The following is a 72,089-nucleotide window of genomic DNA, read 5'->3' as shown; positions in this document are numbered from 1 at the left end:
CAACAGTGGTGTACGGCCAGTGTAGGAGATCGCTCCCCACACGATGATGCCGGGTGTTGGCCCTGTGTGCCTCGGTCGTATGCAGTCCTGATTGTGGCGCTCACCTGCACGGCGCCAAACACGCATACGACCATCATTGGCACCAAGGCAGAAGCGACTCTCATCGCTGAAGACGACACGTCTCCATTCGTCCCTCCATTCACCCCTGTCGCGACACCACTGGAGGCGGGCTGCACGATGTTGGGGCGTGAGCGGAAGACGGCCTAACGGTGTGCGGGACCGTAGCCCAGCTTCATGGAGACGGTTGCGAATGGTCCTCGCCGATACCCCAGGAGCAACAGTGTCCCTAATTTGCTGGGAAGTGGCGGTGCGGTCCCCTACGGCACTGCGTAGGATCCTACGGTCTTGGCGTGCATCCGTGCGTCGCTGCGGTCCGGTCCCAGGTCGACGGGCACGTGCACCTTCCGCCGACCACTGGCGACAACATCGATGTACTGTGGAGACCTCACGCCCCACGTGTTGAGCAATTCGGCGGTACGTCCACCCGGCCTCCTGCATGCCCACTATAAGCCCTCGCTCAAAGTCCGTCAACTGTACATACGGTTCACGTCCACGCTGTCGCGGCATGCTACCAGTGTTAAAGACTGCGATGGAGCTCCGTATGCCACGGCAAACTGGCTGACACTGACGGCGGCGGTGCACAAATGCTGCGCAGCTAGCGCCATTCGACGGCCGACACCGCGGGTCCTGGGATGTCCGCTGTGCCGTGCGTGTGATCATTGCTTGTACAGCCCTCTCGCAGTGTCCGGAGCAAGTATGGTGGGTCTGACACACCGGTGTCAATGTGTTCTTTTTTCCTTTTCCAGGAGTGTACATCAATGACTTTGCCACTAGCGTTACTCATGGTGACAAAATTCTTTTCGCTGATGACAGCAGTATTACAGTCACTGATAAAACAAGAGAACACCTTGTCAAGAAAGCAAATGAAACTCTCAAGGAAGTTTATTATTGGTCAATAAGCAATAAAGTGACATTGAACATAAAGATAGCTAATGCCATGAATTTCAGTTTGAAGAAGGTAAATGACATTGTTAAATTAAATGTAGATGGCACCTCTATAGACTGGGTAACAAATGAAAAATTTCTAGGAATGAATATAGATTCTCAGTTGAAGTAGTGTGAACACACAAAGGTACTTGCTAACGGAATGTCATCAGCATGTTATGCCCTTAGGATCCCATCATCAGTGTGTAGCATGCAGTGTCTTTTAGTTACATATTATTCATATGTACACTCAATTCTTAGCTATGGCATTCTGTTTTGGGGAACAATCGCACCAGATATGAAGACAATTTTCAAATTCCAGAAAAGAGCCATAAGAATAATAACCCAAAATACTAGCCGAGCTCATTGTAAAGATCTTCTCAAAACATTGTGGATTTTAACTGCTCCATTTGAATACATTTACCGGTCAGTTGTACACATGAAAAATAACATAGGTAATTGCTGCACAAACAGCTCTGTCCATGACCATGCCACAAGAGATAGACTCAATTTACATTTACCAAGAACCAATAAAGATAAAACTCAAAACTGCATTTCCTACCAAGAAATAAAACTGTATGATAAATTACCAAAACAGATAAAAGAAATTGCAAAAATAAACTTATTTAAAAAGCCAGCTAAAAAATACCTGTTATGCGATACATTTTACACATTGAAGCATTACTTAGATAAAACAGAGTAGGGGTTTGATAAAAAAATGTTCTACAAATAAATAACAATAAACGATTGTAAAACATGCACCATTCCACATAACACATTCACTTTCTGTTTTTTTTTCCTTCTTTTTTCCTTTTTAGAAATACTTACCCCCATGCTGTGGCCCAGAGTCACCAGTGTGTGTGTGTGTGTGTGTGTGTGTGTGTGTGTGTGTGTGTGTGTGTACTGAGTGAAGTGTTATGAAACAATGTGCATATAGTGTATTTGCAGTGACTGATAGTGAGATATGAGTGAACAGTGTGGCATCACATTATTTAATAAGTCATTTGTAAAAAAAGTATTGTATACCAGCAGTAAATCTAATCATTGTCTATAACTAGAGGTCTGTAAATATATGTGTATACGAATTAGTTTATTTTAAATTGGTCTGAACTTGAAAATACTTTGACATGTCCTATATCCTTGTAAAAAGAGATCTACGGATGAGTAAAGCTACTACTACTACTACTACTACTACTACTACTACTACATCTCTGTTTACTCCGCTTCATCACTGTCAATGTGAATTCCTCGAAGGTGCTCTTAACGATTTGGAAACAGATGACAGGCAGATAATGCCAAGTCAGGACAGTATGGAGGATGTTCGATGACATTGAACCCAAGGCTTCGGACTCTTGCAGATACTGCAGCACCTGCTGCTGGCAGAGCATTGTCATGTTGAAGAAAAGGGTGTTCCATGTGTAAACAAATTCTTCGAATTCGTGTTGCCCGTTTTCTGAGCAGTTTTTTACGCAATGATGTAGTTATATTACACACTTCTGTGTTACAAGTTACAACTTGGATGCTTCTTGCGGCAGAGGGTTGAAACATATGTAAGTGAAGCGAGGAAATCGCGCTCGTAATATGCAGGACTTGTAATAACACAACCAACAATGCGGACAGAATAAAAGATTCGGAAGTATTACTTTTCTTCACGTCCTAGTACGTTAAAATGAAAATTAGGGTTTCATGTCATCAGCACTATCACGTCTCCATTGTGGCAGATGCGATAATTTTAGTATTTATCGAAAAGCGTAGGAGACATACAGAAGGGATTACGTTTCAGAGGAAATGTGATCAGTACAACGAAGCAAGTACAAAGATCGCAGACATTACAATAATGGTAATATATACTCACGTTAGTGCTGCCATGCATGACGAGAATAGTAGTTAATTTTTCATAATAGTGAAATACTTTTAGTTTCCGTTAAGAACACTAGTTACTGAACATATGTCGGTTGAGATAATCGAGAATCTGTGGGGCATCCAAATTCAGTGTTGTGTAACAGAAGGTGGATTTCAGAACGGTACTCAGATACTGATGTCAAGTTACAGCGTCCCATTTCTCAACCTAATTTTCACACCAGGGCACCACAGCATGCGATTCGTTCGTACTAAAGTGAACGAAAAAATTGTAGAACGTACTGACATAGGGATTAGAGAAAATGGACTTTTGATGAAGAGGTTTCTTGCATTCTGCATCTCAGAAATTTCATGATGGTAAAGCAGGATGAAAGTATGGAAGATTAAAGTCTCATCGACGCTGAGGTCATTAGGGATGGAGCACAAGCTCGAATGGTGGAACGATGGAAAGAAAATCAGCTGTGTCCTTTCTACCGTAAGTATCACAGCATTTGCCTTTAGTGATTTAGGAAAACCTTGGGAAACCTAAATCGGACTGGCCAGATAAATATTTGAACCACCATCTTAGGAATGCGAATCCATTGGTTCACTTTGCTCTGTATGATCATCAGGTGGGGAAAGCAACTATTGCCAGCTGGTTGATTACAACGCCAGACTGCAACAGCATGGTATCGCAAGGTACAGTGAGTGTCCAAACATAGCATGTAATAAAACAGGGTGTTTATTATGGGTACGAACGAAAGGGGCTGGTACAGGGCCAATGAAACAAGCAAATAACCGAAAAACGTTCCGTTATCCGATTGATTCCCCGATACGACGAATGCATTGTTACAACACTCTTCATATCTAAAGCTAAGTTTATTCTGCAGCTTCGCTGCCGGAACATCACGGTCGGTTAGGACAACTCAAATTTCGGCCCGTGACGGCGATATGCGAGATGCGAGGGTGCAGCGGAAACACGGCCTTATGTTGAAGGTCTCAGTTCCCACAGTGCCCAGCAAATGCAATGTGCACAAGGAACTTCTGAAACAGTTTTCACAGTTCTATACACATTTTCATATGAAGAAATGGCAGACATCTACTTCATGTAAGGGCGTGCTAATGGTAATGCACGGGACGCAGCACAGTTGTATCACGAAGTGTATCCTCAAAGAAGACAGCCAGAAGAGGAAGTATACTACCTCGCATCAACGCCTGCGCGAGACCGGTTCATTTTAACACAAAGTGCAACATGTAGGTAGACCAAGAACAGTATGGATACCATTGAGCGGAGAAGCGTGTATTACATCAAGTGAACAGTTGTGGGATACAAGTACCAGAAGAATTGCTGCAGCTGAACGTGTTTTACGCTTCACCATGTAGTAAATATTACATGAGGTGTAGTTGTACCCATACGTTACAAATTTAGCAAGCCCTGGCTGCACCTGACTTCCCAGTCTGTGTTGATTCTGGCAGTAGACCCTTACACAATGTAGTAGTGATCCACAGTTCCTCGTTTTCGTGTTATTTTGCCCAAGACGGTATTATAAACATCTTCGACATAGATGTTTGGGCATATGAGAACCCAAATGCTACCATTGAGATGATAGGACAACATTATCTTCTTGGCCAACTGACAGTTCATGTGTACCATCATTTCCTGTTACACAAGCTAATCGACTATTTGGATGATGTGAAAGGATGCGTATGTGTTACATGCATGACAGAGCGTGGCACACTTGCATGTGGCTGCTCGGAAATACTTCGCACGAATCTTAGACAAGAAGCGTATTGATTGTAGCTCCTCAATATCATGGCTTTACTCCTGACTTGAAGCTTTGAATTGTCTTGTGTGACGGTATTTGAAAACTTTGGTGTAGTCCAATCGTGTCGACATAGTCGATGAACTGTGATAACGCTTTGAGAATGGGTATCAGTACATTCGGAACACGCGGGGAATTTTTGAAAGTGTACGGGTATAGATGACGAGAACTGCTGAAGCCTACATTCACATGGGCAGTGGTCGTGTGGAAGAGTTTTCGTAATGTGTCTGTACTAGAGAGCTTATCTGCACTTTGGATCCTAGGGGACTCATAAGCACTGGCTTCTTCATCTACATTTATTATGACTATTTCCTTGTCTCGTCGTCCTCTCGTCACAGCTTCCATCTGTCCCTCTAATAGTAGAACACGCTGTATATGAATGAAGAGGAGTTTTAGGATGTGATGCACAACAAATAACCGTTTAAATGTTAATATTTTCTTTCGTTGCTTCTTAGTACAAGAAATTCATTTTAAGCATTGTGGATGGATTCATATTTTCTTGGCAACATGATGTTTTCCCCTTTATTACGATTGCTATGCTTTTCATATCATGAGCAATGTTTCAGTGCAATTTTTATCAGTTTTCGGGATTTGTTCTGCTGTATATTAGTGTCGTGGTGGATACTAGACAACTGCTACAGTTAGGTGGCCTAATAAGCCGAAATCTGATTAGTAATGAGCAAATATTAGTGTAGCAAACATTTTTGTTTGCCTTTCTCCCTTAAAAGAAACAGGTTCACTTTACATGCTATGAGTTTTGTGTATTTACGTTTCGTTTTAACGTATGCTGCAGATGACTGTGCTGTAATTTCAGTATAGCAACAGAGGATACAAAATACAAATAAAACATCCAAAAATATAAAAGCCCTAGCATTTCATAGAAAGGACGTGGAAAAAGACTTGTTATGCCGACGCTGTCAGAGATGCTTGAGGGTATGAGCTCCTTCCAGATTGAGCAGAGAGCACCAGGTCGGTAGCTCTGCTGCTGCTACATTTATTAACGCAATCCGCTCCCTGCACTCTCCAGGGGCCGAGTAAGTGAGTTTCAAATTAGAAAGTTTGAAAAGTGACGCACGACTCGGTTTAGTGCGCAGACGAAGCAGGCGCAGCGAGCTACTGATAAACGGCGCCGCGTCCTCGGGGAAACACATGCGGTTTCCGTGAGGGGAATTTCTCCTCAGGCGGCTTACATTTACGTAATCAGAGTTTGGTAATCTTACTATTTAAGCACCGCCCGTCTGCGTCACTCAGGCGGCACTCAGCTAATTAGCCGTCGCGTTGTCACCGGACTGTGGAGGATCACTAGTGTGCGATTAACGGTTATCAATGTACACTTGCGAAGTCTCAAGCGGTCTGCTGTCCAAGGAAGCAGCAAAAATTGGTGTTTTCTGTTTAGGAATACGTGTTCTAGGAAAACAAATGGGTATGTAACCATCATATTAAAGCAGACGCACTATCCTTTTCATATAGCCGAACAAGCAGCGAGCCAGACTCGGATGGAAGCCGAGCCGCGAATTAAAGCGGTGTGGTATGGTACAAAGGCAACACTAAGTCTGGTTTTTAGGTGGTTCTCAACGCTCGTTTAAGCAGGTACTAGTATGGTCACCGTATTTTCCGAAGAAAATTCTATACAGAAACAGTTAAAATAGGATATGAAACAAAACAAAGTTTTCATTATTCACAGACCTATGGCACACATGACTTCTATCCGTTTGGGAACATCCATCATCTAACAGTAATTGCACTCCCGTGCTAACTGTACGTAATGCTTCCCACGTACTTGCCAGGAAACGAGATATCCGGGTAATGTACACGAGCTTTCCATTTTAAGAACACTGTTGCCCATTTTCTGTTCAACACTAAAGACGAGATACCACCTTTATAACAGAGTAGGCTTACAGGATTTCCAACAATTTGTGTGGAAAATTATGTGTTGGCTGATCAGTTAGACTGACTGCACATGAAAAGTTTGGGATAATGAAAGTAAATATTCCACCTTTGCTTAGCATGCTCTAAATACATTTGATTCTTATGAAATTAAACTTTATGTTCTGCATAGAGTAAAAGAACGGAGAAAACTAACATTATGAAAAGTAACATATATTTTTGAGACATATGTTATTGTTAAAGCAAACACAGACAAAAGAGCTTCAACATCAAGAAGATTATTAGAAATGATGAGTATCAATATACACCAATCAATGAATCCTCACCTAAGCCTAAAAGATGAAATACAGTAAATGATGAGTATCCTTTCAAAACGATATAAGTCAACAAATACAAATTTTACAGGAGGGAGCAGAACTAATATCAAGCAAACTTTTATAATAATTGATAATTTGGAGATGAGAAGCTATTTAAGGTTCCGGACATAAAAAAGTGGGATAAGTGGGGAAATCGCACTCTTTATTTAAAGACACAGCCCCGCTACTCGGATATATAGACTTTAGACTTACTTTATTTTTCATTAACCACAGGGACATTTCCTGTTTTGAAGAAAATTTACATAACAGAAATTCTAGAACCTATTCTTTACCTCTAATTTTGAGCAGTAATAAACGATACAAAGAAACAAGAAGATTTGTCCAACTGCAGTGTAACCAGTATAGTCAAAATTAATGATTTTGTTTTAGTGGTAACACATTGTTTGTATGAGAAATTCCTATTATTCTCTGTGCACTCATTCAAAATTGAAATCAGGCAGTACAGATTGAAACACTCTTGAAATAGAAGAAGCTAAATTGTAACTACATTTGTTATTTAAATTATACATTTTTGTTTCTAATAAAAACATTTTTTATCTTTTGCGGAAGATTTCGTATCCAGGTTCCTCCTCGAAACAATCACACTCTTCGCTCTCAGCTTGCTTTTGTACATTGTTTGCCTAACTGACTCGCTCAAAAAGTTGAAAATAAAACTGCAGGCTTTCAGCTTCACTCCAACTGTCTCTAAAGCGCTGCTTTAGGAAAATGTCGAAGTCCTTTTATTTGATGTTATCAGATGTATAAAGTGACAACGTTTGGGTCAGGTACTGCACCTCGTAGTATCTCCATATGACTTTTCGATGTATCACCCAGGTCATATGAAGCTTCCATTTTAAAAATAATTTACGTTCTTTTCTTCTTCAGTTTCTTTTAAAATATCATTCGTTTCATGACTCTTATCACCATTTTCTTTTTCAGGTAATGGCAGCGGTCCTTAAAGTTTATAATGTTTCAGTCTCTTCCTAGCCCACTTTCTGATAAATGTTATAATACTGTTAAGAAGTTAATATTTCGGTCTTTTTCCGAATAATCTTCTACACTGTATGGGTATACGTCATTCGCAGGTTAGTATGAATGCCCAACCAGTGGAAATATCAGACGTATTTCTTTCAGTGAGTCTGGAGATCCTTTTAGAAGCCACGCATGGAGAGAATGAACTACATAGACATTTCTATTCTACCCCTGCAGCCAGAGGAAAATAACCTTATACTTTTACCGCATTTTTCGTATCTGTGCTTACCTGTGCACAGTTATTTCCCCCGTATTTATTACCGAGTAATTTTAATTTAAGCGTGGACAATAATCAAATGGGGACGTCTAATGTTTTAAACGAATTCAATATGCTCTATCATGGTGATGCTGTAAGCGTATGCTTTTCGGGGACTTTAAAATAGGATAAAGCATCCTTAAATAAGGAATGAATTAATACTTTACATGTAGCGACTGACGCGTTTAATATTAAATGTAGAAAACCTTCTGACTAATAAACTTCACAACTAAATTTTCTTTTGAAGTCACTTACCTTTGAATCAGTTCCCCTTTTCTCTTCGCTACCCCCTTCTGCTACTTCCTAAATCCAGAAGAGTATTCCCCTCTAATTACCCTTTCTTCCGTGCCCTTCATAGTTCACATGGACGACAGACTCACGCAAAATTGCAATCCTCGACAACAAAGCTGTTGTATACTACAATTCGTTGGCCATAACAATAAGCGGTAAACAACGCATACTTTGTCGTGAACTTTGGAATTCTTCCGGTTCATCGTCGTAGATTTTATTGGACTTTAGGTACTATTTACATTAGAAGTCAGAAAAAAATCGTGATATCGCGTTTCGAAACAAATTCGCTGCTGGAAATACTATGTTTTGAATCAAAGGCCAAGCTTTTCGCCAAATTTAAAAGGTTAAAAATTTCATACTAAGTAAAACCAAGATAATAACTGGATGCAGCCTATTTTCTAGAGTAGAAATCCGCTTTACACTAATTTACTATAGCGAGGGGACTTATCGTATCTTGAAATGTCTCTCCTCAGTTTTATTGTTCATCCTTGCTAAAGTAGTAGCAGCCAGTTAACATTTTCTGCTTGTAAATAATATAGCTGTACCTCTCTCTCTCTCTCTCTCTCCCCCCCCCCCCCCCCCTTCCTACTTATTCCATCGATTCCTTCCACACACAGACGCCCTTGTCTTTATCTGTTCGTCACATTCACCATTTATTTTGTCCACAGAACATGATAGACTGTCCAGTAATCATTTGCGTAACGTTTTGGTCTTTGTATTCTTATACTTCTAATCGTAGAGTGAAACGTAGCCTGTGGTCTATTTGTTCACAGTTTCTTCGTGTATTTCAGTGTGCTCGTGGTTTTCCTACAGATATGCAGTCGAAAAATGGTGACAATCGCTGTAGAATAATATTTATGCAGCTAAAACCAATCACTGATGTGTCGAGTGTACGATTATCTTTAAGTTGTCTGTATTTAGCATACAAAGCCCAAAGCCAGTTCACTACGAAATATGGTTGTAGAACAAAATAAATATGGTAGGAGAACATTAATATTGTGTATTTCAATATTCAGTATGTTTATATTCCTGAAGGTACCAACAGAACATTCCCAAAATGAAACGTATATCATCACATATTTTATCTTTCTCTCTCTCTCTGTAAAGTATTGTAAAGGGACCTTGTTTAAATAAGTACAGACATATCTTTATGTTCGATTTTCACAGCCATTGGAAAGTATATACACGTGTTGTGTTGACAGAATGTGTTGTGAAATTCAGTTAAACTTAAAATTCCACATTCCAGATGAGCCACGTGAAACTGTGATGGAAATATCGTAGAAAGTATTGCTTCCCAGGAGAGGTAGCTGCTGCCCAGCAAGGTGATTTACTGACACCATAACGTCGATTGCTGGCAACAAATATAGACACAGATCACTCAACTCAAGACACTGTCATTGTATATTAAACGATTATGCTCACCCCTGGCACAGCATGAGGTACTGTGGGTACTAATACAGGTTTACTTGTATATTCAAGGACGTAGTCAGGATTTTGTCAAGGGCAGGAGAGGGACCTGGGGTTCGATTTGTAAGGAGAACCTTAAAAGAAGTCCTGTTTTTCATTTATTCGAAAAACACTTTTATTTATTCTTTTAAGTTTATGTACATAATTTTCTTTCACGGTGCCTTCATACAAACAGTATTTCGTCCATAAAATTAAGCAATAAAAGCTTTATTTAAATAAGTATAGTACATACTGTCAACATTATGTAAGAATACCCAAATGCACAATTTAATATTTCTTTATTTGTGAATATGATAGCCTTACTCTATCGCCAGACGAATAAGAAACATCAAAAAAAGGTTAGCATCACCTCGGTCCCAAGAGTTCCGGAACCAGTACAGAAAACTGGAATACAAATAAACATAAACATCATTTCCGCCCTTTTTATTGCTCATGAAAACCGCACATTGCTTGTTGTACCACCATACAGTTGGACCTTCAGAGGTGGTGGTCCAAATTGCTATACACACCGGTACCTCTTATACCAAGTAGCACGTCCTCTTGCACTGATGCATGCCTGTATTCGTCGTGGCATACTATCCACAAGTTCATCAAGGCACTGTTGGTTCAGATTGTCCCACTTCTCAACGGAGATTCGGTGTAGATCCCTTAGAGTGGATGGCGGGTCACGTCGTCCATAAACAGCCCTTTTCAATTTATCCCAGGCATGTTCGATAGGGTTCATGTCTGGAGAACATGCTGGCCACTCTAGTCGAGCGATGTTGTTATCCTGAAGGAAGTCATTCACAAGATGAGCACAATGGGGCGCGAATTACTGTCCATGAAGACGAATGCCTCGCCAATATGCTGCCGATATGGTTGCACTATCGGTCGGAGAATGGCATTCACGTACCGTACAGCCGTTATGGCGCCTTCCATGACCACCAGCGGCGTACGTTGGCCCCACATAAAGCCAGTCCAAAACAGCAGGGAACCTCCACCTTGCTGCACTCGCTGGACAGTGTGTCTAATGCTTTCAGCCTGACCGAGTTGCCCCCAAGCACGTCTCCGACGACGGTCTGGGTGAAGGCATGTGCGAGACCCATCGGTGAAAAGAACGTGATACCAATCCTGAGCGGTCCATTGGGAATGTTGTTGAGCCCATCTGTACTTCGCTGCATGGTGTCGTGGTTGCAAAGTTGAACCTCGTCGTGGACATCAGAAGTGAATTTGCCCGTCATGCAGCCTATTGCGCACAGTTTGAGTCGTAACACGACGTTCTGTGGCTGTACGGGTTGGGTTGGGTTGTTTGGGGGAGGAGACCAGACAGATAGGTCATCGGTCTCATCGGATTAGGGAAGGATGTCGGCCGTGCCCTTTCAAAGGAACCATCCCGGCATTTGCCTGGAGCGATCTAGGGAAATCACGGAAAATGTAAATCAGAATGGCCGGACAGGGGATTGAACCGTCGTCCTCCCGATGCGAGTCCAGTGTGCTAACCACAGCCCCACCTCACTCGGTGTGGCTGTACGAAAAGCATTATTCAACATGGTGGCGTTGCTGTCAGGGTTCCTCTGAACCATAATTAGTAGGTAGCGGTCTTCCACTGCAGTAGTAGTCCTTGGGCGGCCTGAGCGAGACATATCATCAACAGTTCCTGTCTCTCTGTATCACCTCCATGTCCGAACAGCAACGCTTTAGTTCACTCCGAGACGCCTGGACACGCCCTTTGTTGAGAGCCTGTCCTGGCAGAAAGTAACAATGCGGACGCGTTCGAACCGTACTATTTTCCGTCTAGGCATGGTTGAACTACAGACAACACCAGCCGTGTACCTCCTTCCTGGTGGAATGACTGGAACTGATTGGCTGCCGGACCCCCTCCGTGTAATAGGCGCTGCTCATGCGTGATTGTTTACATCTTTCGGTGGGTTTAGTGACATCTCTGAACAGCCAAAGGGACTGGGTCTGTGTTACAATAGCCACAGTCAACGTCTACCTTCAGGAGTTCTGGGAACCGGGGTGATGCAAGACTTATTTTGATGTGTGTATAATTCAAATTTAGCGTAGTCTCTGTTTGCTATCAAAACACAAATCAGTCTTCTAAAATAAAGTTCACTATCGCCTCCCTGAATCCCGGAAGCGGTATGGTGATCTGTGCGGCTATACATGAGGGTCGGATAAAGCTTCAGTCATTTTAAACAAATCATTTCCGTGCGTAGTCAGTCTAAGGGTTTTCTCTTACATGTTTTCATATCTTGACCTTATACAAAGTAAATTCATGCTTATTGCATATATTGATTTTTTTATACCTAATATGAAATATTATGCACTTTAATCCTGCATATTGATCTCCTTCTCCTGCCTTTAGTGCATAATATTACACTATTGTGCATAACTGTGTGTTTTCTGTTTTACTCCATAAAATATGGGATTTCCATAAAGAACGATAAACCATATTCTTCGACAATGATCTCGGAGTTTTCAGCAACTAGAGACATAATCTCGTTTTTTACGAGTGCCGTATTCTGGTGAACAACTGAGAAGCAGTCACGCTCTAACCTTCCTTCAATATTAGAGATTATTTTACACTCTTCTTCTTTCGATCTCTATTTCAGCTGAGGAAGTAATCATGAATCAACGAAAGTAAATTTTTTCGGACACCGTACTTATTACCGACAGGATTGTAGGAATAAATAGACCTGATATTGTTGTATTGGACAGAGAAGCTAGAACGACTTCTGCTGGGAAAAATACGAAGAATCTGCAATTATTCAACCTTACTCTTTCCCAAATTTCGTCATTTAAGTATTCATCTGTCACTTTTTGCAATGGAGAAAGATTATTTTCTTCAGATAAACGTATCACTCTAAATGAGGAGAGTTTGGATTATTACCTGTTTAAGAGACACTGACAGAAAACTGGAGTGCCAGCCAGCATCTTCATTCTACCTCCTTCAGAACCTTCAAACATTTTTCCAAATTTTTCGACATGCGAACATATTCGCACACTATTTAACATGCAACCTTCCTCTCACTCTCACAAACCTCCCTAATTTTAATTAGCACAACGTCGCTCGTACCCATATACTCCCAATTCCCATTGTCATTCACTCATTCAGACAAACACATTGTCGTTATCTCTTTGTGTCTTTCAGTCGCTGTCTCCCGTCTCACTGCCACAGTCTTCTTCGGTCTGTCCCACTACTACTGTCTGTTCTCAACATCTACATCTGCATATATACTCCGCTAGCCACCATGCGCTGTGTGATCGAGGGCACTATTCGCGCCAAAGTCATATTCCACCCCACCCACCCTCCCTCTGTTCCACTCGCGGATCGTGCGAGGGAAGAACGACTCTCTGAACGCCTCAGTACGAGCTCTAATTTACCTTATCTTTGAATGGTGACCATTGCGCGATTTGAAAGTTGGTGGTAATAATAAATGCTCTATATCCTCGACGAAGATCGGATTTTGGAATTTAGTGAGCAGCCCCTTCCGTTTAGCGCGTCGTCTATTGCAAGTGTATCCCACTTCAAACTTTTTATGAGATTTGTAACGCTCTCCCGATGGCTAAATGTACCAGTCACCAATCTAGCCGCTCTTCTTTGGACCTTCTCAATCTCTCGAATCAGGGTCCCATACAAACAAACACTACTCTAAGACTGGACGAACTAACGTATTGTAAGCAATTTCCTTCGTTGAAAGGCTGCATAGCCTCAGGAGTCTATCAAGAAACAGCAATTTAGAGTTCGCCTTACCTGTTACTTGTGTGATCTGACCATTCAATTTGAGATCATTTAGAATAGTCACACCCAGATACTTGACGGATGTTACCGCTTCCAAAGACTGGGCATTTATTTTGTACTCTTACATTGATGGGGATTTTCGCCTTGTTATAGGTAGTAGGTGACACTTACTAATATTGAGAGATAACTGCCAGTCATTACACCACGCATTTATTTTCTGCAAATCCCCATTGATTTGTTCACAACTTTCATGTGATACTACTTTCCTCTAGACTATAGCATCATCGGCAAACAGTCTAATGCTGCTCTCAGTACTATCAACCAGATCGTTTATGTAAATCGTAAAAAGCAGCGGACCTATTATGCTGCTAAGAAATTACGTTTGTTTCCGTTGCAGTCTCCACATTCGGGATGACATACTGCTCTCTGTATGTTAGAAAACTTTCTATCCAACCGCATATGTCATCGCACTTTTCGGATCAAGCGACAGTGCGGAACTGTCGAACCCCTTTCGAAAGTCAGTAATACGGCGTCAACCTGGGAGCCGGTATCTAGAGCCTGTTGTATATCATGCACAAAGCGGGCCAGCTGTGTCATGCATGACCGCTGTTTCCTAAAACCCTGCTAGCTTCAGCAGATGAGCTTCTCAGTGTCTAAAAAGGTCATTATGTGTGAACACGAACTATGTTCTATGACTCTACAACAAACAGATGTTAGCGAAATTGGTCGGTAATTGTGTGCATCCGATTTTCTACCCTTTTTATAGATTGCTATGTTCTGGGCGTTCTTCCAGTCCCGTGGAACTTTCCGCTGTTCCAATGATCTCTCATAGATGATGGATAAGAATGTTGCTATATTTGTAGCATAGTCAACACCTAATCTTACGAGGATGCCGTCTGGGCCAGATGCCTTCTTGGCTTCTAAGGATCTTAACTGTTTTACAATCCCAGATACACTAAGCACAATGTCAGCCATCCTTGCGTTGGTTCGATAATTGAAAGGCGGAATGGTGCTGCAGTCCTCTATATTATGAGTTTTAGGAAGCTAGGTTTAGAATTACTGTCTTCTGTTTATCATCGTCCGTTACATTGCCAGTGCTGTCAGCAAGAGAAGTTATTGAATTATTTGTAGCGTTCATAGATTTTACGTATGACCAAAATGTTATGGCGTTATTTTTAGAAACTGCAGATAGAATATTGTTTTTCAAATCCGTCAAGAGAATCTCTCATTGACCTTTTGACAGCTGCTTTCATTTCACATAATTTCTGTTTGTCAGCGGGACAGTGACTACGTTTAAAACGACTGTGCAATATTCTCTGCTTTCTCAGCTACTTCCTAATGTTTGTTGTACCAAGGTGGATCCTTTCCCTCCCCTATATTTCTGATGGACACATATTTCTCTAGCATGTGGTGGACAATACCTTTAAATTCCGACCAAAGATGTTCAATATCTTTGTGTCCCGTGGTGAATGCTTGGAGCTGACTATTAAAATATTCATTAATGACACTTTTATTTGCTTTCTCAAACTGTCACCGTTTCTCTATTGCTCCCTCTTACTGCTAGTGTCTAAGTTATTCCTTCCCACTGCTGCAGTCTCTTCTCCTTGTCATTATACCTCTCTTCCTCGTTGTCGTTACCATAGTCTCTCTCTCTTGTTACCATAGTCTCTCCCCACTTCAACTATCCGCGTCTATTTATTAATTTCACCCTGGCATTGTGTTCTTCATTCTTTTGCTGATACTCTTCTGCCAGTGTAAACTACATTCCACTGCTACTGAGTCCCTCTCTTTCTCTCACACTGCCATCGCCTCCTTCGCTCTTTCTATACTACAACCACTGTTTACAATCGTCCAGTATTTAATACTTTTCCATCTCTCTGGCATTGCGCTTATTTCCTTTTCTCTCAGCATAAAGAAGGGTGGAATATGTTCGCATACCAAACATCTCGGAAAAAATTTTGAAGGTGCTGAGGAAGGTAGAATGAGGCAGTTAGTACCCCAAATTTTCAATCGGCGCCTTTGATCCATGGGCACATTCGCCTCTTTGTGCTTCGATAGGAAGCATTTTTGCGCTGGTCTCCTTTTTTTCCTAGCTACAGCAGGGCACGTCACTCATATGAAAAGAACGGTATGGGTTACTAAAACTTTGATAGTTTACTTACGTGAAATGGAAATAACGCCAAACTCATTTTACACCTATTACCGAATTATGAGCACAAAAGTTTTGCTTGTGGTTCAGTACTACGACGTAGGGTTCCCAGAATATTCTGATGATAATGGCGACACTTTACAGCATATTTTTCCGTAATACATCATATTATAAACTAAGTTTTCGCCTTTGAACCAATGTACCTCGAAAACCGATAACGATAGCAAGAAAATTTTCAAGGTTGTTTGAGGTCGGAATGTCAGGAATATAAAATAAAGGTTACATCCATTTACGGTGCATAGTCGTCTCGGACTCGGCAGTTCTGTTTCTTAATAGCGGATAAAGATTTTTGAAGGCGAGAAGATGGCGCTTCCAGATAAATGTCTAGAGTATATAAAGTTAAAATTTGAGCAATTTGCCGTAGTTCATCTATATCTAAATCTACATCTGTATGGATATTCTGGAAATCACACTTAAGTACCTGCAGAGTCTTCATCGAACTACCTTTACAATAATTCTCTATTATTCCACTCGTGAACAGCACGAAGAAATCGCTTCTATTTTAGTCGATGACTTCCCGTCAGTTAATATAATGGGAAGGAAAGTCAGCATTGGCCGTATTTTGTCGTTTTATTGTCAGCGAAATCGATTTTCGGTCACTTAGTGATCATCCTCAGTGCTGTAATATATAATTAAAATTGGTAGGTACTGGTATCAAGCTATAACCACAAGCTTACAGCGATTCCCGTCAGTTACCACTAACTGTGACCTTTCTGACAGGAAATTGCGAGTCCAGTCGCATAATTGAGACGATATTCCATAAGCACGCAATTTGACGACAATCTGCTTGTGAGGTACAGTGTCAAAAGCCTTCTGAAAAACGGAAAATACGGAATCAATTTTTGTCCATAGCACTCAACACTTCGTGTGAGTAAAGGGCTAGTTGTGTTAAACAAGAACGAAGTTTTCTAAAAACGTGTTGACTATGTGTCAACAGATCGTTCTCTTCGAGGTACTTCATAATGTTCGAGCACAATAAATGTTCAAAATCCTGTAGCATATCGACATTAGTGATATGGACCTGTAATGTAGTGTATTACTCTTATTGCCTTTCTTGAGTATTGGTGTGACCTGTACAACTTTCCAGCCTTTGGGTACGGATCTTTCGTCGAGCTTGCAGTTATATGTGACTGGTAAGTATAGAGCTAGTGCTCTTACAGGAACCTAATTGGTATACAGTCTGGAACGGGAGACTTGCTTTTATTAAGTAATTTAAGTTGCGTCACTACTCCTAGGATATCGACTTCTAAGTTACTCATGTTGACAGCTGTTTTTTCGAATTCTTGCATATTTATTTTGTCTTCTTTGGTGTGGGAATTTCGGAAGGCTATATTTAGTAATTCGGCTTTAGCAGCACTGTCAACGATAGTGGTTTCATTGATATGGGTCAGGGAAGGCACTGATTGTGTCTTGCCGCCAGCACACTTTACCAGGATTTCTGTGGATTTTCTGCCAGGTTTCAAGAAAAGGTTTCGTGGAAACTACTATAAGAATCTCACGTTGAAGTCCTCTCTAAATTTCGAGCTTCTTTAAAAGTTCGCCAATCTTGGGTATTTTACGATCGTTTATACGTTGTATTTGGCACGATTTTTGTTTTGTTTTTTTGTTTTTGTTTTTGTTTTGCAGTAGTACTCTCGCCCGTTTTGTGTACCAAGTGGGGTCAGCTCTGTCGTTCTTTAAGTTGTTTGGTATTACCTCACAGTTGCTGTCGATACTATCTCTTTGAATTAATGCCTCATCTGGTCTAAACTTAAATCGTTAATTTGGGAGTGGTGGAGATTGCTTCTCAGGAAGGTATAAAGCGAATTTTTATCTGATTTTTTGAATAGGTATATCTTTCGTTTGCTTTAGATTTGAGAGTTACACTATTCAGTCTCCCTGCGGCAACCCTGTGTCCCAAATCCGTTTGATGCTCGTTATTAATTCAGGATTATTTGCTGCTATGAGGTCAAATGTGTTTTCACAACCTTTGACTATTCGAATGGGCTCGTGAACTAACTGCCTGAAATAATTTTCAGAGAATGCGTTTAGCACAATTTCGGGATGCGTTTAGCACAATTTCGCGTTACGTTTTATACGAACCTCCTGATTTAACATGTATTTTCCCGAACATATCAAGGGTAAATTGAGGTCACCACCTGCTACAATTATTGTAGTCAGGTAGAGTCTGAAATTAAACGCAAGTTTCCTTTGAACATTTCAGTAAATGTGTCTTCTGCGTTGGGAGGTCGGTAAAAGCATCCAATTATTGTTTTATTCCTGTTGCCGAAAATGAACAGTTATTCATTATTTAGATTTCGCCTCATACCGGATTTTAGGTGCGTGTTTTACGTTTACATATAATGTTATTATGAACCTCTATATCTCGGAAGCGCATAACATATCAAAAAATTGTTTTGTTTGTTCGAGATGGTGATCTTAGGAATACATTGTAAAAATTTAAGGCATCTGCCTTTCATAGCCGTCTTCGAATCAGCTTCTCTATTTTGGTACGGCAAAATTTCAAAACCCCTTTTGTGGGGATTTCTGAGAAACCGCCTATGAAGGAATGATGCCTCCAGAAGCCCCTTAAAGCCTACCGTAGTACACATCAAATACGAAAAGAACCGACCCATCTTCTCCATTGGCCTAAGCAGGAGGAAGTGTGTAATATTAATATTGTGAGTCTGTACTGTAGTGAGACTAAGACGATCCTTCTTTTGGGTATACAAATAGTCCGTAGCCCAAGAGCTATCCACAACACCTGAGCCTAACAGTCTGTCACAAACAGAACCCGAGGTATGGACCGCGGAAGAATCCCGTTTCTATGTGTGGCATTTTAGAACATAACCGGTAGCGCATGCTGTCGCATGCTATCGTGTGGATTTTGTTGCTGGGAGTCTCCAAAGAGATATTCTGCTTGTCTTCGATGCAACTCTTTTCATTTAAGCAGAGAGACTATGTCTTTAAGAGAATTCGAATCTGTCAGGAGTGAAAGGGATTCTGAGGGAACTGGTTGGGGATTATAGTAAGGAATCAACACCAGCATTCACCTAAATTGAAAATGGGAAACTACAGAAAGCGATTTTCAATGTTACCGGCGGACGGACTCGCCTACCGAATCCAGGGGTTGCTAGCACAGCGTCTCAACCCGCAGATCTATCCTGGTCGACGGAGAATTTGGAAAAAACTGATTGTTATATACTGTTTTGAAATGAAATAAAATGCATCGCAACTTTAGAAGCGTTTCTGATGTTGCATGTTTTGTCTTTAACTGTGCTTGTCTGGCATTTGCTACTGCACGAGTGCATCCATACTTTAAGACTTTAAGCAATGGGATTTTTGGCTTCAGTTATTATAGCATTACAAGAGTGTAAATGGATTAAGACTAAAAGAGGGGAGTCGGGGTGCTGGGCGCAGTCGGCTCGGACGAATTCATGCAGCCCTCTGAAAAATTCTTTCAGACGCAAACCAACTATAGAAAGTGCTCTCCACAGACCCCTCTTCATCGTTCCGCATTGGAACTGGTTGTAACAGATTGGGAGATATTGTGCCATTAATGCTATTAATGGTAGAATGCTGGGAAACGTTTTAAAGAACTGTAAAAATTGGTTTGGTCGATATTTTTGTTGATCAACGCGATAATTTGGCGACACTTACAAATCCAAGTGTATTTTTATATACTGATTTTAATATAATCTTGTTTGTAATGTTGTTTACCTTTCCACTGTCTTGTCAAATACTGAACTATTGCTCATCCATAGTTCTACCAGTCGCCAAATAACGACTCCAGTGTTAATATTAAACAGCTGTAGATAGGTAACTAGGCTATTAGTAGTGTGTACGTATTTTTAACTTTTCATAACGGAAGTGACCGAAACAGAATCCGTTTTCCTCTTCTTTCTTGTTACATGGTTACCCATAAGTAGGAATTATCACAACATCTGACAGCAACAGAAACACTAAACGGCAGCATTTATATTAAATTCAATTGCACGCAAGAACTGAACCGATTAACAAAACAAAAACTGAGCTGAAGTAAGGTATCAAATTTACAGTAGTGGTCCCTCCCTAAATCGGGGATGGATGACAACCGATACTGCTTTTGTTTACAAATGGTTAAAAACTATCGATGGCCTTGTTAACTATCACTAGGGCGTATATCTTTCTCGTCATGTGGCTGAATCTCAAAATATCTTTCAGTTAGACTACACGGTTCAAATGGCTGTTAGCATTATGGGACTTAACAGCGGAGGTCATCGGTCCCCTAGAACTTAGAACTAATTAAACGTAACTAACATAAGGACATCACACACATCCACGCCCGAGGCAGGATTCGAACTTGCAACCGTAGCGGTCGCGCGGCTCCAGACTGAAGCGTCTAGAACCGCTCTGCCACTCCGGCCGGCAGACTACACGGGAGCTAGGTCGTAAGTCTTAAAGGCTGACTTGCAAACCAATGTTTCTCCTATACTTGCGCCACCCTTTTCTTAGTACAGAGACTGGCCTAAACATACGAACTGTAGTTTGTAAATAGAGGTAGGACAGCCATCTGTGACACATTCTTAATTTCTTTGCGTGTTTTTGGTACTTGCATTGTTTAACTCATAAATTTCGGGCGTATTATAGTATTTGAGAGTTGTAGCATCGCGCTTTAGTACCTGAATAGTGTAAATTCGCGTAGTCGTCTGTCTTCTGTTTTTGTTTTGAACGGCCAGTGTGGGTTGGTCACAGTCAGTGTGCTCCCTGCCGCCGTTGGATAAGCAGCTGCAGCAGCAAGTCGTATACTCCTAGTTCACTCATTTGTTACATAGTTTAATTCTTAATTTATTTGCGTGTTTTTGGTACTTGCATTGTTTAATTCATAAATTTCGGGCGTATTATAGTATTTGAGAGTTTTAGCATCGTGTTTTAGTACCTGAATAGTGTAAAATCGCGTAGTCTCCTTCCGCCGGCCGAAGTGGCCGTGCGGTTAAAGGCGCTGCAGTCTGGAACCGCAAGACCGCTACGGTCGCAGGTTCGAATCCTGCCTCGGGCATGGATATTTGTGATGTCCTTAGGTTAGTTAGGTTTAACTAGTTCTAAGTTCTAGGGGACTAATGACCTCGGCAGTTGAGTCCCATAGTGCTCAGAGCCATTTGAACCATTTTTTGAGTCTCCTTCCGCCGCCGAGCAGTGTGTCAGCAGTGCGCAAGTAGCAGCATTACTGCATTTACTAGGCAATCTTGTATTTTAATAACCGTTTAAATTTTGTGTCGATTTGTTTGCGCTCTCTGTAGATTAGTTCAGACGTTCTTTGCAAAACAGTTTTTAGCATGGATAGGCACTGCAACTGCTGTGTTCGGATGCAGGCTGAGTTGGCATCCCTTCGCGCCCAGCTTCAGGCAGTGTTGGCTTCGGTCACACAGCTTGAGGCTGTTGCCAATGGGCATCACTGTGGGGGTCCGGATGGGGGTTTGTTGGGGACGGCCAGCTCGTCCCACGCATCCCCCTATCGGACTACGACTGTGGTTGCCCGGGATACTGCCCACATTGAGGCTGATCCCTCACCTGTGGTAGAGTGGGAGATCGTCTCAAGGTGTGGCAGGGGGCAAAAGACATTCCAGAGGGCTGAACGGAAAGCCTCTCCAGTTTGTCTGACGAACCGGTTTCAGGCTCTGTCTCAGGCTGATACTGATCTTCGGCCTGACATGGCTGCTTGTCCTTTTCCAGAGGTTGCTCCTCAGTCTGCAAGATCCGGGTGGTCGCAGAGGGTGGGCTTACTGGTAGTTGGGAGCTCCAACGTCAGGCGCGTAATGGGGCCCCTTAGGGATATGGCGGCAAGAGAGGGGAAGAAAACCAATGTGCACTCCGTGTGCATACCGGGGGGAGTCATTCCTGATGTGGAAAGGGTCCTTCCGGATGCCATGAAGGGTACAGGGTGCACCCATCTGCAGGTGGTCGCTCATGTTGGCACCAGTGATGAGTGTCGCTATGGATCGGAGGAAATCCTCTCTGGCTTCCGGCGGCTTTCTGATTTGGTGAAGACTGCCAGTCTCGCTAGCGGGATGAAAGCAGAGCTCACCATCTGCAGCATCGTCGACAGGACTGACTGCGGACCTTTGGTACAGAGCCGAGTGGAGGGTCTGAATCAGAGGCTAAGACGGTTCTACGACCGTGTGGGCTGCAGATTCCTCGACTTGCGCCATAGGGTGGTGGGGTTTTGGGTTCCGCTGGATAGGTCAGGAGTCCACTACACGCAACAAGCGGCTACACGGGTAGCAGGGGTTGTGTGGCGTGGGCTGGGCGTTTTTTTAGGTTAGATGGCCTTGGGCAAGTACAGAAAGGTCAACAGCCTCAAAGGGTGCAGGGCAAAGTCAGGACATGCGGGGACCAAGCAGCAATCGGTATTATAATTGTAAACTGTCGAAGCTGCGTTGGTAAAGTACCGGAACTTCAAGCGCTGGCAGAAAGCACTGAAGCTGAAATCGTTATAGGTACAGAAAGCTGGCTGAAGCCAGAGATAAATTCTGCCGAAATTTTTACAAAGGTACAGACGGTATTTAGAAAGAATAGATTGCATGCAACCGGTGGTGGAGTGTTCGTCGCTGATAGTAGTAGTTTAACCTGTAGTGATGTAGAAGTGGATAGCTCCTGTGAATTATTATGGGTGGAGATTACACTCAACAACCGAGCTAGGTTAATAATTGGCTCCTTATGCCGACCTCCCGACTCAGCAGCATTAGTGGCAGAACAACTGAGAGAAAATTTGGAATACATTTCACATAAATTTTCTCAGCATGTTATAGTCTTAGGTGGAGATTTCAATTTACTAGATATGGACTGGGACACTCATATGTTTAGGACGGGTGGTAGGGACCGAGCATCGAGTGACATTATACTGAGTGCACTATCCGAAAATTACCTCGAGCAATTAAACAGAGAACCGACTCGTGGAGATAACATCTTGGACCTACTGATAACAAACAGACCCGAACTTTTCGACTCTGTATGTACAGAACAGGGAGTCGGTGATCATAAGGCCGTTGCAGCATCCCTGAATATGGAAGTTAGTAGGAATATAAAAAAAGGGAGGAAGGTTTATCTGTTTAGAAAGAGTAATAGAAGGCAGATTTCAGACTATCTAACAGATCAAAACGAAAATTTCTGTTCTGACACTGACAATGTTGAATGTTAATGGAAAAAGTTCAAGGCAATTGTAAAATGCGTTTTAGACAGGTACGTGCCAAGTAAAACTGTGAGGGACGGGAAAAACCCACCGTGGTACAACAACAAAGTTAGAAAACTACTGCGAAAGCAAAGAGAGCTTCACTCCAAGTTTAAACGCAGCCAAAACCTCTCAGACAAACAGAAGCTAAACGATGTCAAAGTTAGCGTAAGGAGGGCTATGCGTGAAGCGTTCAGTGAATTCGAAAGTAAAATTCTATGTACCGACTTCACAGAAAATCCTCGGAAGTTCTGGTCTTACGTTAAATCAGTAAGTGGCTCGAAACAGCATATCCAGACACTCCGGGACGATGATGGCATTGAAACAGAGGATGACACGCGTAAAGCTGAAATACTAAACACCTTTTTCCAAAGCTGTTTCACAGAGTAAGACAGCACTGCAGTTCCTTCTCTAAATCCTCGCACAAACGAAAAAAATGGCTGGCATTGAATTAAGTGTCCAAGGAATAGAAAAGCAACTGGAATCACTCAACAGAGGAAAGTCCGCTGGACCTGACGGGATACCAATTCAATTCTACACAGAGTACGCGAAAGAACTTGCCCCCCTTCTAACAGCCGTGTACCGCAAGTCTCTAGCGGAACGGAAGGTTCCAATTGATTGGAAAAGAGCACAGGTAGTCCCAGTCTTCAAGAAGGGTCGTCGAGCAGATGCGCAAAACTATAGACCTATATCTCTGACGTCGATCTGTTGTAGAATTTTAGAACATGTTTTTTGCTCGAGTATCATGTCGTTTTTGGAAACCCAGAATCTACTATGTAGGAATCAACATGGATTCCAGAAACAGCGATCGTGTGAGACCCAACTCGCTTTATTTGTTCATGAGACCCAGAAAATATTAGATACAGGTTTCAAGGTAGACGCTATTTTTCTTGACCTCCAGTAGGCGTTCGATACAGTTCCGCACTGTCGCCTGGTAAGCAAAGTAGGAGCCTACGGAACATCATACCAGCTGTGTGGCTGGATTAAAGAGTTTTTAGCAAACAGAACACAGCATGTTGTTATCAATGGAGAGACGTCTACAGACGTTAAAGTAACCTCTGGCGTGCCACAGGGGAGTGTTATGGGACCATTGATTTTCACAATATATGTAAATGACCTAGTAGATAGTGTCGGAAGTTCCATGCGGCTTTTCGCGGATGATGCTGTAGTATACAGAGAGGTTGCAGCATTAGAAAATTGTAGCGAAATGCAGGAAGATCTGAAGCGGATAGGCACTTGGTGCAGGGAGTGGCAACTGACCCTTAACATAGACAAATGTAATGTATTGCGAATACATAGAAAGAAGGATCCTTTAATGTATGATTATATGATATCGGAACAAACACTGGTAGCAGTTACTTCTGTAAAATATCTGGGAGTATGCGTGCGGAACGATTTGAAGTGGAATGATCATATAAAATCAATTGTTGGTAAGGCGGATACCAGGTTGAGATTCATTGGGAGAGTCCTTAGAAAATATAGTCCATCAACAAAGGAGGTGGCTTACAAAACACTCGTTCGACCTATACTTGAGTATTGCTCATCAGGGTGGGATCCGTACCAGATCGGGTTGACGGAGGAGATAGAGAAGATCCAAAGAAGAGCGGCGCGTTTCGTCACAAGGTTATTGGGTAACCGTGATAGCGTTACGGAGATGTTTAACAAACTCAAGTGGCAGACTCTGCAAGAGAGGCGCTCTGCATCGCGGTGTAGCTTGCTCGCCAGGTTTCGAGAGCGTGCGTTTCTGGATGAGGTATCGAATATATTGCTTCCCTCTACTTATACCTCCCGAGGAGATCACGAATGTAAAATTAGAGAGATTAGAGCGCGCTCGGAGGCTTTCAGACAGTCGTTCTTCCCGCGAACCATACGCGACTGGAACAGGAGAGGGGGGTAATGAATGTGGCACGTAAAGTGCCCTCCGCCACACACCGTTGGGTGGCTTGCGGAGTATAAATGTAGATGTAGATGTAGATATTTCATTAGTTTGCGTCGATCGAAACACCAGTTAATGAAGGAATTCCGAAACAATCATTTTCAGTTAGGTTTTAGGGCTGTAGGTCGAATATTTCAACTGATAACTGCCAGTTCCACTAAAAATTACGTACATTAAAGAACTGAATCCTTTTAATGTACGCTGCCTTTACCCACTTCATTTCAACTTTGATTTCACCAAACTTCTAATTCAGAATATTTCCGCAGATATTGTTGTTGTTGTTGTGGTCTTTAGTCCTGAGACTGGTTTGATGCAGCTCTCCATGCTACTCTATCCTGTGCCTGATTTTTCATCTCCCAGTACCTACTGCAGTCTACATCCTTCTGAATCTGCTTAGTTTATGCATCTGTTGGTCTCGCTCTACGATTTTTACCCTCCACTCTGCCCTCCAAAACTAAACTGGTGATCCCTTGATGCCTCAGAACATGTCCTACCAACCGATCCCTTCTTCTAGTCAAGTTGTGCCACAAACTCCTCTTCTCCCCAATTCTATTCAGTACCTCCTCATTAGTTATGTGATCTACCCATCTAATATTTAACTTTCTTCTGTAGCACCACATTTCGAATGCTTCTATTCTCTTCTTGTCTAAATTATTAATCGTCCATGTTTCACTTCCATACATGGCTACACTCCATACAAATACTTTCAGAAACGACTTCCTGACACTTAAATCAATACTCGATGTTAACAAATTTCTCTTCTTTAGAAACGCTTTCCTTGCCATTGCCAGGCTACATTTTATAACCTCTCTACTTCGACCATCATCAGTTATTTTGCTCCCCAAATAGCAAAACTCCTTTACTACTTTAAGTGTCTCATTTCCTAATCTAATTCCCTCAGCATCACCCGACTTAATTCGACTACATTCCATTATCCTTGTATTGCTTTTGTTGATGTTCATCTTATACCCTCCTTTCAAGACACTGTCCATTCCGTTCAACTGCTCTTCCAAGTCCTTTGCTGTCTCTGACAGAATTACAATGTCATCGGCGAACCTCAAAGTTTTTATTTCTTCTCCGTGGATTTTAATACCTACTCCGAACTTTTCTTTTGTTTCCTTTACTGCTTGCTCAATATACAGATTGAATAGCATCGGGGAGAGGCTACAACCCTGTCTCACTCCCTTCCCAACCGCTGCTTCCCTTTCATAGACATATTATCAACAAATATTGGTTACAAAAACAAAGCAGAACAATAAACGATAAACCGTCTGAAAGGCCATAAATATCGCTTCAGCTACAACATTAAACATTTTATACGCTACAAAATACATCTTCATGAAGCTAAATCACGGGATACATTCGATTCTAGAGCATTCCGTTAACAGAATATTTGTTCTCAGTCGAAAACATTTTCTGATTTCATAGCTCAAAAGTATTCCAAGGCTCTTTCCCTCTGGCAGGGCAAATGCCGAACTCCACCAAGGCTATCTTTGAAAATTCAAATCATCCGTGATTTACTCCAGAATGGTATTAATATGACATCGAGTGAATATTCTGCTTCTCGTTCGGACAACCTCGCCACGGTTCGCGCCGCTCCCCCTGTCTGAGGTTCGAGTCCTCGCTCGGGCAAGGGCGTGAGTGTAGTCCTTAACGTAAGTTAGTTTAAGCTAGCTTAAGTAGTGTGTAAGCCTAGGGACTGATGACCTCAGCAGTTTGGTACCATAAGAAGTTGCCACAAATTTCCGAAACATTTGGCGCACCTCCATATCCCGCAAGCTAATGCGCTGCGCGTTGGCGTATACGAGTGTACACGGTGAGTGCGTATGTTATGTCCATACGCACCAGCTTGCGAAGCGGACAGAAGTGCAGCGAAAGGTGCATGCATCTATGCAACAAAAGTAGCTATATATAATATACCGTGTATATAATGCAACAAATTTAATAATTTGTTAACATTGTATTCGTTATTGTAAAAAATGTGTTCCATTCCGTACACGACCACTTTAGTGGTCGATTTTTTGTTTTCTTTCTAAAGTATCCTATGTTCTTCCTCAGGGTTCAGTCTCAATAGAAAACGTTATCCGAATCGGATCGGCTTCTTAATCGTGAAAACCTAACAGACAGTTGCTTTTACATGTGCAATATTAGTATGGAAAAACCTTAAAATAACTGCCTCTTTTTTCTGTGATCCAGTTTTCATGGAATAAAGCCTATATGTAGCCCCAAGCCACGTTCAAATTTCGTGTGAAAAAGGCATAGATAATCGACTGGTAGTTTTGGAGATTAGCGTATTAAAACTTCCAAATAGAGAGACACGACAGTCTTATGGAGTTATTACTAATACATATAAACCTGGCATGGTTCAGGTATTTATTTATAGCTGTGCCTGAGATTTCGTACCCGTGGAATTTATTATTGAATTACAGAGCTTCTTTGTATACAACTTTCGAAATAATGTGATTGGGGACATGGGCCAAGGGCTTGTTTGCTTCACTAACACGGGAGAGACCCAAGTAGAGCTGAACGTGCGAAAGGAAACCACCACTTACGTCCACGCCCACATGAAGCAGCGTGTGGTCTTGAGCTACATCACTGGTAATGGCATAACGTGAGTTCACTGGATTTTGTACACGTTTAAAGCGAATTGGTAAGTAGTTAGAGGTTAGCGGTTTTGTTGATGTAAGAACTCGATCGCCTACGCCACGTCCCGACAAAATTTCCACTTCTATGAGGTTACTTTGGAAAGAATTAATTTGAATCCTAGTTCCATTACACGATTTCGCTGGACTTGGAAACTGTCTCTGACGTAAACATCTGAAAACGCACTTGGCACTGATGATGACGATGAGGTTTAGTTTATGGGGCGCTCAGCTGCGCGGTTATCAGCGCCCGTACAAATTCCCAACTTTTGCTCAGTCCAGTCTCGCCACTTTCATGAATGATGATGAAATGATGAGGACAACACAAACACCCAGTCATCTCAAGGCAGGTAAAAATCCCTGACAACGCCGGGGGTCAAACACAGAAATTGATACTGAGGTAAGAAGACTAACAGAACCATCTATTTGTTCTTTGATGTATTGTGCTATGATGATCGTATCACTGGCTAAACATCCGAATTAGTAAGCTAAGCGGACGATTTGAGATAAAATTTTAAACTGCGATATCTTCTTTTTCCCTGTTACAATCGTGATGCAATACAGCCTGTATGTTGACTCAAGTTACACTCAAGTCACACGTGGAAATGCCATGTAAATTTATCTAGTATTTCCGGGGACAAGCGTGTTCAAATTGACCGACACGGCGATTTGGGATAAAAAGCTTTAAATGATGATAATTTTTTCGTGGTCCGATTTTGCTGGAATAAAGCTTCAACTTTCCTCAAAGCTACGCACAAGTAACCTGTGAAAACACCATAAAAATTCGTCTAGTATGTTTGGAAATTAGCTTTTTCAAACTGACAGACAGACAGTTTTAGATAAAGCTTTTGATTACGATATTTTTTTTCGTGAACGGATTTTGATCAAATGAAGTCCGTATTTTGTTCCAGGCCCCGCTAAAGAATCCCATGGAAATTCTTCTGTTAGGTTTCGAGATTAACGAATTGAAACACCCCTCCTGCTGGAGGTTCAAGTGCTTCCTCGGGCATGGGTGTGTGTGTTGTTCATAGCATAGGATACTTTAAGGTACTTTAAGTAGTGTGTAGGTCTAGGGACCGATGACCTAAGCAGTTTGGTCCCTTACGAATACACGCACATTTGAACATTTTAGAATACAAACACCACAAACAAGCAGCCATGACGGTTTTACAGTTTTATTAGTATGAATATAGCTATATAAGGTAATAACAATATGTTAAGTTTTGTTACATTAATTTGCTGCTGCTGGCCACATAATAGCTTTATAAGTTCTTTGCAACTGATGTTTCTAATATACCATCCTTGCTTGCTTAAATGTGTACAAAGTATATGCTGTGTAAACACGACAGAAGAAAAGGATTTGTGAGCACTCGCCATATTTACATTTCTATTCGTGTTCATCTTTACAACCAAAGACTTCCACTATGCTTTGAGACTTTCCACAACAGTGATTTTTAGATTATTGATAAAATTACGGGGTCGGGGATTTTCTCTGCCTCGTTATGACTGGGTGTTGTGTGATGTCCTAAGGTTAGTTAGGTTTAAGTAGTTCTAAGTTCTGGGGGACTGATGACCATAGATGTTAAGTCCCATAGTGCTCAGAGCCATTTGAACCATTTGATAAAATTAATTTGGCGTTTGTTCTTTGCACTTATAGAGTCTACACGTCATCTCTGCTAAATTCACTGTTTACAAAGTAGGTGTGTTGCAATATGTTGTGTAAACCACTAAAGGTTGTTTTACAGTTAAATATTTTTCATGTTGTTAGTCAAAGAGTGATTGTAAAGCCATAACTAAAACGTTCGCATTGTAAGTGTGTGATTTAGTTAAAGGATTTGATACGGTAAAAGTAATGAACAATAATATTATTTCTTAACAATACGTAACATAATTATGAAAAAGCGCAAAATAATTCCTGCAGCAAATTACATTACAATACCTGTATACATAGAACAAAACGGCAAAGCAGAGAGATACGTTAAAACTAAGTTCCAAGTTACGGTTTTGGAAATGGAATACAATCAAGGAGGACTATCGTTGGTTGGTTCGTTGTTGATTTGGTGGAGGAGGCCAAACACCGACGTAATAGGTCCTATCGGATTAGGGGAAGGAAGTCGACCATGCCCTTTCAAAGAAACAATCCCGGCATTTGCCTCAAGCGATTTAGGGTAACAAAGGAAAACCGAAATCAGAATGGCCGAATGCGGCTTTGAACCGTCGTCCTTCCTTAATGCGAGTCCAGTATGCTAATCACTGCGCCGCCTGGCTTGGTAAAGAGGCCTCTGTGAACATTTATTTGTATCTTAAAATATTACAGTTAGTCCAAAATCGAGGCAATAATGAAATTCAGTCTGATTATCTTAATACAATAATGCCCTTCCAAGATATACATATCCAAAAAACTTCAATGTATTCGACATTTTATGTTCGGTGGTGTTGTGTCACTGTAAGCAGTACAAAGTTTTATTACACTGTCATGGAGAGTATGAACTACAACTTGTATTTCTGGTTATTTAGGTAAGGTATCAGCACCATAAGTACATTTATGAGTACAATTTTGTCACGTCATAATTATTATCAAGTTCAAATCCGAAATCAGTGTCTTCAACGAACTATAACGCTTAACACTGAAAGTACATTTATTACAGGAACCAACGTACAGACAGAACTGCCTCCAGGATGTACAGTGCTCCCATTTCTTCTTGGATTTGCAAACATTACAATCATAAGAAATTTCGAGAATCTTGTGGAAGTAATATATGACGAACAGTAAATAACAAATATTTACTGATAATCAGGTTTTAATTGCCGACTCACAACACTTGCTGCCACCACTCCACACTGGAAGCATCACAGCTCATGGCCTTGCTGCTTGTCTTGATTAAGTTGTCATTGCAAAAGAATGCAGTATCCTAGATTTATATGTAGTCAGTGGTCATCTTTATGGCAGTATTGCAAGATCATCATATTGGGGTTTTGTTGTCACATCCTCTTCGCAATGAAGAACATTGAAAGTAACCCTTTGCATCGAAGCTTTGTGATCATTGAGCAGGCCCTCTATTTCCTTGAACGAGAAGCCTTCAAGGTCAATCAATGATAGTCCCACTATCCGGCCAGGAGTAAAAATCCATACGAAGTCTTCTGGGCTGCAGCTCACTGGCAGGTACTTAACGTTACAATGCTCTTACTCCTTCTACTAGGCATCCAAAGGCCGTATACATGCCAGCTGCCTTGCTTCTTTGGTCCTGATGAAGAGGTGTTTCCCACTGTCATCTTAAGTATAGTTTGGTAAAAACGGGAAGAGTGTATCGATTGTCCTTTAGATCTCGCGTCAGTGGGGCAGAAAGAACATTGTGAAATCTGTAGAGTCTTGCTTCATTGTGTTATAAGTGTACGTATGTCACGAAATGCAGCACTCTATCTCAGTTCTGTGTTTGAGTTCAACATCTGTCAGAGTTTATTTGCCATGTGTTAAAGCGTTCTGGGAGGCCATATTTCCCTGGATGGTAGGCAACTGCTATGCAGTTGGTGATTACTTCTGATTCTAGTCTCGACAGGAGAACTTTCTCACGATCAGAGATCATCACACAGCGCGCACAGTAGTTCAAAATGATGTCTCCTACAAGGAACTGCAATTTCTGGAGCTTTAGCAGTCAGCACAGTTTTGGTGACAGCGTACCAGGTGAGGTTTTCAGTACAGCGTCGTATCCAGTGGTTTGTGTTTGTCGACTTTAGGAACATCCTTAAGACGTCTACTGAAATCCGGCGGAATGGCGGAGATGCTGGTGGAACTGCTTAATTGCTGACAGATGCCCTAGAGGTAATTGCGGCATGTACTTTCACTGCTGACATTTCTTAGAATGGCTCGCATTGTGTCCAACGGATCGGCAGAGATCTGGGCAGTGACACTAGCATCCGATTTTGTTTTGAGTCCTCACGTTCCCGGGTGAACACATATTGGAGCAACGTGGAAATAATTTATGATAACTGGATGCAGACGAGTTGACCACCTCAGTGGATTCAGTACCTTTTACACTACGTTTCGTTTAACTGGGGTTCCCCTTTGGTCGGGACTTTCTTCTTCAAGGCTTCTATGGTTTCTAGCAATGCTGTTTTTCTCTATCTGTTCACCAGCTATATCATTTAATGCAGCAATGACTGTGGTTTCATCCGTACTGCTGAAATACAGCTGTCGTCCTTGTATCTGTGTCAACTTTTGTATAGCACTGTTATGTTGTATTAGTGAAGCCTCAGTGCCATCTCGTTAGCTAATCAGGGTAGTCAGTCACCAAAGAGAACGGTGGTCCATTGCAGCAACGAATGGTTTGCCAAATAAATAAGGCCAGAACTGGTTGATGGTACAAACAACTGCAAGGCACACTTTCTCAGTTGAGCAGTAGTTCATCTCGGACTTGGAGAGCACTTTGGAACCAAAAGCTGTCATCTTTTACAGCACCTTCTTGGAATTTACTAGAAATTCACTTATCTCATAACCACTACCATCGATCTAAAGTTCTGTCTTGGCTTTCTTGTTGTACGCTGCTAGGACTGATGAACGTGTTAGTGCCTCCTTAAGGACAAGGACAGATCTTTCTTGAAGCACGTTCCAGGATAATTAGGGATCCCCCTAAAGTAGTTGTCGCTAGCGACATGCCTTATTTCCAGTAATATGAGCACATTCTGAGAAAGCTTCTCTTATAGTGAGTGTACCAAGGAATCATAACATCTGTAAATGCTTTCATTATCTCCGGATTGTGTTGATTTCATCACCATTAACTAAGTTTCCCAAGATTTTTGTTCCTTGGGTGATGGAGAGACGACTTAAGATGCTCTTCAGATGTCTTCAAACAGGGGGCAATGCCATCCAGATAGCAAACGTGTCATCCATTTAAGATGTCAAACCAGGCTGTCCATCATACCCATGAAGGTGGCTGAAGAATAACATAGTCGGAATGGCATATCTTGGTAGGTATACGTGCTGTCAGCTATAACAAAGGCAAACTTTTTCTGGTCAGCCTCACCAGCCACAATCTGCCAATAGCTTGACTACATGTCTGTAGTTGAGAAATACATTGCTGCTATCAAGTAGTCCTAGATGTCAGCTGTGTATGGTATTGGGTAGATATGATTTCTCATGATATGGTTTAATCATCAGTGGCTGATGCAGAAATGCCAAATGTCGTTCTTCTTCAGAAGGACCACAGCAGAGGACCAAGGACTGTATGAATGTTCAGCGACGTCATCCTGTGACATTCAGGCAACTTCCTCTCAGATTATGGATCGTTCAGTTGGCGACAACCTATACGAATGCTGGTTAATTGATGCAGGGTACCCATTATTGATACAGTGTTTTACCATGAGCTGTATGGTGTGTGTATTCTCCACTCTATATATGAATGCATCTCACAATTGGTGCAGCACACCTAACACTAGCTGAAGTTGTTCTTCAGTCAGGCTAGATTCTGTTGGTAACTCGATAGTAGTTTCCTCTAGTGCATTGCATGCAATCGTAAGGAAGCATGACTCTTCGTTGGCGGCTCTGAGCTGCCCATGTTCCTATGTACCAAACTTTAGTTGCTCATGACTATAAGTGGTCCGAAGTTCTCTTCATCTACCTGCAATGTTTAGGATCGTTGGTGGAATGTAGGCTTCTTTATAATTGTAAGTAGCTTTTTACAGTCGAAAGAAGTTACACAGTTTAAATGAGCATCTTGATTGACGACTGGAACACATCTTGTTGATAACAAGAAGGTAACGTTCTCTTAATTTGCCCACAGGTGTCCAAAGTTATCTTAATTACGTGTGCTAGCTGAAATGACATCGTCATTCTGATCTTCCAAATCCTATAACACTTGTGATGACTGCAAGAAGTACCACACTCCTTTAATTGACAAATACGAACAGCTGCGTTGTGTGGTTGACAGATATTCCAGCAATATGTCTTCCTGTGGGATGGACGTATTTTCATTTTCGTCCCTTAGCACAATTGCTCTCGTGTCACAGAACATACTCTTCTTTAGCTGATAACGCTAGGTATTGAATGAATGGCTCTGAGCACTATGGGACTTAACATCTGTGGTCATCAGTCCCCTTGAACTTAGAACTACTTAAACCTAACTAACCTAAGGTATCACACACATCCATGCCCGAGGCAGGATTCGAACCTGCGACCGTAGCAGTCGCGCGGTTCCGAACTGCGCGCCTAGAACCGCTAGACCACCGCGGCCGGCTAGGTATTGGACATAAGAGAAAAAGAAGCGTCCGATTCGTCTAGAACCTGGATGGATTGTCCATCGATGAGACTTCCTGACATCCTGGTAACTGTCGTCCATTATCATCTGTAGCTGCCTCACCTCCATAGATGATCGCATTCCTTATTTTCCGTAAATTCGGCCGTTAGGCGAGGGGCTGGTACCTCTGTGTGGCAATGGGGAATGGCTAAAGCATGTTGGGGTGCAACCTCGTTCAGGGTAAGGCAATAGGCTTCGTTCCACAGATCTACTACAGTTGTCTGCAGTTTACTGGCGTGCATAATATTTTTGTGATGATTAAAGTCTGGCTCCGTAGCAGTCGTGGGACACTTGCCTTGTTTCTCCTCGGCAGCGTACTTGATGTGTGCATCAACACTGGAAATATACTAGCGAGTTGTCCTCCATCCTCTAAATGTGTTCTTCTGCAGGGCGTTGTACTTCATGAGGGAGTTAGTTGTACCTGCGTTTGTCGGATGTTGTGTTGTTTGACAGCTGCGACAATAAGCCCAATTTGATCGAGTTCATTCTACATAGGAGGTCTAATTGTTGGCGGCGACTGTTTCTAAAGATCGGTGCACCTATCTTCAATGTTCTCTATTGCCTACTGACGTATGGGGTCGACATTCATTTCTGCCATATCTTGTGTACTCAGGCTGCTACGAACTGCTGTTATCTCTTCTCTTACTACCTGGCTTAAGAGAGAGGCGATGGCTTGCTAGTCGTCCACAGCTGCCATAGGGGCTGCTTTCAAAGTCGATCATATATATCTCTCTATCTCTCTGTCTTTTCTGTTGCAATTCCTCGATGCGCTGGCGCCACCTGAATTGAGCTATTATTGTGATATGCTTTACTACAGGAGCTAGGTGCATTACTTCTTCAATTCCTTTCATCAAGTGTGAGGCTTTATTGACTTCTGTCAAACTCGGAATCACAGGATTGCGTAGGCCAAAGTATTCTGTGTATAAAATTTCATTATCCCCCATGACTTTGTCCCCTGTTCTCCAACTGTTCTTCTGCAAAGTTAATTTGCTCCTCATTGTCACCATACGTTTCCTCAAGTTCTGCCTGGATTTTTTCCCAGCTATCGGGCCTTTCAACAATATCTTTATTAGTAAACAAATAACAAGGTGTTTAGGATCAAGGCAGACTCAGTTTCTGATGTTGTTTTGCTATGCAAACACGGACCAAATGGAAGAGTTCCCAGATAAAGTTATTGTATGTGGCTTTTCTTCATTGTTTTCAGACCACTGATTGGCTGTGCCGTCCAAATAAGACTACACATTATGTTGTCCTTCATGTTGAATTTGATGAGTTAGTCGAATACTCTCAGCTATTTCCTTGGGTCTAGACTAGAGTTCCCAGAAGAACACTGATAGATTGAGAGGTGGTGCGCAGCTCCCTCACTTTAACAACACTGTCAGTCAGATTAATATTCATATATTTGATTAAGATGTCAATGTTCAAAAAATGGTTCAAATGGCTCTGAGCACTATGGGACTTAACATCTGTGGTCATCACTCCCCTAGAACTTAGAACTACTTAAACCTAACTAACCTAAGGACATCACACAACACCCAGTCATCACGAGGCAGAGAAAGTCCCTGACCCCGCCGGGAATCGAACCCGGGAACCCGGGCGCGGGAAGCGTGTCAATGTTCCCCAGTACTACATTTTGTATGTGTGGTTTATGACTTTTTACATGACCATATGTGTAGGCTATAGAGAACCAGTAACTGAGAGCCGTAATGGAGGCGAAGATGAACGAGGAGAAAGATGGATTGTGGGACATAAATTCTGTGTCCAGAGACCTGGCTGTGTGAGTGCTTCTGGGAAGCAGTGATCTGTGGATTGTACCTGTAGAAGGCCTTCAGACTGTGGCACTCCCGTTTTCCCACTTAGGTTCAGAGTAAGAGGACGCCAGTTCACAAAACATTTTACCTGGGCCAGGCGGCAGACCGTTGCGAAGGTGGTCAATTGGCGGAAAGTAGATGGAGGAAGCCATTTAAGAGGGACTGCTGTAATCTGAGCTTTAGTAAAAATGGTGGGATGGTTATAAAACTCCAAGCATTCTCATGTTAGGAGGTCGCACGATACGGACAGAGCGGCTGGTGCTCGTGTTTATTGGAGGCAAGACTGTATCTCCCTGGATGCCAGGAAGTCGCGAGGTTCTTCTAGCCAGCGGCAGAAACATCTCTTTCACGGCCACAATTGTGCCGTTGTGGTCGAGCGGTTCTAGGCGCTTCAGTCCGGAACGGCGCTGCTGCTACGGCCGCAGGTTCGAATCCTGCCTCGGGCATGGATGTGTGTCATGTCCTTAGGTTAGTTAGGTTTAAGTAGTTCTAGTTCTAGGGGACTAATGACCTCAGATGTTAAGTCCCATAGTGCTCAGAGGCATTAGAACCATTTGATCTTAACAGCCTTCTTTCAGAAATTGGAAATGGTCAGCCTGGAAAGATTAGGTCTGTCTGCAAATGAGGAACTGTGGTCCCATCTAGGTAGACGTTTTCTTTTGTCGAAACATGGACATGCTTACCATGAGAACGACGCCTTCCTTGTCTAAAGTCTTCTTGTTTCAGACAAGAGAGATTCGAGTCACTGATAGCTCGTCTTACGATATACACAGCAGAGTCTGGTTCTCCCACTGCCAGGCCAACAGAACAGTAAAGAGGGGAGACTAATTTAGTGGTTCCTTGCTTTCTTTATCTTCTAGTCCTTGTGGTGGAATAAGAGCCAGTGGCAGCTCCCAACTATACCGACGCAGGCCGGTGTGGCCGTGCGGTTAAAGGCGCTTCAGTCAGGAACCGCGTGACCGCTACGGTCGCTGGTTCGAATCCTGCCTCGGGCATGGATGTATGTGATGTCCTTAGGTTAGTTAGGTTTAATTAGTTCTAAGTTCTAGGCGACTGATGACCTCAGAAGTTAAGTCGCATAGTGCTCAGAGCCATTTGAACTATACCGACAGTAGAACTGCATATCATCTTGGACATATCGTGTGTCACGAGAGTGAACTTATTCGTCCTGACAACATCTAATGTTTGACAATTCCAGCTTACACCGTCGCGCTTGTGAGTCAAATTGGTTTGGCCAGACCAGCAAATCGGTGCACCCCATACTGAAATCTTCCCGTTTCCCGCGTTCTAATAATCAGAACGCCAGTCCACGTTGTTTGCAAATTTCCGTGGACGCGTTAGTATATTACAGATGCTGCAGTGCTCCTCTCCTCGCCCTAAGTGTGTAGTTTTCTGCTGTCGCCTGAATCAAGGTGAAAGGATAAAGTATTTCTGCACTGGTGTAGTATTGTTAAATGATATTCACAGTTCACTGTTGTCCGGTGAACCGTAGTTTGCGATGTACTTGGTCGTCGTTGATTCCACAAAGTAGTTGATTCCACAAAGTCAGATTACTTTGTAAAAGAGATTGATTCAGGGGAGAATTTGCATTGTTTCCACCTCAACGTATGCTTTGACAATCAAACGCTATCCCTTTTCTGACATGTGTTTGTCATATTTTTGTAATATTTATATGCTCGTTGTAGTTATAAATGGACGAATGAAAACTTGCCATTGGCTTTGCAAACTTAAATACGCCACTGATGTCATTCATACTCCCTCGGCTAGTCACCGTTTTAATTTTTTTGTGGTAATACTGAGGTACACCAGCAATTCAAGGTTCAATCTTATTAAATTAGTTAATTTGATTATTAGTTTGTGTTCTGGAATTGACCGCAGATATAGGCAATAAAAGTGCCATGAGTAAATTCACTAATTTCATAAATCAAAAATTAAGGATGCCGCTCACGATTTGAAAGTTATTGGGAAGATAATACTTTTCCTTATGTAAAGCGAATAATATTTAGCATCACTCTGATATATATTTATGGTTAAAGCAAGCGACGGCTTTCAAGATATCTGATATTCACCTTAGTTACTGCATATTCGGATTCGATTGGTGTGCTGAATTCTACAGTGCTTGAGATCGATGTACTCCTCGTAGTCTGGTTCCTGTTAGTATAGACGGCCGCATTGAAGTGTTCTACTTGGAGCCTCAGTGACGAATATGTTTTGAAGCACTCGGCGTCTCCACCAATGTCACGTCGTAGCCACAATGAAATCTAAGTCCGAACGCATGTCATCAATGAAACACAACATCTGACAGTGCAAAACAGCCTCCTGAACGGAGAATACTGTTGCTTATAGAAACATCGAAAATTCATGGATAAGCAAACGTTATAAGGTGAAGTCAAATGAAAACGAGGCAGTTGGAAATAAAGTAAGTACACTGTCCATTATTTCAATAGTAACCACCGTAACTGTTAATACATTAATTCCTGTGTGAGACAAGACTGTCACTGAGTGATGGAAAAATTTTTGCAGTTGCCTGTGGAACCAGTATAGTATCTGTGCCTAAACTTCTTCGTACGCGGCAAATAAACGGCCACGAATGTCTTTCTTCAGCACTCCAAACATGTGGAAATCACGTGGGAAGAGACTGGAACCTTCCCTACGTTGTCAAGGTTGTTTCGACTACGCTGCAGAAGTTTTGCTGGGAAGCCCTTAGACATCCTCTATTGAATCCCGACCTTTCCCCATGCGATTCCCATATTTTCGGAGCCTTGAAAGGAGACATGCGTGGCTATCGATTTGCTTCGGACCAAGCGGTGTGGGCTTGAGTACAATCATGTTTCCCTGGGAAACCACAGATACTTTTCCACGAAGGCAGTAACCATCTTGTCTCATAGTGGGAATCATTTATTAACAGTTACGGCGAATACTTTCGAAATAATAATCAATTTACCTACATTTTTCCCTTCGCTCGGTTTCATTTGACTGTCCCCAATATAGATATATGAAATTTAGAGAACCTTCTAGAAATGACAAATAATAATTATCAAATATTTGGTGTTGACTGGATTTCATCTAGTGACGCGCTGCACTTCAGCCGTCGATGATAACCGCTTCTCCACTACGCATGCAGCTCAGATTCGTTCACTATGCCCCGGGTGGGAAACATTCATGAGAAAACGATGTGAACGACAATTATAATGTAATCTGTATCCGTCATTTTCTAAAGACTGATTGACACTTCATTCGAGAATTTTATTGAAGCACATGAGTCCAACGGAATAGTTAGAAAACGTGTGTTACAAGGTATAATACTTGCAGCAGCTCTCTTGGTACTATGTTGTTGATAATCAGTTTAATTTTAATGACTTCAGTACTACAATCTGAATTTTCATGTTTATTATTGTGTAGTAACTACGAAAGTAAGGGCACATTGGAAATTAAAATTGTGGCTTACCAGGGAGAACAATGGTATGGACAAAAGCGTACGCCGCATTAGTAATTCAGAGTCTTTTAAGAGAGGAACAACTTACCTTGTTACAAAATCGATTTTGTACCGTTTGAAAGAGTAACAGAGCGAGATCATTATTACTGAAAGTTAAGTGTTCGGTCAACCCTACAATTTTCATTAGAAACTTTCATTAAAGAAACTGATGTTCGACAAGGCGTTATGAGCACAAAGCTCCATGATATTATGATTGCTAACTAACGATTTAAGACATTCATACCAGCTCTCAAGAAAAAATTAATATCCTTGACTGGAAACAGACTTTCCCGATAAGGTGGCAGGAAGTGAAGCCATTAGTCTTCTAACATGTTGCTAAGCACAGCCAGCGCGCATAATTTTTGAAGACGTCTGCACTTAAGACTAATGGATCGTGTCAAGTGGCAGGGTAAACACTGCGGTTATCGTAGCACTTCTAGCAGCTCTTGGGATTGATGACGTCACGGATGAGCGACTTCTCGCTTGCTCCCACGCTGGCAGGCTGACATCTTGAGATGGAGGCTGTTCTGGGGCTACTGTGCGCCGTTAATGCGGAACAAAGCCCTCACAGATACGGGAGTGAGAGCCATAGCTCTGCACTGTCCCCCTATCGACAACGATTTCTCAAGTGACGGCGAGCCAAGTGTAGTGGACAGCGCTAGTACCACAGTCTAAGACAAGATTTTAGAAAGCGCGTCTTAGTTGCAGTAACTGCAGTTCATGGCAAAATATTATAAGCTTTCTTCAGTACCGTAGGCTAATATTGTCTTCTTGGAGGGAATTTTTCTGCTTAATCAAAATGCTTCACACGTACTCATCAGGAAAGGGCTCAGATTATTTAGAGTTTAAGGAGATACACTCTCAGGTTAAAGCTAGCCGTCCAGATAGATATGCACGACGATTCCTGGATTCGGAGCGGCGTACCGGCTGCAGATCGAATCCACCCGGCACGTTAACGAGTGGTGGTACGCTGACCAGTCTGAATGTGGTTTCTAGGCCGTTTCCACATTTTACTGGGTGAATACTGGGCTGGTGTCAACTACCTGTCTCAGTTACAAGAACATATCGGAAACATTCTCCCACTTTGACGTGGTACAACATTAGACACAGACAAATGGGGAATACAGATTCCACCCTGGGTGTGGGGATGGGTGTAGGTAGGTGGGAGGGGGAAGTGATGCCGACAGAAATTGTATCCTAAGCCGCTCACTAACCCAGATTAATTAACATGTCAAGCCCGTGAAGATACGGGTTACAGCCAGAAAAAAGTAAGAAATAGGGAGGTTAAAACTCCGACTGATGAGATATGTATACCTCAAAAGTGGTAGTTCGTGATACGTATTCCGTTTCAGTGGGGAGTAAAGCTCGCCGCATGGGTGGTATTTGAGAAGTCACGGATGGATTTGAGAAATGGCAAGAATCACATGGAATGGATAGAAACACACGGAACGCTTCGTAGGGTGGGTAAGAGTCTGGCGATCGGGGCTTCCTGAACTGGGGCACTGCCAGCTCTGTGCATACGCCAGCGAACAACGTGAAGTGAAGTGGTTGAACTTTGTGTATTACAGGGAATGTTCATCTTGTCTTAAATGCTCAGACGGAATAAACTTCCATAAAAAAGGAAATGTTTGCCTCAGGGTGTGCGACTTGCAGATGGGGTCAATGGTTGTTGAACAGTCGTTGACGGGCATGCCCTAAGAAACCTGTTGCACCATACTTGTATAAATCTTACCGACACTATCGCGGTGCTGTTAATGTTAACTGCTGTTTCCCTAACTACTGAAGGAAGCATTATAGAGAACTGAAAACAAAATAAAACACTCAGCATAAGGGGGATGCTCCGTCTGGGGGCATTAACCCACACTGAACGGAAATGGATTTAAGTAGCCCAAGGAGAGCCCAACAAGAGGGAATATTCAGAAATGTGGCGCTATTACTATTACGTAAAGTGCAGGTAAAGTGAAATCTGAACTTAAGGAATGGCATACTACTGGAGGAAACACTACAGGAGGTGAGGCTGAATCACTGGAGAAAGCGAATGTCTTTGTAATATGCCCAACTGTGAGCCACTTACTCAACATTCTTAACTTTTGCTAGTGTGTTGTAAACGCAGAGACATAATGCATATTAACGTAGGGGAACAGAAGGAAGACTTAGAACATGTTGGTGGAATGGAGGTCAAAAACCAAATGAGGCAATTGCGCGGTGAACTAGAGGAGACGACTACACTTAATGTGTGGCCTTCAGTTCTCCAACGTTGCTTGAGCACACTACAGAAGGACTGATCCGCCCGAAAGTGAGACCCTGTATCCCTAATTAACGGCTCTGTTTCAAGAGTCAGCACTGCCGACACAGCAACAAAGCATGGAATGGCAGACAATTTAAAGATAATATGGGAAAGATTCACAGGGAGATAGTAACGGTTTTTCAGCTCATCTTTTCCGTTACTTCTCCTGGAAGCAAAAAATATGTGCATATATTGTATACAAATCACCTACTTTTGCAATCACATTTACTTCTGAATTCAAAACAATGTTTCCGAAAAACGATTCCTCAGTATAGATTCTGCCTAAAGAAGTTGTAACCAACAATTTAACATGCAGGTGTCCTTGGACTTAGGGAGTTTCCGCAACGATACTTACCTCCCTCAAGTAACAAACGAAGGCAACATACAAACTCCTCGAGTTACAAATTCTTCCAGTGCAGATATAAAGAGGTTGAGTAGTGTTTTCAAAATGACAATGTCACTATCGTCTCCGTCTAAGGATAAGTTCGTGGTATAGATGTCTAGATTAAAATGAGGTCACCGAAAGCCATCAGACCGCGTTACACTCTTCTTATTTGGTGAATACGTGACAAGCACACAACAGACGATGTTGTTGTTGTTGTTGTGGTCTTCAGTCCTGAGACTGGTTTGATGCAGCTCTCCATGCCAATGTATCTTGTGCAAGCTTCTTCATCTCCCAGTACCTACTGCAACCTACATCCTTCTGAATCTGCTTAGTGTATTCACCTCTTGGTCTCCCTCTACGATTTTTACCCTCCACGCTGCCCTCCAGTACTAAATTGGTGATCCCTTGGTGCCTGAGAACATGTCCTACCAACCGATCCCTTCTTCTGGTCAAGTTGTGCCACAACATTCTCTTCTCCCCAATCCTATTCAATACTTCCTCATTAGTTATGTGATCTACCCATCTAATCTTCAGCATTCGTCTGTAGCACCACATTTCAAAAGCTTCTATTCTCTTCTTGTCCCAACTATTTATCGTCCATGTTTCACTTCCATACATGGCTACACTATATACAAATACTTTCAGGAATGACACTTAAATCTATACTCGATGTTAGCAAATTTCTCTTTTTCAGAAACTCTTTCTTCCCATTGCCAGTCTACATTTTATATCCTCTCTACTTCGACCATCATCAGTTATTTTGCTCCCCAAATAGCAAAACTCCTTTACTACTTTAAGTGTCTCATTTCCTAATCTAATTCCCTCAGCATCACCCGACCTAATTCGACTACATTCCATTATCCTCGTTTTGCTTTTGTTGATGTTCATCTTACACCCTCCTTTCAAGACACTGTCCATTCCGTTCAACTGCTCTTCCAAGTCCTTTGCTGTCTCTGACAGAATTACAATGTCATCGGCAAACCTCAAAGTTTTTATTTCTTCTCGATGGATTTTAATACCTACTCCGAATTTTTCTTTTGTTTCCTTCACTGCTTGCTCAATATACAGATTGAATAATATCGGGGAGAGACTACAACCCTGTCTCACTCCCTTCCCAACCACTGCTTCCCTTTCATGTCCCTCGACTCTTATAACTGCCATCTGGTTTCTGTACAAATTGTAAATAGCCTTTCGCTCCCTGTATTTTACGCCTGCCACCTTCAGAATTTGAAAGAGAGTATTCCAGTCAACATTGTCATAAACTTTCTCTCAGTCTACAAATGCTAGAAACGTAGGTTTGCCTTTTCTTAATCTAGCTTCTAAAATAAATCGTAGGATCAGTATTGCTTCACGTGTTCCCATATTTCTACGGAATCCAAACTGATCTTCCCCGAGGTCGGCTTCTACTAGTTTTTCCATTCCATGCAATGTTGTCTACTCCGGGGGCCTTGTTTCGACTCAGGTCTTTCAGTGCTCTGTCAAACTCTTCACGCAGTATCGTATCTCCCATTTCATCTTCATCTACATCCTCTTCCATTTCCATAAAATTGTCCTTAAGTATATTGCCCTTGTATAGACCCTCTATATACTCCCTCCACCTTTCTGCTTTCCCTTCTTTGCTTAGAACTGCGTTTCCATCTGAGCTCTTGATGTTCATACAAGTGGTTCTCTTTTCTCCAAAGGTCTCTTTAATTTTCCTGTAGGCAGTATCTATCTTACCCCTAGTGAGATAAGCATCTACATCCTTACATTTGTCCTCTAGCCATCCCGGCTTAGCCATTTTGCACTTCCTGTCGATCTCATTTTTGAGACGTTTGTATTCCTTTTTGCCTGCTTCATTTAGTGCATTTTTATATTTTCTCCTTTCATCAATTAAATTTAATATTTCTTCTGTTACCCAAGGATTTCTACTAGCCCTCATCTTTTTACCTACTTGATCCTCAGCTGTATTGCTTTCCCCCAATTCCTGTCAAGTGTTCCCTTACGCTCTTCCTGAAACTCTGTACAACCTCTGGTTTAGTTAGTTTATCCAGGTCCCATCTCCTTAATTTCCCACCTTTTTTGCAGTTTCTTAACAGACGATACGGACATTGAAATCTTCCTGACGCAACCAACGAGTCCCTCCAACAAGCCCCCTTTCTGTCGCAACATCCCGACCACGACAGAACCATCGTATCAAACAAAGTAATAACCCTGACCATCAAGACGGCTCCCCTTTTGAAAGGGGACTTAAATGAATTCAGGACACATTTGGAGGGATATAGACTACTTGGTCAGGGCAGACCTTTGTGTCTGTGTGAATGTTTCGGCGAAATACCAAGCTCCAGGACGACAGTCAAGAACATCAGAGCAGAGAGGTCTTTGAGACGGCGTCAGCCAATAGTACGCAGACCGAGCCCTCTTTAGAACGACTACGAGGCAGCAGCGACATCTACACGGAAACGACATAAGCGCCGCGCCGCCTGGCCGCGGCCCAGTTGAAGACGAGCCGTTCTACGAACGCTAGAGCAGCGACTTCGGAACTATATTGTTTCGCTTGTATTACGAATTTTATGTACTGGAGAGACTGCGTATGTTTCATGTCACCCTTTGATTGCGACATCCCATTGCAAATTTCACAAAGTGTTGTAATCATTTCGTTTTGTAATAAACTTCATTAATACGATTTGCTTTAATTGTTGTCTAGAGATCCGTAGGCACCCCATATTCGACGAGTAGGCAGAACACAACAATGAACAAGAAACATTTGACGCCCCGGTGATAAGGAGTTCTGTCCTTAACAAAAAAGGGCTCAATAAGCGAGGGGAGGGTTAAAGAATGGGTATTCATATTCGCAAATGACTCATGCTACTCCTCAACTCTCCCAGCCAACGTCATCCTCCAAGCAGTTGTTATTACAGTGCATTTGCAGCATAGAGCTAGTGTATATCCACTCTATCAGCCCTGCTGCACCCTTCCACACGCCCTCCCAGCTCACTTGATCCATTTGACCAAGAGAGACTCACTAACCTTATTACACAGTTTCTAAGCTTTTACCCCTTTGTAGGGTACACTGTGTACCACCTGCCTCCTAACGAATTGTTGAGAGCGTACTGTTAGCAGATATGTGCCAGAGTACGCACTTAAGCATTTTTACAGGCTCTTTCTCTGCCACTGACCTTCCGTTATACACCACAGCCATCACAGACACTACTATGTGGTTAGCGGTCGATGATCTGCATTCCAGTGATCAGCTTCCAATCTTTATACACGTACCAGGAACAGGACAGCCACCATATGGGCGCTCAGTAAGGCAGGCAGGACACGATCTAGCCAGCTGTATTTGAACAAAGAGTCAGTATCCAGCAGCGGGCAGAAGATGCCACCAGCTCTATCCATCACGCCACTTATGAATCCGTACGTCGGTCTTCAGAAAACGTGAAGAATGTCAACCTTCAGCCAGGAACAGGAACATTGTCCAACGTAAGATCAAGTACCGACCTTCAGTTAAGGGCCTCGTATCCATTCAGGCTGTGGGAGGAAAATACCATCGTATTGTAAAAAAGAGGGTAAGAATCATTCTGTGCGTTCATGAATTGCTTAAACCATTCCACTAAGCCGTCTATTTTACTGGAGACAATGAGGTGGATTTCTGGCAGGAGCATACCCAGTGCCCGCAGTAATGATAATGGCATTCTCTTGACCACCGAAGGAAATTGCAACATTTTTCTTTATTTCCACATATCACGTCTAAGTTGAGCCACGTTACAGCAGGAGATGTATTATGACAGAAGGTGTGACAAAATGAAATACGACAAATGATGCTAGCTTGGTGCAGTACTCGTAGGATATTGCGTCAACTGAAACGACTTTCGCTCTGACTGGCTGCTCTAATGTAAGTTAAAGTCTGTGTCCAAAATAGTGTTGGAGGCCTTCTCAATAATGCACTACCATAACGTAATTAGAACATCATTTCATTGCCAACGTTAAGTAAACAATTTAGCTAACATGGAGACATGAATCATTTCGTCTCTCATCTGCTACGGTAGGAAAAATCTCCTAGCGAAGTAGTTCACTCCAAATGAGTTTGTGCTAAGACTGGTGGGATGGAATTAAGAAATGCGCGTTACGTCTGACACCTGCGAACATCGTAGATTATTCTATGAGTTAAGAAAAGTGTAATTTGTGTTCTGTTATGTTAGGAAGAGTAGTTATTCCGTTGGCAAGAGACAGAGAATTATATTCAGAGCAACGACAGTGACTCATAATTCGGTGAGTGATATTCGTAAGAACAAGCATGACTACATTACGTTATTATAGAGCCTGTTATTTTATCTGAAGTAATGTTTAGAGCAAAATTGCTGACATTCATATAAACTAAGGATTTCATTAGTTCGGTGAGGTAACATCCTGTCTGTTTTACCTTACTTTCGTAAAATCTTCACATAAAAGGCAGCAGATTTGAGATCTACGGGCTATGAGAACGACGTCGCTTGGAGACGCCAGGTTCGAGGACACATTAGAAATTCTGTGTATTGTTCTGATATGGAAAGGTGCTACTAGGCCCCTTGTGCCCCCGCTACTCCAATACGAACGGAGATTTACACACCATACGCGGTGCATTCAAGTTCTAAGGCCTCCGATTTTTTTTCTCCGGACTGGAAAGAGGTAGAAACATGCGCATTGTTTTAAAATGAGGCCGCATTCATTGTCAATACGTCCCAGAGATGGCAGCACCATACGGCAGATGGAATTTTACCGCCGGCGGCGAGAATGAGAACTGTTTTAAATACTTAAAATGGCGACGTTTTCCTTACTTGAACAGCATGCAATCATTCGTTTTCTGAATTTGCGTGGTGTGAAACCAATTCAAATTCATCTACAGTTGAAGGAGACATGTGGTGATGGAGTTATGGATGTGTCGAAAGTGCGTTTGTGGGTGCGACAGTTTAATGAAGGCAGAACATCGTGTGACATCAAACCGAAACAACCTCGGGCTCGCACAAGCCGGTCTGACGACACGATCGAGAAAGTGGAGAAAATTGTTTTGGGGGATCGCCGAATGACAGTTGAACAGATCGCCTCCAGAGTTGGCATTTCTGTGGGTTCTGTGCACACAATCCTGCATGACGACCTGAAAATGCGAAAAGTGTCATCCAGGTGGGTGCCACGAATGCTGACGGACGACCACATGGCTGCCCGTTTGGCACGTTGCCAAGCAATGTTGACGCACAACGCCAGCATGAATGGGACTTTCTTTTCGTCGGTTGTGACAATGGATGAGACGTGGATGCCATTTTTCAATCCAGAAACAGTGCCAGTCAGCTCAATGGAAGCACACAGATTCACCGCCACCAAAAAAATTTCGGGTAACCGCCAGTGCTGAAAAAATGATGGTGTCCATGTTCTGGGACAGCGAGGGCTTAATCCTTACCCATTGTGTTCCAAAGGGCACTACGGTAACAGGTACATCCCACGAAAATGTTTTGAAGAACAAATTCCTTCCTGCACTGCAACCAAAACGTCCGGGAAGGGCTGCATGTGTGCTGTTTCACCAAGACAATGCACCCGCACATCGAGTTAACGTTCCTCATGCTCCCTACTCACCTGACCTGGCTCCTAGTGACTTTTGGCTTTTTCCAACAATGAACGACACTCTCCGTGGCCGCACATTCACCAGCCGTGCTGCTATTGCCTCACCGATTTTCCAGTTGTCAAAACAGACTCCTAAAGAAGCCTTCGCCGCTGCCATGGAATCATGGCGTCAGCGTTGTGAAAAATTTGTACTTCTGCAGGGCGATTACGTCGAGAAATAACGCCAGCTTCATCGATTTCGGGTGAGTAGTTAATTAGAAAAAAAATCGGAGGCCTTAGAACTTGAATGCACCTCGTATATGATAGCACAGAGCAAGAAATTGTACTTTCATTCGTCAACCGCTTACAAGATATTAGTGGTATATACACTGAGTAGTCACGGGATAACGATATGCACATATACATATGGTGGTACTATCGCGTACACAAGGCATAAAATAGCATAGGGTTTACGGAGCTGTCTTTGTATTCAGGTGTTGTTGTTGTGTTGTTGTGGTCTTCAGTCCTGAGACTGGTTTGATGCAGCTCTCCATGCTACTCTATCCTGTGCAAGCTTTTTCATCTCCCAGTACCTACTGCAACCTACATCCTTCTGAATCTGCTTAGTGTATTCATCTCTTGGTCTCCCTCTACGATTTTTACCCTCCACGCTGCCCTCCAATACTAAATTGGTGATCCCTTGATGCCTCAGAACATGTCCTACCAACCGATCCCTTCTTCTGGTCAAGTTGTGCCACAAACTTCTCTTCTCCCCAATCCTATTCAATACTTCCTCATTAGTTATGTGATCTACCCATCTAATCTTCAGCATTCTTCTGTAGCACCACATTTCGAAAGCTTCTATTCTCTTCTTGTCCAAACTATTTATCGTCCATGTTTCACTTCCATACATGGCTACACTCCATACGAATACTTTCAGAAATGACTTCCTGACACTTAAATCAATACTGGATGTTAACAAATTTCTCTTCTTCAGAAACGCTTTCCTTGCCATTGCCAGCCTACATTTTATATCCTCTCTACTTCGACCATCATCAGTTATTTTGCTCCCCAAATAGCAAAACTCCTTTACTACTTTAAGTGCCTCATTTCCTAATCTAATTCCCTCAGCATCACCCGACTTAATTAGACTACATTCCATTATCCTTGTTTTGCTTTTGTTGATGTTCATCTTATATCCTCCTTTCAAGACACTGTCCATTCCATTCAACTGCTCTTCCAAGTCCTTTGCTGTCTCTGACAGAATTACAATGTCATCGGCGAACCTCAAAGTTTTTATTTCTTCTCCATGAATTTTAATACCTACTCTGAATTTTTCTTTTGTTTCCTTTACTGCTTGCTCAATATACAGATTGAACAACATCGGGGAGAGGTACAACCCTGTCTTACTCCCTTCCCAACCACTGCTTCCCTTTCATGTCCCTCGATTCTTATAACTGCCATCTGGTTTCTGCACAAATTGTAAATAGCCTTTCGCTCCCTGTATTTTACCCCTGCCACCTTTAGAATTTGAAAGAGAGTATTTCAGTCAACATTGTCAAAAGCTTTCTCTAAGTCTACAAATGCTAGAAACGTAGGTTTGCCTTTCCTTAATCTTTCTTCTAAGATAAGTCGTAAGGTCAGTATTGCCTCACGTGTTCCAGTGTTTCTACGGAATCCAAACTGATCTTCCCCGAGGTTGGATTCTACTAGTTTGTCCATTCGTCTGTAAAGAATTCGTGTTAGTATTTTGCAGCTGTGACTTATTAAGCTGATAGTTCGGTAATTTTCACATCTGTCAACACCTGCTTTCTTTGGGATTGGAAATATTATATTCTTCTTAAAGTCTGAGGGTATTTCGCCTGTTTCATACATCTTGCTCACCAGATGGTAGAGTTTTGTTAGGACTGGCTCTCCCACGGCCGTCAGTAGTTCCAATGGAATATTGTCTACTCCGGGGGCCTTGTTTCGACTCAGGTCTTTCAGTGCTCTGTCAAACTCTTCACGCAGTATCGTATATCCCATTTCATCTTCATCTACATCCTCTTCCATTTCCATAATATTGTCCTCAAGTACATCGCCCTTGTATAGACCCTCTATATACTCCCTCCACCTTTCTGCTTTCCCTTCTTTGCTTAGAACTGGGTTTCCATCTGAGCTCTTGATATTCATACAAGTCGTTCTCTTATCTCCAAAGGTCTCTTTAATTTTCCTGTAGGCAGTATCTATCTTACCCCTAGTGAGACAGGCCTCTACATCCTTACATTTGTCCTCTAGCCATCCCTGCTTAGCCATTTTGCACTTCCTGTCGATCTCATTTTTGAGACGTTTGTATTCCTTTTTGCCTGTTTCACTTATTGCATTTTTATATTTTCTCCTTTCATCAATTAAATTCAATATTTCTTCTGTTACCCAAGGATTTCTACTAGCCCTCGTCTTTTTACCTACTTGATCCTCTGCTGCCTTCACTACGTCATCCCTCAAAGCTACCCATTCTTCTTCTACTGTATTTATTTCCCCTATTCCTGTCAATTGCTCCCTTATGCTCTCCCTGAATCTCTGTACAACCTCTGGTTCTTTTAGTTTATCCAGGTCCCATCTCCTTAAATTCCCACCTTTTTGCAGTTTCTTCAGTTTTAATCTACAGGTCATAACCAATAGATTGTGGTCAGAGTCCACATCTGCCCCTGGAAATGTCTTACAATTTAAAACCTGGTTCCTAAATCTCTGTCTTACCATTATATAATCTATCTGATACCTTTTAGTATCTCCAGGGTTCTTCCATGTATACAACCTTCTTTCATGATTCTTAAACCAAGTGTTAGTTATGATTATGTTGTGCTCTGTGCAAAATTCGACCAGGCGGCTTCCTCTTTCATATCTGTCCCCCAATCCATATTCACCTACTATGTTTCCTTCTCTCCCATTTCCTACACTCGAATTCCAGTCACCCATGACTATTAAATTTTCGTCTCCCTTCACAATCTGAATAATTTCTTTTATTTCATCATACATTTCTTCAATTTCTTCGTCATCTGCAGAGCTAGTTGGCTACTACTACTGTAGTAGGCGTGGGCTTTGTATCTATCTTGGCCTTAATAATGCGTTCACTATGCTGTTTGTAGTAGCTTACCCGCATTCCTATTTTCCTATTCATTATTAAACCTACTCCTGCATTGCCCCTATTTGATTTTGTGTTTATAACCCTGTAGTCACCTGACCAGAAGTCTTGTTCCTCCTGCCACCGAACTTCACTAATTCCCACTATATCTAACTTCAACCTATCCATTTCCCTTTTTAAATTTTCTAACCTACCTGCCCGATTAAGGGATCTGACATTCTACGCTCCGATCCGTAGAACGCCAGTTTTCCTTCTCCTGATAACGACATCCTCTTGAGTAGTCCCCGCCCGGAGATCCGAATGGGTATTCAGGTGATGTATGTACAAACATTTCCAACGTAATTATGGCCGCACTACGGGAATTAACACACGTCGAACGCGGCTTGACGCATGGTAAATTCCATTTCCGAAATCGTTAGAGAATTCAGTATACTGAGATCCACAATGTCAAGAGAGTACCGAGAATACTAAATTGCAGGCATTAACTCTCACCATGGACAAAGAAGTGGCCGACGGCCTTCACTTAACAACCGGAAGCAGTTGCTTTTCGGTAGAAAAAGGGCTCTGAGCACTATGCGACTTAACTTCTGAGATCATCAGTCGCTTAGAACTTAGAACCAATTAAACCTAAGCAACCTATGGACATCACACACATCCATGCCCCAGGCAGGATTCGAACCTGCGACCGTAGCGCCCGCGCGGTTCCAGACTGTAGCGCCTAGAACCGCTCGGCCACCGCGGCTGGCTGAAATTTGGTATTTATGGAATATGGCGGCAGGAGACCGGCGCGACTGCCTTTGCTAGCAGCACGACAGCCCGTGCTGAGCCTCTCCTGGGCTCGTGACCAAATCGGATGGACGCTAGACGGCTGGAAAACAGTGACCTGGTCAGATGAGTTTCGATTTTAGTTTGTAAGAACTGATTGTAAGTTTCGAGTTTGACGTTGACCCCACGAGCCCATGGACCCAAGTTGTCAATAAGGTACAGTGCAGGCTGGTGGTGGTGTCATATTGGTACGGGCTGTGTTTACCTGGAATGTACGGGATACTCTGGTCCAACTGAACCGATCATTGACTGAAAATGGTTATGTTCTCCTGTGTGGAGAGTATTTGTAGCCATTGAAGGACTTCATGTTCCCAAGTAACGATGGAATTTATGACGGACAATGCGCCTTGTCACCGGGCTACAGCTGTTCGCGACTGGTTTCAAGTACATTCTGGACAATTCGAGCGAATGATTTGGACACCTAAATCGCCCGACATGAATCCTCCTGAACGTTTATGGGGCACAATCAAGAGTCAGATTGCGCACAAAATCCTGCACCGACAACTCTTCCGCAATTACGAACGGATATAAAGGCAGCATGGGGAGTTCCAACGACTCGTGTGTCTATACGACATCAATTTGCTGCACTATGCCGGGCAAAAGGAGGTTCGATACGATAGTAGGGGGTATCCCACGACTTCTGTCACCTCATTGTCTGGTTGCTGTTGGAAAGGCATGCATTGTAGTTACGCCGTACATGACATACTTGGAGGAAAGATGTGAAGTTTTATATTGCTATTTACACTGAAAAACATTTCCCAGAGTATGATTGATCCTCTAGCTCACATAAGTAATATACGAGGTACGACCAAAAACCACTATGCAGTCGCTGAGAGTTTGTGACGTTCTTAGCTGTACCTGCACATGCAATTGTAGCAGGTGAAAGGGTTTATTAAGTGCGTGACCGACTTAACATGCATTGGCTACGTTTGTGTCTAGGGAATTTTCATACAAAGCTGATGCATTGCCCTGTATATTGTTCTATTAATTATTATTAATTGTTAATTACGGACGAGATTAGAGTAAGACGTATAAATAAAAAGTTCTAACCATCAGCTGGTTAATATTTAAACATAAAAGCGTATATTACACCTCTATTTAAATCGAGTAATCAACAACAGATACAGTCAGTAGCTACATTATGAAAATGTAAGTCCGGCACACCTCGATACAGTTCAGAATTGAAGCCCACGGAGCTATGTGGCAACATTAACAAATCCTAACACGTCGCAGCTCATGAAACTAACTGACAAAAAATTTACGCACCAAACGCGATTTTGTACAGTGTTACGATTCACGAAGCTAGCTGCCGAAACTTTTCTGAGTTCTCCTGCAGGGGATTTTAGAAGCCCACGACGTTGTGGCAAGAAAAATTTCAATGACTTTCAGCCGCGAACGATACGCTGCCCATCAAACTCCACCTCCGTCCCCTGACAACTCCCATGCGCACTGTCCCCAGACAATAATTGCATCCACCGCCCTTAAATACATGGAGTTGCGAAAATCTCAACTTTATTGCTACAAGCCCTGCACTATGTCTCGAATTTCACCGGTTTTTCCATGTTACGATACAGTTTTTATGGGTCCTCGTTTTTCTTGTTATATACGTTTCAGTTAGTGACACAATTAGCTTACTTGTATCTACTATTACTTATTATGAAACATGATAAAGTTTGATGTAGGGACCCATGTCTGAAAACGTCAGCCGGCCGGTGTGGCCGAGCGGTTCTAGGTGCTTCAGTCTAGAACCGCACGACCGCTACGGTTGCAGGTTCGAATCCTGCCTCGGGCATGGATGTGTGTGATGTCCTTAGGTTAGTTAGGTTTAAGTAGTTCTAAGTTCTAGGGGACTGATGACCTCAGCTGTTAAGTCCCATAGTGCTCAGAGCCATTTGAACCATTTTTGAAGATGGTCCACGCGGCTGGCTGCCATGCGGAGGACCTAGGTTTGATTTCTGGTGGTGACAGAGATTTTGCCGTGGTGGAAGAACTGACACGGTTTGCACTCAGCCTCGTGAGGCCAATCGTCGAGATACTAGAGCGATTAGCAGCGGTTCCACGATCAAGAACTCCGGCGACGACCGAGAGAGCGGTGTGCTGACCATCACCGCTACATTTACTGATTTAAATTTATTCTACCGTTAAAATAAGTTTTTAAATCTTGTAATTAACATTCCGGCATATAATTCCAAACTCTGAAACTGCGTTACGATAGTTGTGTTCAAGCGCTATCTGTGAATACGTGGTTCTCTAAAATCGATTAAATCATTTGGAACTTATTACTTTCAAAGTTAATTTGCAATTCCACATATTAACCCTTCAATATCTTAGGTAAGATTTTGTTTTCCGAGTGGGCGCCAAGAGACGGTTCATCGTCTCGTTTTTATATTTCACTATATCTCACTACCTATTTTCTAACACTATTGGTTTGGATTCAGTTTATTATATTTAATTTATTTAATGTATGATTTAATCAACAAGGTGGTTGTAACTACACTTTTGTTATTTCAGAGAGCTCCCATGAAAAACAAGTGATTGTACTATAACGAAAATTTTTGGAAACATTTGTAAAGGGCATGCGGAATAGAAGAAATAAATCACTGAAAGAAACATTTTAATTTCCACATCAGAGAGTACTATCGATTGTGTACAATATGTACGTTGCAGATTATAAACGTTGCTCAGTGTGACGACCATCTGTATGTTCGACAGCCTGGAATCGCATTAGCGAATGCTCTACAGCTGCCACAAACAATCCTTCACAGCACGTTTCGACCGGTGGACTATGGAACATTCAACTGACGTGATACAGCTTGTGCATTATTAGAAGGAAGCACACTGCGTCCAGTATTCTCTGCCAAGAGAACAGCAACTTCTTCAACAATTTGTGGCACAGCTGGTCATCGGTCTCTTCCACGAGCAGTGCCAAAATCGCCAGTTAGTAGGAACCTCCGAGTCAAGCTTTTCAATGAGCTGTGCGGAAAGAGAACCTCTCCGTATTCCTTTAATGCGTCGATATTCAGTAAGAACAGTAGCACTATTTCTGTTGTCAGCCCTACCTCACCATGCCAGTACTGGTACGTAACACAAGTCATGAAACTGACATTACTAACTACTTAAATGCTGCAGCGCACAGTCTGATCGCCATTCATTGTATACTCACGCTTGATGATGTGTGGAAGTTTGACTGTGGGCGTGAGGGATGCTCGGATTGAATAATAATAAGGCGACCGCTAGCGATATGCGGGAAATATGAGTTAGAGTCACGGTTCGGCACAATTTTTTCTTCTCAGTATGCTCCATTATACAGCTAATGGTCGTCCAGAGTTTGCATTGCAAACACATTTCGTGACATATCTATAAAGATAGATACCAGTACGATAAATAGTTTTCCGTTTACATTGATTCAAGTACGAAAGTTTAATTTTGACCACACTGTACTTTGAGGCCGTGAAATGAATTTTTGGAGACGGCGTCCGCCCCATTCAGACATCTCACCCCAAAAACGTTCAGGAACGCAAGGGGCACGGGTCTTTCCCACTCGCCGTATTTTTCAAGGCTACTTGCTGGAGCTATGTTTGCCAGCTTGCTTCTTGACTCTCTTATTCCGTCGTCTGCTGCTAGCAGACAGCCCCAGCAGCTACCTCCGCGAGTCTCGCTCGCCTGTGTTGGGACTCCCTCGCGCCGCGTCACCTGTCAAACCGGCGTGCGCTTAGCCGCATCTCTAATGTCTCAAGGGGTGATGTTGACTTCGGTTCTACCAACAAATACGTTTAAAACGTCTCTTTTCCAGCGTGGGAGCTGGACTCAACGTTGTCACTAGCACATGATACTTCACCACGTCAGGGCTTAAATCATAATGCTGTACATTATTGAAATCTTCAAAGAAATTTTCCACGATTTTATTAATTTTATTTATGAAACATAACTTTTTCCCTAATGGTGAAAGGAAGAAGTTTTAATTGCCCTCCTCAAACCTGGAGAGCTGGATATCCGCCAAAATAGCTACCATAGTGCTACCCCACCAGCTACGTGGAAGGAGCTGTGAGATGTGCATGATCAGTCGTCGTGTTTCTTAGTTGAGGAAATACAACTCTATCAGTGATAACCCGATTGCGCACGAGGCGGCTACACAACAGACTTTCCTGTGCAGGCCGCACTTGGTAGGTATCTTTTTCGAAATTAAGAGGATATTCGATAATACTTAGTGACATAATATCTTCGAACAACTGTACGCATGAAGTTCTCGAAGAAGTCTTCCCGTTTCCTTATCGTCCTCCATTCACACAAGTCATTTTAATATAGAGTACGCAGCGTCTTATTAGATCGTTTAATAGAGGGGAATGGTGATCTTCGCGTGTTACCGTCTTTTTAATAGCTTTTAATGGTATTGCGCCCACAGTGCTCCTTAATCGTGGACGATTATTCACTTTTCTACTCCCAGAAATTAAACCATAGTTGTATCACACCGTTAAGAGTCTGGAGATACAATACAGGTTTAAACGATATGCTGAAAAATCTGTGGGTGTTCTTTTTAACTGTCCCTGATATGTTTTGAATCAGTCATAAAGTAAATTAGTGAAACCATTTTAAATTTTAGTGACTTGATGAGGTTTATGGGACTCATACTCGATGAAAAACGAAGTTGGTTACCAAACCTGAGAGATGTGAAAGGCACAGGCATTTCAAACACTAAGTATTTAAAAAAGTGTGAATCTAATGACATAGGTACCAATACAAAACACGTCGGCTCCATCCTTTTTATATCTTCCCCTCTAATCAAGTTTTGCTATGTAAGGTATCTGCTCCACCAACAAACTGAAGGTTCTCGATGAACTTAACAAAAAACGGAATCAGGACGGCCGTGGGGGCATTTTGGACTACCTCCATTCCCAGTGTCTGTGCTGAGGGTATGGTTCAAATGGCTCTGAGCACTATGCGACTAAACCTCTGAGGTCATCAGTCGCCTAATTAAACCTAACTAACCTAAGGACATCACACACATCCTTGCCCAAGGCAGGATTCGAACCTGCGACCGTAGCGGTCACTCGGCTCCACACTGTAGCTCCTAGAACCGCACGGCCACTCCGACCGGCTTGAGGGTATGGAGCCACCACTAAGTATCAAGCGGCGATTCCTGATGGTGGGGTAAGCGTAGAAGACTCGCGCCATTCCGAAGTCATCTGTACACCACATCATTGTTTTCCCATCTAAGGAGCAACTTTTTAATAATTATCTGTGAGTGAGTTGATCAGAATACACTTCTTGAAATTCTAAAGGTAGCGGGGATAAAATACAGGGAGCGAAAACTTATATACTACTTGTACAGAAACCAGATGCAGTTATAAGAGTCGAGGGCCATGAAAGGTAAGCGAAGATTAAGAAGGGAGCGAGACAGGGACTTCAACGGATATAAGATGAACATCAACAAAAGCAAAACAAGGTTAACCGAATGTGGTCTAATTAAATGAGGCGATGCTCAGAGAAAGAGATTAGGAAACGAGATAGTTAGGGTAGTAGATGATTTTTGTTGTTTAGGCATCTAATTAAATGAGGCGATGCTCAGAGAATGAGATTAGGAAACGAGATAGTTCGGGTAGTAGATGATTTTTGTTGTTTAGGCAGTAAAATAACTGCCGGCCGCGGTGGTCTCGCGGTTCTAGGCGCGCAGTCCGGAACCGTGCGACTGCTACGGTCGCAGGTTCGAATCCTGCCTCGGGCATGGATGTGTGTGATGTCCTTAGGTTAGTTAGGTTTAAGTAGTTCTAAGTTCTAGGGGACTGATGGCCACAGCAGTTGAGTCCCATAGTGTTCAGAGCCATTTGAACCATTTTTGAGTAAAATAACTCATGATAGGCAAAGTAGAGAGGACTCCAAATGTAGACAGGGAACGGCCAGAAAAACGTTTCTGATGAAACTGAATTTTTAACATCGAATACAGCTTCAAGAATAAGAAGCGTTTTCTGGATATATATATACAGGGTGAGCCACCTAACGTTACCGCTGGATGTATTTCGTAAACCACATCAAATACTGACGAATCGATTCCACAGACCGAACGTGAGGAGAGGGGCTAGTGTAATTGGTGAATACAAACCATAAAAAAATACTCGGAAGTATGTTTAACACAAACCTACGTTTTTTAAATGAAACCCCGTTAGTTTTGTTAGCACATCTGAACATGTAAACAAATACGTAATCACTGCTGTTTGTTGCATTGTAAAATGTTAATTAGATCCGGAGATATTGTAACCTAAAGTTGACGCTCGAGTACCACTCCTCTGCTGTTCGATCGTGTGTATCGGAGAGCACCGAATTACGTAGGGATCCAAAGGGAACGGTGATGGACCTTAGGTACAGAAGAGACTGGAACAACACATTACGTCCACATTCTAACACCTTTTTATTGGTCTTCTTCACTGACGCACATGTACATTACCATGAGGGGTGAGGTACACGTACACACGTGGTTTCCGTTTTCAATTACGAAGTGGAATAGAGTGTGTCCCGACATGTCAGGCCAATAGATGTTCAATGTGGTGGCCATCATTTGCCGCACACAATTGCAATCTCTGGCGTAATGAATGTCGTACACGCCGCAGTACATCTGGTGTAATGTCAACGCAGGCTGCCACAATTCGTTGTTTCATATCCTCTGGGGTTGTAGGCACATCACGGTACACATTTCCCTTTAACGTAACCCCACAGAATGAAGTCCAGAGGTGTAAGATCAGGAGAACGGGATGGCCAATTTATGCGTCCTCCACGTCCTATGAAACGCCCGTTGAACGTGTACCTCAACCCTCATGGTAATGTACATGTGCGTCAGTGAAAAAGACCAATAAAAAGGTGTTAGCATGTGGACGTAATGTGCTGTTCCAGACTCTTCTGTACCTAAGGTCCATCACCGTTCCCTTTGAATCCCTACGTAATTCGGTGCTCTCCGATACACACGATCGAACAGCGGAGGAGTGGTACTCAAGCGTCAACTTTAGGTTACAATATCTCCGGATGTAATGAACATTTTACAATGCAACAAACAGCACTGATTACGTATTTGTTGATATGTTCAGATGTGCTAACAAAACTAACGGGGTTCCATTTAAAAAAACGTAGGTTTGTGTTAAAAAACATACTTCCGTGCATTTTTTTATGGTTTGTATTAACCAATTACACTAGCCCCTCTCCTCACGTTCGGTCTGTGGAATCGATTCGTCAGTATTTGATGTGGTTTACGAAATATATCCAGCGGTAATGTTAGGTGACTCACCCTATATATATATATACTGCTGGCCACCGTAAATGCAACACCCTGAAGGAAGCATGCGATTCAAGTGGATTTTACACCATGGGTTTGCAGCGATGAGATATGCAACTGATTAGAATTTCAGCGCAGACGCACATCACGCGCGCCTGTGGCGCCACCTCATAGCGCCATTTAAGGCTTGGCGATTTCGACGAGTGTACGTTCGGCACGTGTGTTTACCTTGTGGTTGTTTCACAAGACGATCAGTTATGCCTCGTAGACTACAGCGAACATTTTTTGATCAAGTATCCGAGTTCGACAGAGGAAGGATAGTGACTTACCGAGATTGTGGATTATCATACAGAGAAATCGCTAATCGTGTTGGACGAAACCAAACAACTGTAATGCGGATATGTGACCGTTGGATGCAGGAGGGTACGACGGACCGACGTGGTCGATCGCATTCACCTCGGTGCACCACTGCACGTGCTGATAGGCAAATTGTGCGCATGGCAGTGACGGATCGCTCAGTGACATCCCGAACCATAGCACAGCACATAGCGTCTGTAACGCATCATCCAGTGTCTGCGCCGTTTACAGCAGAGTGGTCTGTCCGCAAGACGTCCATTGCTTCGTCTAACATTGACGCAGAACCACGGACGTCTCCGTCGCCAATGGTGTGATGACAGACGGATGTGGACGGCAGAATGGAATGACGTTGTCTTTACTAACGAGGCACACTTCTGTCTGCAGCACCACGATGGCCGGATTCGAGTGTGGAGACACCGTGGAGAGTGGATGCTGGACAGCTGCATTATGCACCGCCACACTGGTCTTGCACCGGGTATTACGGTAAGGGGCGGTATTGGATATTACTCTCGCACGCCTCTAGTACGCATTGCCGGTACTTTAAATAGCCGGCGCTACATATCCGAGGTGCTGGAGCCAGTTGTCCTTCCTTACCTTCAGGGCTCGGCCACAGCCATATTTCAACAGGATAATGCGTGACGACACGTGGCACGCATTGTCCAAAGGTTCTTCTTCAATAACCAGATTGAATTGCTTCTCTGGCCGGCTCGCTCTCCAGATCTTTCGCCGATAGAAAACATGTGGTCCATAGTTGCTCAACGAGTGACCCAGATTACATCCCCAGCTGCCACACCAGATGATCTTTGGCAACTTGTGGAAGCTTCTTGGGCTGCTGTACCCCAGGAACACATCCAACGTCTCTTTGACTCAATGCCGAGACGTGTGGCAGCGGTGATCTCCAACAATGGCGGCTACTCTGGTTACTGAATCTGGCAGGAACCACATGTCACAGACGTCTGTAAACGTAATCATTTGATACTTGGTCAACATGTTATCTACAAAATAAATCTTGTTGTGCTACCTCTTGTCTTTCTTGGTGTTGCATTTACGGTGGCCAGCAGTATATATATATATATATGTATATATATATATATATATATATATATATATATATTAGTGTAGCCTTGTATGGAACTGAAACGTGAACATTAAATCGTATAGACAAGAAGAGGATAGAAACAGTAGTGGAGGAGGGAAGAGTGGGGGTAAATGTTGTAGAGGCTGACTAAGAGATGAATACAGTGAACAAGGTCAAACGGATGTGGTTGGAGTAGTTATTCGAAGATGAATTGACTTGCACAGGACAGAGCAGGTCGGACAGCTGCATCAAAGCAATCTTCGGACTGAAGAACACAACACAACATCGTGAGCAGTAATGGTTTAAACATCTGTGTGAACCTTTGGAGACTGAATAATAATAATAATAATAATAATAATAATGGAACTTACAGTCCCAATTTAAACCTCGGAATGGCCCAAAAAGCCATCTCGCCCCTGAATTTCAAACAACTATGCATGATGTCAATTTCTCTAGATAGAACTACTCCAGGAGGTAACCAATCCTCCGCCGCTAACAGCAGCGCAATGAGGCCTAAGGATTCTGGAGAGCCTGAAGCACCATGTCGTTCAAGGAATTCAAAATCCTCTAAACAGAAGAAAAACTACGTACATTTCTTTGGAACCCTAAATATTAACTCGCTCTTGAAGCCGGGAAAACTGTAGCAGCTCACCAAAGCCTTGAAGGTATATAAAATCCAAATATGTGCGCTGCAGGAAACCAGATTTACAGATGAATATTTAATGGATTATGAAGGATACAGGATATTTAAAGGAAAGAAAGGCTGGAACCCATGTGGAAGAGGCCTTCCCCACCTTGGAACAGGCTTCACCGTGAAATCTAACTGGGTAAACTCAATAACCGACTTCCAGTCACCTAATGAACGCTTGTCTTTTCTCACATTCCGCGCCCTAAATAAAACCTATACACTTATTAATTGCCACGCACCCATCAACAATGACAATAAGAAAAACCCTCAGAAAGTAGATACATATTGGGAATCTCTAGACCACGAACTTTCTAAAATCCCAACATCAAATGTGAAAATACTGTTTGGGGACTTCAATGCACAAATAGGCCAAGAAAAAAAAAATACAAAAAAACAGTCGGAAACTACCCGGCTCACAAAAGGACAAACAGATATGGAGAAAGATTAATAGAAGTATGCAAGGGTCATAACTTAAAATTAATGTCTAAAAATTTCAAAAAACCTCCTAAGAAACAGAAAACATGGAAATCACCAAACACAAGTATTGGAGAGTTCCAGATAGAACACATAGCAATCGCACACTATAATCAAAAAGAAATAACGACTGTGAGAGTTCGGAAAGGGGCAAACATTGTAACTGACCACTACTTATCGACAATCAAATTAAATTTCATACCACAAAGAATGAAACAAATACAAAACAGGAAAACTCAAAAGATAGACGCAAACATCTTGAAAGAGAAAAGAGAAGAATTCTGTAAAAACATAGTTATATGTTCGGATAAATGGGAAGATATAAAAGAAGGAATGATAAGATATGCTCAAGAAGTCGCAAAAATGAAAAAGAGAAAGAAACACGAATTGTGGGATGAGACATGTGAGGAAGCAATAGAACTAGGGATGAAGGCGTGGAAGAAATGGCACTCAACGAAAAGTGATAAGGACTACCTGGAGTTCAAACAGCAAAGATCTTCTACAGCAAAACTCATTAGATCAGTAAAAAGACTATTTGAAAAGAACCAACTTACACAAATGGATAAAGATTTTAAGAGAAACAATAACAGATCCTTTTACAGCACATTCAGACAGAAACTATAAAAATATGTAGCACCAAATCTGTGTTTTAAAGATACCAGTGGAAAACTGGCAATGAATAATGAAGAAAATTGTGAAATATTAGCAAAATATTTTGAACAACTCCTCAACTGTCAGGAACCTATTGAAAAATTACCAGCCAACACCCCAAACACAGTAAACAATAATTCTGAAGCCCCATGCCTCATAGAAATCAGAGAAATCATTAAAAACCTTAAGAACAATAAAGCACCAGGGGAAGACATTATAATTGCAGAAATGTTTAAAAGTGTGGATAATACAACTCAAGAAAAACTACTGGGAATAATCAATGAGATTTGGAGAACGGAACGTATACCGGAAGAATGGAAAACTGCACTAATCCACCCCATCTTCAAGAAAGATACCGATGCAAATAACTACAGACGGATACCTTTACTTCCGGTAACGTAGAAAATTCTATCTAAGGCCCTACAAAACAGATTGGAGAAACAACTTGATCAAGAAATTGGTGAATACCAAGCAGGCTTTAGGAAGGGAAGATCTTGTGTGGACCAAATTTTAAACTTGAAGTTAATTATTAAATATAGACGATTAAGAGGAAAAGACATCTTTATCACGTTTGTTGACTTCAAGAAGGCGTACGACTCCGTTGACAGAACAACCTTGGTTAACATCCTTAGTGAGTTTGGAGCAGACAAGAAAACAGTCGCAATCGTCAAAGAAACACTTACGGATACCTATGCAAAAGTAAAGTTCCGTGGTGAGGTATCCAGACCATTCAAAATCAGAACAGGATTAAGACAAGGAGATGGGTTGTCACCTACCCTATTCAACTGTGTGTTAGAAAAAGTTATTAGAGAGTGGAGGAAGAAAACGACTGAAGAAGGAATACAAAAAATCAGATTAGGAAGAATAAAGGATGGATTAGAAGTAGATTGCCTCGCTTTTGCTGATGACTTAGCGATTCTGGCAGGAAGTTTGGAAGAAGCAGCCAAACAGATCAATATTCTGAATGAAACAGCAGAAAAAGCAGGACTGAAAATCTCCTTTGAAAAGACAGAGTACCTAACCAATGTAAAAGAGGCACCGAACAATATGATTACAAAGTATGGCCAGATAAAGAAGGTTTCTAATTTCAAATATTTAGGGGAAATCATACAGCCCAATGCTTCAGATAAAGAAGGCAATAAAACAAGAACAAGAAAAATGGAAAGGGCATTCCAGCTAACAAAGAATGTGTACAACAAGAAGTCAGTATCAATTAACTCAAAAATAAGGCACTACAACACTGTGATTAAGCCAGAGTGTCTGTATGCATCTGAATGTTTAGCAATGAACACTAACAAGGAAATGGAAGCTATAGCAAAAAAGGAGCGAAAAATCATTAGAAGAGTACTTGGGCCGAGGTTTGAGAATGGGACTTGGAAGCTTAGAAGTAATAGAGAAGTGTATGACAAAATTGAGAAAGTGGGAGATACTATGAGGAAGAGAAGAGTAAGCTTTTACGCTCATTTGAAAGAATGAATGATGAAAGGCTGACAAAGAAAATAATATTCATGTTTTTTGACAAAAACCCCAGAACCCAAATTACCTGGTTCGAAGAAGTCAAAGCAGACTTAGAGGAGATGGGTATAGGAGAAGATGATATAACCAACAGAGACTTAATGAGAGACAAAATTCAACATTTTGAAGGATTTGAAGTGAAGAAGAGAAGAACTGGAGGAACAGTGTGGACAGAAGACCGAAGGGAGCAGCACAGAGAGAGGATGAAGACATATTGGCAGAAGAGAAAAGAGGAGGAGCGCAATAGGAGAAATGTACATTGAAAAATAGTTGTTTAACGCGGTCCCTAGACGGCCAAAACCGGAAGAAAAAAAATAATAGTAATAATAATAATAATAGCAGCATAATGTTCTAGTTATTTGCCTTCATTTTTTGACGTTTTCCAGCAAAAATGATTTTAAATTACGGTCAGTGCTACACTTTTGTTCTTTCATGAATTCTACACGTAAGACCCTCAATGTCGATTTAATGTTTGAAGAACATATTAATTTCAATTAGCAGGACGTCAACTTCATCCTTGGTGACTAAGAATGCTAAAGTATATTTTCGTAATCGCAGATTCAGTTACCAGTGGAAAAATCCCGGAAACTTTGACAAAGCCTCATAATATGCTTATAACTCATGATCCAAAGCTGCCAGAATTCTTCAGCAGCAGTCGGTGGAAGAGAAGCTACGACCCAGACAACACTTTTACGTCATCCAAATTTCTGAGAGTAACTTGAAGTTGATGGAAAGCCTATCCTATTTACCCCACACAGTCCTGTTATCTGCAGAGTTAATGCCATGATATTGCAAGAGGATGTGTCTTTTACAAGGAGCTATACATTGAGGCGACAGAAGTCACGGGATAGCGATACGCACTTATACAAATGGCAGTATTAGTGCGTTGTTGTTGTTGTGGTCTTCAGTCCTGAGACTGGTTTGATGCAGCTCTCCATGCTACTCTATCCTGTGCAAGCTCTTTCATCTCCCAGTACCTACTGCAACCTACATCCTTCTGAATCTGCTTAGTGTATTCATCTCTTGGTCTCCCTCTACGATTTTTACCCTCCATGCTGCCCTCCAATACTAAATTGGTGATCCCTTGATGCCTCAGAACATGTCCTACCAACCGATCCCTTCTTCTGGTCAAGTTGTGCCACAAACTTCTCTTCTCCCCAATCCTATTCAATACTTCCTCATTAGTTATGTGATCTACCCATCTAATCTTCAGCATTCTTCTGTAGCACCACATTTCGAAAGCTTCTATTCTCTTCTTGTCCAAACTATTTATCGTCCATGTTTCACTTCCATACATGGCTACACTCCATACAAATACTTTCAGAAATGACTTCCTGACACTTAAATCAATACTGGATGTTAACAAATTTCTCTTCTTCAGAAACGCTTTCCTTGCCATTGCCAGCCTACATTTTATATCCTCTCTACTTCGACCATCATCAGTTATTTTGCTCCCCAAATAGCAAAACTCCTTTACTACTTTAAGTGCCTCATTTCCTAATCTAATTCCCTCAGCATCACCCGACTTAATTAGACTACATTCCATTATCCTTGTTTTGCTTTTGTTGATGTTCATCTTATATCCTCCTTTCAAGACACTGTCCATTCCATTCAACTGCTCTTCCAAGTCCTTTGCTGTCTCTGACAGGATTACAATGTCATCGGCGAACCTCAAAGTTTTTATTTCTTCTCCATGAATTTTAATACCTACTCCGAATTTTTCTTTTGTTTCCTTTACTGCTTGCTCAATATACAGATTGAACAACATCGGGGAGAGGCTACAACCCTGTCTTACTCCCTTCCCAACCACTGCTTCCCTTTCATGTCCCTCGACTCTTATAACTGCCATCTGGTTTCTGTACAAATTGTAAATAGCCTTTCGCTCCCTGTATTTTACCCCTGCCACCTTTAGAATTAGAAAGAGAGTATTCCAGTCAAATTGTCAAAAGCTTTCTCTAAGTCTACAAATGCTAGAAACGTAGGTTTGCCTTTCCTTAATCTTTCTTCTAAGATAAGTCGTAAGGTCAGTATTGCCTCACGTGTTCCAGTGTTTCTACGGAATCCAAACTGATCTTCCCCGAGGTTGGCTTCTACTAGTTTTTCCATTCGTCTGTAAAGAATTCGTGTTAGTATTTTGCAGCTGTGACTTATTAAGCTGATAGTTCGGTAATTTTCACATCTGTCAACACCTGCTTTCTTTGGGATTGGAATTATTATATTCTTCTTGAAGTCTGAGGGTATTTCGCCTGTTTCATACATCTTGCTCACCAGATGGTAGAGTTTTGTCAGGACTGGCTCTCCCACGGCCGTCAGTAGTTCCAATGGAATTAGTGCGTATACAAGGTATAAAAGGGCAATTCATTGGCGGAGGTGTCACTTGTACTCAGGTGATTCATGTGACAAGGTTGCAGACGTGGTTATGGCCGCACGAGAGGAATTAACAGACTTTGAACGCGAAATGGTAGTTGGATCTAGACGCCTGGGACATTCCATTTCTGAAATTGCAGTATTCAGAGATAACACAGTTAACACAGTCTCAAGGGTTTGCCGAGAATGCCAAATATCGGGCATTACCTCTTACCACGGACAACACAGTGGGGCCTTCATTAAACGACCTAGAGCAGCAGCGTTTGCATAGAGTTGTCAGTGCAAACAGACAAACAACACTGCGTGAAATAACTGCATAAGTCAATGTGGGACGCACGGCCAACGTGCCCGTTACGACAGTGCGACGAAATTTGTTTGTAACGAGCTATGGCAGTAGACGACCGACGCGAGTGCCTTTGCTAACAGCACGACATGGCTTGCAGCGGCTTTCCTGGCCTCATAACCATACTGACTGGACTCTCGACGACTGGAAAACCATATTCTGGTCAGATGAGTCCCGATTTCGGTTGGTGAGAGCCGATGTTAGGGTTCGTGTGTGGCGCAGACCCCAGGAAGCCATGGACGAAAGTTGTCAACAAGGCACTGTGCAAGCTGGTGGTGGCTCCATGATGATGTAGGCTGTGTTTGTATGGAATAGACTGAGTCCTTCGGTCCAACTGAACCGATCATTGACTGAGAACGATTATGTTCGGCTATTTTGAGACTATTTACAGCTATTCATGGACTTCATGTTCCCAAACAAAGGTCGAATTTATATGGATGGCAATGCGGCATATCACTAGTTCATAATTGTTAGCGACTGGTTTGAAGAACAATCTGAACAATTCAAGCGGATGACTTAGTCACCCAGCTCGCCCAACATAAAACCCTTGCAACATTTATTGGACATAATCGAGAGGTGAGCTTGTGCACAGAAGCTTGCAACGGCAAGACTTTGGCAAGTACGGACGGCTATAGAGGCAGCATGGCTCAATATTCCAGCAGGGGATTTCCAACGACCTATTAAGTCCACGTCACGTCGAGTTGCTACACTATGACGGGCAAAAGGACTTCTGACCAGGTATTAAGAGGTATCTCATTGTATAGTGGGACTGAGTGACAACAGCAAACAACTCGTGGATATCTGCAGTGTTCTTTTTGAGACAGACTGATCTACTGATTATACTTTCGAGGTTTTTGAGGAAATGCTGTAATCCATCTCACCAAATAGACAACTATGTTGTCCTCACTGGTAGAGAATCTTGAGATGTGTCCATCCACACAAATACTCCGCAAGCTACCTGATGGTGTGTAGCGAAGGCTACTTCTAGTGCTACTAACTGATTTTTCTGTGGGGCCTTGCCCACTCATCTCGTATAGGATGAATAAAGGGTGCTGCGTTCTGGGAATGCTATACAACAATCCAGGCAAATCACATTAATAGTTTTTATTACAAATAAGAAGGCTGAACTTTGAATTTACAATGGTGTCGCAAGCGGTGGGCGATATGCAAAGAAGTAATGTTCTTCGCTATAGACAATGTCCATGTAAGCGATGGATATGGATCACTAATAACTGCTATCGTAGTGTCATCCTACTACTGTGCTGGTCTGCGAGTCCCGGTCTGGTACAGTCTGGGCGGCCGAGGCTGGCAGGAGCGGCACATGTTCTCTTTGGCTAGAGGGCGCTCCTGCCGAGGTGCGGTCCTAATCAGCGGGCTATTGGCTGACGACGTCTCACAGCCTTCTCTGCTCTTACGTTCTTTGTCTTCGTGCCGGCGCTTTTGGTTACGCCGGATCACTTTCCTCCCCTGTTCCATTCGTGAATGGCGCGTGGGAAGAGTGATTGTCGTTAAGCCTTTGTATTAGCTCTAATTTCTCGAATTTTCTCATGCTAACTTCGTGAGACGTGAGTGGGACGATGGAATGTGTTGTCCGAGTCTTCTCGGAAATTGCTGGCCGGTGTGGCCATGCGGTTCTAGGCGCTACAGTCTGGAACCGCGCGGCCGCTACGGTCGCAGGACCGAATCCTGCCTCGGATATGGATGTGTGTGATGTCCTTAGGTTAGTTAGGTTTAAGTAGTTCAAAGTTGTAGGGGACTGATGACCTAAGATGTTGAGTCCCATAGTGCTCCGAGCCATTTTTTTTTCTCGGAAATTGATCTCTCGAAATCTGAATAATAACTATATCCGTGATGCACAATGCCTCTCTTGCAGCGTCTGCCATTGGAGTTTGCTGAGAATACCTGTAACGCTCCCACCTCAACTAAACGATGTCATGACGAAATTCGCTGTTCATCGTTGGACCTCCTCTACCTTTCCTGGTAACGATACCACACAGATTAACAATACTCATGAATCAGTGGGAAAGCGCGTTTTAATTCACTTCTTTAGAGGATGAATTTTATTTACTTAAGATTCTTCCTATGAATCTCAGTCTCGCATACACAGGAAATTTGTTGGCTCCAGACCTGCTCAGTATATACGGAAATGACCAGCGCATAGCACCGAACAGTATGAGCTCTATTCCGATACTGATGCCCAGAGCTCAGATTTTGAATCAGCTGAGAACACTCTCACGAACAACCTTCCAGATTCTACAACTCAAACCAACAAAACCAAATCCCAAAGAGAAAAAAATGTGAGCTTTTCATTTGAGGAACAGGGAAGCTGGTTCCCAATTAAAGATAGTATAGTCAGGTGTCGAAATGGAACACTATGAGAACACACAATATCTGGGAGAGACACTACGAACCCCTGCAATGGGAGTGCGCCGGCCTGCGTTAGAGTCTGCGTGTCCTGCTTGATATAATGAAACTCGTGCCAAACAAGTAGGCACAGCTCTCAATGAAACCTGCAGAATTATAAAAAAATGCCTGAAATACGCTCAAGTTGAATGGTTTTTCCACCTTGCAAGTACAGCACCACTTGCAGTTCGAAGGGAGACAGATGTGAATGAGAAAAAAGGAGAACGCATCCTCAGTATGGGCACGAACCGCACCCGCAACGACTCGATCAAGGAAGAATTATCATAGAATGTCGACTGCACTTAGAACAACTGTTGAAAAAGCTAGGTAGCAACCATGGAAGGCTATGATCTACCTTCTCCCTGGATGGAAAAGAGTTTCAGAAATTCTGCGTCCTGGCTATGATGAGAAATCAACGACTTAGAAGCCCCTGAATAGGCTGAGATCTGGATTTGGCAGGCCAAATGTAATTTGGCAAGATGGTGTTGCACTGTTGTAGAAGATATTCAGTGTGACCGTGGAGAAGACGAGGCTGTTCATCATATGCTTCAATGCTGATTGAGTCCAGCCTACTGCACAGAAGACGACTTCATCAAGGAACAGAAAATACAATGGAAGTAGCCATGATTAGGGCAAAAGTAATATAGTCATACCTGTGTATAATATCTATGTTTCTGATACAACAATTAATAAAAAGTGCACATTCCACTTCAGGTCGCTGCGGGTACAAAACCCTAGATGTTTTACGGCGTTTGCTGTTTGCAACAATTCGTCATCAATAATGCTGTTGTCCGCTAACGGTCTTGCCCCTCTGGTAATACCGGTTCCCGTCAGATCAACGTAGTTAAACGCTGTCGGGTATGACTAACCCGTACTTAGTTGACTGCCCGTGTCTGCCGAGCGCTGTCGGTAAGAGTGGTGCACTCAGGCCTTGTGATGCTATTTGAAGAGCTACTTGGCTGAGAAGAGGCAGTTCTAGACACGAATGCTGACAACGGCCACGAGAACAGTGTGCTGACCACTTGTCCCTCCACATCCACATATACACTCCTGGAAATTGAAATAAGAACACCGTGAATTCATTGTCCCAGGAAGGGGAAACTTTATTGACACATTCCTGGGGTCAGATACATCACATGATCACACTGACAGAACCACAGGCACATAGACACAGGCATCAGAGCATGCACAATGTCGGCACTAGTACAGTGTATATCCACCTTTCGCAGCAATGCAGGCTGCTATTCTCCCATGGAGACGATCGTAGAGATGCTGGATGTGGTCCTGTGGAACGGCTTGCCATGCCATTTCCACCTGGCCCCTCAGTTGGACCAGCGTTCGTGCTGGACGTGCAGACCGCGTGAGACGACGCTTCATCCAGTCCCAAACATGCTCAATGGGGGACAGATCCAGAGATCTTGCTGGCCAGGGTAGTTGACTTACACCTTCTAGAGCACGTTGGGTGGCACGGGATACATGCGGACGTGCATTGTCCTGTTGGAACAGCAAGTTCCCTTACCGGTCTAGGAATGGTAGAACGATGGGTTCGATGACGGTTTGGATGTACCGTGCACTATTCAGTGTCCCCTCGACGATCACCAGTGGTGTACGGCCAGTGTAGGAGATCGCTCCCCACACCATGATGCCGGGTGTTGGCCCTGTGTGCCTCGGTCGTATGCAGTCCTGATTGTGGCGCTCACCTGCACGGCGCCAAACACGCATACGACCATCATTGGCACCAAGGCAGAAGCGACTCTCATCGCTGAAGACGACACGTCTCCATTCGTCCCTCCATTCACGCCTGTCGCGACACCACTGGAGGCGGGCTGCACGATGTTGGGGCGTGAGCGGAAGACGGCCTAACGGTGTGCGGGACCGTAGCCCAGCTTCATGGAGACGGTTGCGAATGGTCCTCGCCGATACCCCAGGAGCAACAGCGTCCCTAATTTGCTGGGAAGTGGCGGTGCGGTCCCCTACGGCACTGTGTAGGATCCTACGGTCTTGGCGTGCATCCGTGCGTCGCTGCGGTCCGGTCCCAGGTCGACGGGCACGTGCACCTTCCGCCGACCACTGGCGACAACATCGATGTACTGTGGAGACCTCACGCCCCACGTGTTGAGCAATTCGGCGGTACGTCCACCCGGCCTCCCGCATGCCCACTATACGCCCTCGCTCAAAGTCCGTCAACTGCACATACGGTTCACGTCCACGCTGTCGCGGCATGCTACCAGTGTTAAAGACTGCGATGGAGCTCCGTATGCCACGGCAAACTGGCTGACACTGACGGCGACGGTGCACAAATGCTGCGCAGCTAGCGCCATTCGACGGCCAACACCGCGGTTCCTGGTGTGTCCGCTGTGCCGTGCGTGTGATCATTGCTTGTACAGCCCTCTCTTCAGTGTCCGGAGCAAGTATGGTGGGTCTGACACATTGGTGTCAATGCGTTCTTTTTTCCATTTCCAGGAGTGTAGTTACGCCTATCGTCTGAAGAAGACACGGCACGTCGATCGGTACCGTTTGGTTTCTTGAGGCCTGTTCGGATGGAGAGAGAGAGAGAGTGTGTGTGTGTAGTTGCACAGTAGTGGATCTATTTTCCTTTGTATAAGCAGTGTTTACATTTATCTATGTTCAGGTGCAACTGCCTGTCCCCGCTCCATTCATCAATCGTGTGTGGATCCTCCTGCTAAACATTATTGTCTTCTGACGTTGCTGCAGCCTTATAGACAACAGCATCATCTGTGAACAGCCTCAAAGAGGCTGCAGACTACTGCAAATAGTAACGGAGCACACTTAACCTCGGCTGTGTTGAAACCTAGCACATGCTACTCGTAAGTAAAAATTAGTTTGCACTTACTATGGGCGTTGTTACTTCTTTCACCGCATAGCAGTCTTGATGATTATGACTGATAGCTACCTCTTACTGGTTGTTGTGGCTATATATACTTCATCATTATGGCCTGATTATTTACTGAACGTTAACATTTGAGTTTTATCACTCACATTAATAGAAATAGTACACAGTGAACAACGCGTCCTGAATCTGTCATCAGCCAGTGCAGTCAGAATTGCGTTTGCCCATACTACTTGCCTCTCAACTTTGAATTATTTTCATTCTGAGCTTAGTTTCTTTTGGATTAGAGATTCTCCTGAAATAAATACCATCAAATATTTGGTAATATACTTTGACTGGGAAACTGTGAGACATTTACAACAAGATCAGCGCATGAATATTTTCTACACAAATTAGATTTATTTCTCAATGGATAAAGGTGGAAGTTTCAGTTACTCTTTCATCTATGGCGCCTACGTTTACTGGACTGTATATTATAATTTCCAGCTGGTATAAATTTGGTCTCCTACAATGACTCTAAGGATGTCACACTAACTAAAGGGTTTTATTTAATTGGGTAAATTTCGTCTCAGAACACACTATTCACTGCCATGCGGGAACCTCTCTGTATATAGCTACTGGGATCCGAATATGAATGTGAATGGGAAGGCTAAGCATCTGAGATC

Source organism: Schistocerca serialis, chromosome 3 (assembly GCF_023864345.2).
Source record: "Schistocerca serialis cubense isolate TAMUIC-IGC-003099 chromosome 3, iqSchSeri2.2, whole genome shotgun sequence".
NCBI classification, from domain to species: domain Eukaryota; kingdom Metazoa; phylum Arthropoda; class Insecta; order Orthoptera; family Acrididae; genus Schistocerca; species Schistocerca serialis.
The sequence above is the reverse complement of the archived record's forward strand: the minus strand, read 5'-3'. Positions refer to the sequence as shown.